The sequence below is a fragment of the Heterodontus francisci genome, chromosome 9 (genome assembly GCF_036365525.1).
Source record: "Heterodontus francisci isolate sHetFra1 chromosome 9, sHetFra1.hap1, whole genome shotgun sequence".
NCBI lineage: Eukaryota > Metazoa > Chordata > Chondrichthyes > Heterodontiformes > Heterodontidae > Heterodontus > Heterodontus francisci.
In genome coordinates this window covers 43,356,753-43,427,839 of record NC_090379.1, presented here as the reverse complement: position 1 = coordinate 43,427,839, position 71,087 = coordinate 43,356,753, and the positions used below count along the sequence as shown (strand labels likewise).

The window sequence follows — 71,087 nt, the reverse complement described above, 5'->3', positions numbered from 1 at the left end:
GGATGGTGTGTAGCTTTCTAGGGGAACTTGTAGGTGGTGGTGTTCCTATGCATCTGCTGCCCTTATCCTTCTAAGTGGTAGAGATCATGGGTTTGGAAGGTACTGTTGAAGGAGTCTTGGTGAGTTTCTGTAGTGCATCTTGTGGACAGTACACACTGCTGCCACTGTACGTTGGCTGTGGAGGGAGTGATGTTTAAGGTGGTGGATGGGGTGCTGATTGTTGTTGGGCATCAATTAAAATCAAATAACAACACTCCACACCGTCTGATAGAGGTTAACAGTGTAGCGTTTTTTTTTACTTGCACGGGAGAAGTCTCTGCACACTCCTCATTCCAGAGTGCTGCAGAGCTTCTCAGCGAGTCTCACAGACATCAGCGCTGATAAAGGTCGAAACCACAAGGTGCCGACAGTCACGTACATAGCAGCCACAATGCTGCTGTGTCTGCCATACACAGTACCCACAATGCTGCTGTGTCTGCGGTCACATGCATGGAACCCATATTGCTGCTGAATATACTGAGTGCATTTCCACTCTTTCAGTCCCCCCTTTTGGCCCTTGGGGACTACCCACCCAAGATGGCCACATTAACTATCTGCCACTGCTCTGGACTGCCTGCCCCTTACCACTGGCCAGGCGGCTGGATAGGGCGGTCCAGGGCTTTGCTTTTTGCTACTCGAAATTACGATAAGATTTTGCATTTCCTGATCCCTTAACAGTTCTTTATACTCATGTACAGTGTCTTTAAGTTTCTGCCTCCTTCGCTCCCTTCTGTATGACGTACAAGCTAGGCTTGCCCATACTAGAGACAAGACAAGTTGTACAACCACCAGGGCATGGGACACTATCCTGATCCGGGGTGGATGTTTACATTTAACCCCCCATTCCAAATTTGTTGGTACCAGGGGTCCGTGCTAAGGGCACGATCTACATCCTTCCGGGTGTCCTGTAATTTCTCCTCCAATTGGTAATACCGCTTGACCATCCCCTCTAGCTCTGCCGGAGGGTGTTCAGCCTCTCTGGCAGTCTGGGTAACGGTGGTGCTGTTGGGGGCAGGTATTAGTCTAGGTCTCCTCCGAGGTCGGCCGTGGCATGTAGATGAGCCTCGTCTCTCTTGTGTATGTAGACCAGATGGGCCTCCCCTATGGTAGTTTGAGCCTGCGGGGATAGGCAGAAATTGGGGCTTGGTACTGGGCATCTTAAGGGTCCATATAGGTACTCAGTTTCTGCAGTAGTCACACAGTACTCTTCCTTTTCCCCTGTATGCCGCTTGTGTGGGCTCATGCCTCGAGCTGCTGACTTGTACGGTGCAGTTCGCCATCCCACTGAATCCACACAATGCCCTCTCTCCCCTTCTGATGGGATGGGGCATATGGTGTAGTCCCCTGCCTTCCTACAACCCGTCAATATCACCCCGGTCATGGTCCGATTCCTGTCAATGGCATAGGTGGGCACCTGGTGGTACTATATGTACTTGTCCCCTCTTATTACTCCAATGTTTTCAACCGCATATTGTGGGTAGGCTTCCTGGTCATTCGGAACCACTGGTACCATCAGTGTTAGCCCTACCATCGTCAGATTTATTGCAACACATCCCTGAATTACAGGATATACTCTGGTTAGACCCTTGAGCCTGCAACCATTCATATTGTCTGGACGCTGTGCCACTTCCCTTAGATGGGTAATATTAATCCATTCTGGGCTTTGTTGTTCTTGTATCTGCCTGAGGTTGTGCCTGACCTGCTCCACTATCCTTGCTCCGTACGCATGGCATGTGGCGGTCCTTTGTTCCTCCGTAAGGTCTATCAGGGAGTTAATGGTATGGGCATGGCACTCGATAATGGTTACCCCCTCCAATATTTCCTCTATGGTCTGCCTTCCCAGTGTGGTCCCTTTCTGGCCCGCATCATTGGCCTCAAGACTCAACCACCTCAAGTTTTCCTTGAGGATCTGGGTCTTGGTGTTTAATCCTGCATTGTCTAGGGAGTTGATGGTGGAGGTGCCTGTTGCTCACCCAGTGGCGACATCATTCACCAGGCCTCGTTTGTGCCGGCTGAATGGGTCTCGCCCCCTCTTGATGTGGTTATATTCTATCTACCATTCTCTGGGATAGCGCCCATATCTTGGGCCACTTGTACCACTGTGGGAGGGTCAGTTGCAGCAGGTCAATTACAACCGGTATTAGCTCATGATGTACATTATCATATAATCCGCCACTTTCTCGCCACATTACCAGCCCACTAATTGGACCAGGGGCCCATGGTGGGCATGTCCACGGAGTGGGGGCTAGAGTGGCTAGTGTGGCTAGAGTACTCGTCGGTGATTCGGGCATGGAAGTCGGCCCTTCCTGCCTGTTTGTCACCATGGCCTGTAATTGATGCTGTCCTACCTTGTCGTACCGGTCACACATATGTAGATAAGTACTATGATTGTGTGGTGTCATGCATGTGGATCGGTCTCTACAATCCTCATTGTCGCACTGCCACATGGAGAACCCGGGCGCGGGGAACTTCCCGGTGTCAGGATTGCCATTGGTCCTAGCTCCCTTAGGGCATTCGATACATACCCATTGTCCGATGGTGACATTCAACATAATCCACTGGACACCAATTGTGCTTACATCGCCCTCAGTTTCACTTTCCCATAACTCCTGATAGTTGCCATGTACTTCTACAGGTCGGACGATGTCGTCCTGATGTCCTCATCATACCAGTCCCCACTGCAACGCTGAACGTTATGTGGTCTGTCATCCCCTATTGATGAGTTGGCAGCCGCAGCGATTACCAGGAGAAATGTTGGGGCCCACATCCTGTAAAAACAAAAGATTACGGGACGCTCTGAGTGCCCCGGTATTAGCGTGTTTTAATTGAGTCCGATGTTTCCATCAGCCTTTGCCTTTCATTTCCACGCACACACAGGTGTCACTGGTCATAATTATTGGGTAGGGCCCCGTCCAATGTGGGGCGAACCCTGGCTTCTGGGGTAGTTCTTTAACCATTACCATTTCCCCTACCCCAGGCATGTCCCATACCTCTGGCTCTAGCACCTGATCCTTTGCCTGCTGCTGATCTCCAGCCTCCTGCCTAAAATCTTTCAATTATTTACAGAGTTCCCTCACATATCTTTACACCCTATCCCTCAATGATCCCAAGTCCTGTCCCCCCGCGATGATAGTTTCGGGAGCCGCATGGCTCACCCGGTCATTAACTCATAGGGTGCAAGTCCTGTCGTCCGATTGGGGGTCGCCCTCAACTTCATCAGGACCGTTGGCAGCAGGTCTGCCCATGCCTGCCCGGTCTCCTTGATGGCTTTTGCTCAGGCTGTCTTTAGGGTCCTGTTCACACGCTCCACAATGCCTGAGCTCTGCAGGTGGTAGTGCATGTGGAATCTCTGCTTGATACCGAACAGTTTACAGGTTTCCTTAATGATCCTTCCCGTGAAGTGGCTTCCCTGGTCAGAGTCCAGTTGAACCGGGACTCCCCACCTGGGGATGACCTCCTCAGCCATTATTCATGCCATGGCAGTGGCAGTGCAGTCCTGGATTGGGATAGTCTTCATCCACAGTGTGAATGGTCTATGAGCACCAGACAATATGTTTTCTCCCTACTTTGTGGTAGGGGTCCTGTAAAGTCTATCTGTACATTCTCTCAAGGATACTTGGCCTAGGCTGGTGTGACATCCTGACCTTGAGCAGCTTCCCGGGGTTGTACTGAGCGCGCATCACACACTGCTGGCAGTATTTTACCATGTCTCGCCCCATTCCCGGCTATTACCAATCGCAGGCAAGGGAGTGCATCATAGATTCCCTTCCCATGTGACTGGGTCCGTGGTGCAGGTTAAGTAGCAATCTGTGGACGCATTCCGGTGCCACCGCCCTCATCATACCACCAGATATTGTCTGGCCTGGGCGCCGCCCCCTTGCTCTCCCACATCGCCTTCTCCGCCTCCGGCGTGGTATGCTGATGTCATTGTCTCCCGCATTGTTTAGTGCAGCGCTCACTTTCAGCTTGGAGTCAGCAGCTTTCTTTGCCTCCTGCTCTGCTCTTTGGTTCCCGTCCTGGATTTCGTTAACTACCTTCTGGTGAGCTTTTACCTTAATAACCGACGCCTCCTTTGGTAATCTGGCTACTTCAAAAAAATTCTGTATTATCTGCTCGTGTTTAATAGGCTGTCCCGATGAGGTATTAAAGCCCCAAGGCCCCATATAATTGTGCTCTACCCGAAGGCATACCAACTGTCGGTTTACTGTCTTTCCTCTGCGTATCTCAGGTCCTCCGTGAGAGCGACCAATTCTGTCGCTTGGGCGGATTCAGCCCCGTCTAACCGTCCTGCTAATATCAGTCCTCTGCTCCTTCCCACAACCACCCACCCGGTCCTTGGGCTTCCGTCCACTTACCTCCTTGGTCCGTCTACAAACAGGTCTAGGTCTGCCTCCTTAAATGGGTCCTCCCCTATTGCTCCTGGGGTCTCGTACAAGTCCTCTTTGGCACATTCGTGGGGCTCTCCTTCCAAGATCAAGCCCTCGCCGGTGTTTGCTCCTGTGTCCCATACAACCTTAATGGACTTGTCTCTAGGTAACCATGCTGCACTACGGGCATTGGAGACTGTTCTCAGTCTTCCTGTATTCAGTAGTTCTACCAGGGTGTGTCAGGTAGGTAGGACTGTGTCCCCTAGCATTATCACAGGCTCACTAGTCCTGACTGCCCTCGCTGCACAGTCTAGCACATCGTGGTAAGCCGGCAGCTACTGAGTTCTGTTTTGTAGAGTAGTATGCTACTGGCCGCTGTTTATCTCTGTGCTCCTGGGCAACCACGCACAGTAAAACTGTCTCATGACTGCAGTACATGTGGAAGGGGCGCTTTGAGTCGGACAATCCCAATGCCGGGCCTTTTTCAAGGCTCCGTCAGCCCTATCATGTTCCCTTGTCCACTCTAGGCTTTCCTGTGCATCTTTTCCCCCCCTTTAGGAGGTCCTGTAGGGGTTGGGCTGTCTGCGCATAGTCAGGGATAAAGGTCCTACTGTAGTTAAATGGTCCCAGAACCTTCCTTAAAGCCTTTATTGTTGTGGGTTGAGGCATTGCATCCTCTCGTTCAGGGGGCATCTCCATCTTACCCTGTGAAACGTTGTAGCCCAAGTACTGTACTCTTTCCTTCCCTACCTGTGCTTTCTTCAGATTTACATTAAATCCCACCTCCTGCAATGTTTCCAATACTTCCACTAGAGCCTTTTTCTAATTGTCGATGCTATCAGGAGGTCGTCCACATACTGGAGTATGGTGCGGCCGTACTTATCCAGGTCAAGGGGTTCTAACTTCCTGCTCATAACCCAATGAAATATTGCCGGGCTGCTGTGGCATCCCTGGGGTACCCTTGTCCACATACACTGCCTGTCCTTCACGGTAAAGGCAAATTTGTTCTGTGATCCCTGTGCCAGTGGTATCGCCCAGAACCCATTCGTTATGTCCAATACAGTGAATACCTTGTGGTCAGGGTCCAGGCCATTAAATATGGTTGCTGGACTCATGACTATAGGGTGCTCTCGGGGCGTTCCTCGATTCAGGGCTGTATAGCCAATGGTCAGCTGGTATGTCCCTTCCGGTTCTGCACTGGCCAGATCGGGGAATTAGTTATAGAGGCGGTGGGCCTAATTATAGCCTGCTCCTCAAGATCTTTGACTATGCCATCTACTACTTGTAAAGCTTCTGGCCTTATTGGGTACTGTCGGTGGGGTTTATGGCTTGGGCTGTGTACCTGTATTGGCTCGACGTTGACCTGGCCCTCATCCTGTTTGGAGGTGGCCCAGACTCCCGGTAAACTTATACAAATAATTCCTCATATTCCCTCGCTACTCCAGTCCCAGCTTATGGCACTCCCTGTCGCTACCCATGTCCAGTGCTTCCACCTGGTTTTGGGTCCTGTGTTGCAAACCCTCCACCCGGTAGAATTCCTCCAGGAAACTTTGTGCTGTACCGGGTCTATAACTGCTCCCAATTCTTTCAGCAGGTCCATCCCCATGATGGTACCTTCTGGATTCTCAGATACCCAGAACTATACGGGCATCACTATTTCCCCCATATCTAATATACAGGGTTTGCTCTGGCAGGCTGTAAATTTACCCACACCCACTCCCCGGATAATTAAAGTTGTGTCAAGTGGTAAGTCAGTTATCGAGACTGTGGCCCCTGTGTCCACTAGAATTTTGCAATGCCAGCCCCCTAACACTGCTTCTAAGTTGAACCTTGGGTCTTTCTCCCGATTTGTCCCGGGGGCCGAGGCTGCCTATTCGTCTGTTAGCTCCTTCAACTGGAGGAACTGTTGTTGTTTATTCTGGTTGTCATGCTAGGCCCCCACCTGCCAAGAATGAGGCACATTAATTTTGTCATGAACATTGATTTTAAACTGTTACTGGAGAAAAGAAAGGACTTGTTAAACAGATCAGCCGTGGCTGGAAAAGATATTTGCATATTAACTGACAGTGATTGGAAGGATAAAGGACCATTCCCTGACCCATTCAACCCACAATGGACCTTGATCACCAGGTATTGTGTGTAAAAGGAGCATTCCAGAGACTGCTAAGGTGATACAATCCAAGGCGTGGTCAGACCAGATACTTACATTACTAAACTGCTGGGCAATAAAGGCCTGCTATTGGACCCGAACCTGAAGGGACCCGACGACGTGTCGGGTTTGGATTGGGTCGCTGTTCAGGGTCCGGCTTTCGGGCTCGGGTCGGGTTGGGCCGGGTCTGGGTCGGACACACACAGTATTATCTTTTGCTCTGCTGGGAGGAAAAGGGAAGTTGAGTAAGTAAGCGTCAAAATTTGAAAAGCCTCGCTGAGCTGGGAGTCCGGGACGTCAAGGAGAGAAACGTACATCCGGACTCCACAGACTCTGAGTCTGCGCAGTGAGCGAAGTGAGCGTCTCTATGATGTCATCGCGCTCATGCTGCAGCTTCCTTCCATTCCACCCAAGAGTGGTATGTACAGTGAGTGCACTATGGTCAGGAAGGGCATGGGTTGGGTCGGGCGTGGGAAAAAATGGAAGGACACTGGCCGGGTCAGGCTTGTGTCCGATGTGGTTCTGTCGGGTTCGGGTCAGGTTTTTTTTTCCAGACCTGAGCAGGCCTTTACTGGGCAACTTGCATTTTTCTGAATTGTACAAACAGTTTGAACTCAGAGTGAATGTTTGCTCCTGGACTGAGAAGATCTCTCCTGTCTGCTCCCATCTCTTTCTCACAAGCCTCTGAATCCACTGAAGACACGTGAACCGCAAGAGAGAGAAGTCTCCTACAGCAAACAAGGTTTAAGAAGAATACTGGGCCCCAACAAAAAGCAAGATCTACCTACAATCAAGGACTCTACAGTGAGCTCGAAGAACCGTAACAAAAACTCTTCAGATATTGCCTCAAACTTTTCCACTTTATTTTTCTTCTGCTCTTTTCTGTCTCTATTTGCATGTGTGTATTGCATATGCATGCTAGTGTGGGCGTGTCCTCTCTCCGTAGGTGTTAACCGAATTAGAGTTTAAGTTTAATAAATTTCAACTTTTCTTCTTGAAACCTAAGAAAGCCTTTTTGTGCCGGTTTTTTTGCCTTATAATTGGAAAGTGGTGAGCAAGGATTCACCAAGAGGGAGCTAAAAACATGGTGTGTTTAAAATTAAACCCTGTTACGGTAAGACCAGGTGAAGGCTGAAAGGGAACCCTAGACCTCTTTCTCACAGGATTGTAACAGAAATTTGGGTGCTAGTGTCCGGAATTGATCCACAAACGAGAGAAATTGGAAGTGGGAAACCAAATTGTTCCCAATCAAAACAGAGCAAGATTTCAATACAGGCTTTCTTGTGGTTGTGTGTGCTTGAATAGTAACATGTCTGCAACTGAAGCGAGTAACTCCCCAAGCCAGGGTGAAGTAACTTGCGATAAGTTAAAAGCACTGTCTATGGAGGAGTTGAGGAAAATGGCTGAGCAGTGTGGGATCACTGTACGTGCCAAGGCTGGAAAGCCTGAACTCCTAAAACTAGTGGCTAACCATTTTTCCTTTGAATCTGAAGAAACAGAAACAGGGTTAGAAGTAGACCCCGACAGGGTATTACTAGCAAAGCTACAATTGGAACAGAGGAAACTTGAATTAGAAAGAGAGAGGAAAAAGAGAGAGGTAGGAGAGTGAGAAAGAACGAGCCTTCCAGAAGGAACGTGAAGAAAATGAAAGGCAGGAGAGGGAGAGAGAAAGAATATTCCAGAAGGAATGTGAAGAAAGAGAGCTGAAGCGGCTTGAGTTAACTAGGGGGTGACAGAGTAACCCCAGTAAAAGCACGGCCAATATGGAGGAGCACTATTCAGGGCTGGGTACAGAATTGTTAAAACTAGCTCAACTAATTCCAAGATTCGATGAGGAGGATAAGAGTTTTTGTGTCCTTTGAGAAACTGACAAGGCAGCTAAAATGGCCAGCTGAGACCTGGCCTCTTTTACTGCAAAGCAAGCTAACTGTGAAAGCCCATGAGGTTTATCCCCTGTTGCCAGATAAGAGTTCATCAAATTATGAACTGACAATAAGTGCTATCCTCGGGGCATATGAATTAGTATCCGAAGCCGATCGCCAAATGTTTACAACCCTCAAGAAGTAAGCTAATCAAATTTATCTGGAGTTTGAAAGAAGTAAGCAGCTGGCTTTTGACCAGTGGCTGAGGGCTGTTAAAGCACAGCTCAGCTGAGAATCTCAGAGAAGTAATTCCGTTAGAGGAATTTAAACACTCTCTCCCACTCTCCATAAAGACACATGTAGAGGAACAGCGGGTTCAGAGAGCCTGGCAAGCGGCCGTTCTGGCTCTCATTTATAAGTTGGTTTCCCAGGGGAGAACCTTTCCTTGTCATTCCTACAAATCCAAAAAGGACAAAAGGTGATAGAAAAGATGATAGAAGCCCAAGTAGTCCTGGGAGAGAAAGAAAAGGAGGACACACAGGGGGCCCTCCTCCAGACAATAAGGAAGGTGCTGTGAGCAGTAAGAATGAGACCCGGAGACCTGTGTGCTTCCATTGTAGGAAGGCAGGTTAACTAAAAGCTGACTGCTGGAAACTAAAAGGAAAACCTGTAGGGTTCATCAGGGCACACCTGCTCAGTGAAGACAGGAACCTGATGGAAAGCACAGCAGAGCAAGCTGTGGCTTTAACTGCAGTAAGAGTGAGACCCAGGAAGCTTACAGCTACAAGTGCAGGAAAATATAATAAGATTCCTGAGGGTTATCAATGTTTTGTGTCTGAAGGGAAAGTAAACCAATACCCCTCGAGTGGGGCAAGCAAGCCCACAGCAATTCTCAGGGACACGGGCCACTAGTTCCCTTTTACTGGGAAAAGGCCTGACCTTTCCCCCAGAGAGTGCAGTGAAGACCAAAATGGGGGTGAATAGTATTGGAAGGCAGTGTATGTCTGTACCCGTACACTGGGTACACCTGGAGTGTGACCTAGTTTCAGGACCGGTCACTGTGGGGATTGTCCCTAGTTTGCCTGTGGACAGGGTTGACCTGCTCCTAGGTAATGATCTGGCAGGGGTGAAGGTGGTAGCCAACCCCCCCAGTGGTGAAAGAAAGACCGCAGGGGTCAGAGAGACAGGGTGGTGGCAGGAGACAGTCTCCTGCAGATTCCCTGAGTGTGTAGTGGGTCAGGCCATGATCAAACCAGCTCCCCAGGGGTAACTGCATTGACACTGCAGGCAGATGACCATGAGGTCTGCCTGGCTGAGACTTTCTTTGGAAAGTTAGGAGACCCAGGGAATGAATTAAATGGACTTTCCCTAGGTGATGCTCAATGAGCCGACCCAGTATTGCGAGGGTTAGCACAGACTGCCCAATCTGAAAGTGAAGCAGAGGGAGTCCCTGACAGATACTTTTTAAAGAACAAAGTGATTGATGACAATGCTACGTCATCAGAATGCGCCGCGGTGCGCACATGCGCACATGGTCTCGGGCCCTCTGCGCATGCGCTGCGGTCCGGATTGCCAGGACCAGTTTGCGCATGCGCAGACGACGTCATCGCGTAACGTCATCTTCCTCGGGGAACACACCAGGTTGGCCTTTGCGCATGCGCACACTGGTCCTGGCAATCCGGACCGCAGCGCATGCGCAGATGACCGGAGCCCGTGTGCGCATGTGCGTCAATCTTCCGAAAGCTTCGGCGCGAGTTTTTGAAAATGGAAGGAGGCGAGGTTTCGTCGGGCATTTTATCTCAATTATTTAGTCATTTTGGACATTTGCTTCATTTTTATTAGACAGAGGAGATTGTTCCAAGGTAAGTTGCTCTGAAAATACATTTCAAGGGAGGGGAGGGCAGGGAAGGGAAGGGAAGGGGGGGGGGAAGGGAAGGAAGGGAAGGGGGGGGGGAAGGGAAGGGAAGGGGGGGGAAGGGAAGGGGGGGGAAGGGAAGGGAAGGGGGGGGGAAGGGAAGGGAAGGGGGGGAAGGGAAGGGAAGGGGGGGGAAGGGAAGGGAAGGAAGGGAAGGGAAGGGGGGGAAGGGAAGGGAAGGGGGGGAAGGGAAGGGAAGGGGGGGGAAGGGAAGGGGGGGGGAAGGGAAGGGAAGGGGGGGGAAGGGAAGGGAAGGGGGGGGAAGGGAGGAGAGAAGGGGAGGGAAGGGAGGAGAGAAGGGGGGGGAAGGGAGGAGAGAAGGGGGGGAAGGGAGGAGAGAAGGGGGGGAAGGGAGGAGAGAAGGGGGGGAAGGGAGGAGAGAAGGGGGGGAAGGGAGGAGAGAAGGGGGGGAAGGGAGGAGAGAAGGGGGGGAAGGGAGGAGAGAAGGGGGGGAAGGGAGGAGAGAAGGGGGGGAAGGGAGGAGAGAAGGGGGGGAAGGGAGGAGAGAAGGGGGGGAAGGGAGGAGAGAAGGGGGGAAGGGAGGAGAGAAGGGGGGGAAGGGAGGAGAGAAGGGGGGGAAGGGAGGAGAGAAGGGGGGGAAGGGAGGAGAGAAGGGGGGGAAGGGAGGAGAGAAGGGGGGGAAGGGAGGAGAGAAGGGGGGGAAGGGAGGAGAGAAGGGGGGGAAGGGAGGAGAGAAGGGGGGGAAGGGAGGAGAGAAGGGGGGGAAGGCAGGAGAGAAGGGGGGGAAGGCAGGAGAGGGGGGGGGAAGGCAGGAGAAGGGGGGGGAAGGCAGGAGAGAAGGGGGGGGAAGGCAGGAGAGAAGGGGGGGAAGGCAGGAGAGAAGGGGGGGGAAGGCAGGAGAGAAGGGGGGGAAGGCAGGGAGGAGAGAAGGGGGGGAAGGCAGGGAGGAGAGAAGGGGGGGGAAGGCAGGGAGGAGAGAAGGGGGGGAAGGCAGGGAGGAGAGAAGGGGGGGGAAGGCAGGGAGGAGAGAAGGGGGGGGGAAGGCAGGGAGGAGAGAAGGGGGGGGAAGGCAGGGAGGAGAGAAGGGGGGGGAAGGCAGGGAGGAGAGAAGGGGGGGGAAGGCAGGGAGGAGAGAAGGGGGGGAAGGCAGGGAGGAGAGAAGGGGGGGGGAAGGCAGGGAGGAGAGAAGGGGGGGGAAGGCAGGGAGGAGAGAAGGGGGGGGGGAAGGCAGGGAGGAGAGAAGGGGGGGGAAGGCAGGGAGGAGAGAAGGGGGGGAAGGCAGGGAGGAGAGAAGGGGGGGAAGGCAGGGAGGAGAGAAGGGGGGGAAGGCAGGGAGGAGAGAAGGGGGGGGAAGGCAGGGAGGAGAGAAGGGGGGGAAGGCAAGGAGGAGAGAAGGGGGGGGAAGGCAAGGAGGAGAGAAGGGGGGGAAGGCAAGGAGGAGAGAAGGGGGGGGAAGGCAAGGAGGAGAGAAGGGGGGGAAGGCAAGGAGGAGAGAAGGGGGGGGAAGGCAAGGAGGAGAGAAGGGGGGGGAAGGCAAGGAGGAGAGAAGGGGGGGGAAGGCAAGGAGGAGAGAAGGGGGGGGGAAGGCAAGGAGGAGAGAAGGGGGGGGGAAGGCAAGGAGGAGAGAAGGGGGGGGAAGGCAAGGAGGAGAGAAGGGGGGGGAAGGCAAGGAGGAGAGAAGGGGGGGGGAAGGCAAGGAGGAGAGAAGGGGGGGGAAGGCAAGGAGGAGAGAAGGGGGGGGAAGGCAAGGAGGAGAGAAGGGGGGGGAAGGCAAGGAGGAGAGAAGGGGGGGGAAGGCAAGGAGGAGAGGGGGGGGAAGGCAAGGAGGAGAGAAGGGGGGGGAAGGCAAGGAGGAGAGAAGGGGGGGGAAGGCAAGGAGGAGAGAAGGGGGGGGGGAAGGCAAGGAGGAGAGAAGGGGGGGGAAGGCAAGGAGGAGAGAAGGGGGGGGAAGGCAAGGAGGAGAGAAGGGGGGGGAAGGCAAGGAGGAGAGAAGGGGGGGAAGGCAGGGAGGAGAAAAGGGGGGGGAAGGCAGGGAGGAGAGAAGGGGGGGGACGGCAGGGAGGAGAGAAGGGGGGGGACGGCAGGGAGGAGAGAAGGGGGGGGACGGCAGGGAGGAGAGAAGGGGGGGGGAAGGCAGGGAGGAGAGAAGGGGGGGGGAAGGCAGAGAGGAGAGAAGGGGGGGGGGGAAGGCAGGGAGGAGAGAAGGAGAGAAGGGGGGGAAGGCAGGGAGAGAAGGGGGGGAAGGCAGGGAGGAGAGAAGGGGGGGGAAGGCAGGGAGGAGAGAAGGGGGGGGAAGGCAGGGAGGAGAGAAGGGGGGGGAAGGCAGGGAGGAGAGAAGGGGGGGGGGAAGGCAGGGAGGAGAGAAGGGGGGGGAAGGCAGGGAGGAGAGAAGGGGGGGGAAGGCAGGGAGGAGGGAAGGGGGGGGATGGCAGGGAGGAGAGAAGGGGGGGGGAAGGCAGGGAGGAGAGAAGGGGGGGGAAGGCAGGGAGGAGAGAAGGGGGGGGGGAAGGCAGGGAGGAGAGAAGGGGGGGGAAGGCAGGGAGGAGAGAAGGGGGGGGGAAGGCAGGGAGGAGAGAAGGGGGGGGAAGGCAGGGAGGAGAGAAAGGGGGGGGGAAGGCAGGGAGGAGAGAAGGGGGGGGGAAGGCAGGGAGGAGAGAAGGGGGGGGGGGAAGGCAGGGAGGAGAGAAGGGGGGGGGAAGGCAGGGAGGAGAGAAGGGGGGGGGAAGGCAGGGAGGAGAGAAGGGGGGGGGAAGGCAGGGAGGAGAGAAGGGGGGGGGAAGGCAGGGAGGAGAGAAGGGGGGGGGAAGGCAGGGAGGAGAGAAGGGGGGGAAGGCAGGGAGGAGAGAAGGGGGGGAAGGCAGGGAGGAGAGAAGGGGGGGGAAGGCAGGGAGGAGAGAAGGGGGGGAAGGCAGGGAGGAGAGAAGGGGGGGGAAGGCAGGGAGGAGAGAAGGGGGGGGGAAGGCAGGGAGGAGAGAAGGGGGGGGGAAGGCAGGGAGGAGAGAAGGGGGGGGGGAAGGCAGGGAGGAGAGAAGGGGGGGAAGGCAGGGAGGAGAGAAGGGGGGGAAGGCAGGGAGGAGAGAAGGGGGGGAAGGCAGGGAGGGGGGAAGGGGGGGAAGGCAGGGAGGAGAGAAGGGGGGGAAGGCAGGGAGGAGAGAAGGGGGGGGAAGGCAGGGAGGAGAGAAGGGGGGGGAAGGCAGGGAGGAGAGAAGGGGGGGGAAGGCAGGGAGGAGAGAAGGGGGGGGAAGGCAGGGAGGAGAGAAGGGGGGGGAAGGCAGGGAGGAGAGAAGGGGGGGGAAGGCAGGGAGGAGAGAAGGGGGGGGAAGGCAAGGAGGAGAGAAGGGGGGGGGGAAGGCAAGGAGGAGAGAAGGGGGGGGAAGGCAAGGAGGAGAGAAGGGGGGGGAAGGCAAGGAGGAGAGAAGGGGGGGAAGGCAAGGAGGAGAGAAGGGGGGGGGGAAGGCAAGGAGGAGAGAAGGGGGGGGGAAGGCAAGGAGGAGAGAAGGGGGGGGAAGGCAAGGAGGAGAGAAGGGGGGGGGGAAGGCAAGGAGGAGAGAAGGGGGGGGAAGGCAGGGAGGAGAGAAGGGGGGGGAAGGCAGGGAGGAGAGAAGGGGGGGGAAGGCAGGGAGGAGAGAAGGGGGGGAAGGCAGGGAGTAGAGAAGGGGGGGAAGGCAGGGAGTAGAGAAGGGGGGGAAGGCAGGGAGGAGAGAAGGGGGGAAGGGAGGAGAGAAGGGGGGAAGGGAGGAGAGAAGGGGGGGAAGGGAGAAGGGGGAAGGGAGGAGAGAAGGGGGGGAAGGGAGGAGAGAAGGGGGGGAAGGGAGGAGAGAAGGGGGGGAAGGGAGGAGAGAAGGGGGGGAAGGGAGGAGAGAAGGGGGGGAAGGGAGGAGAGAAGGGGGGGAAGGGAGGAGAGAAGGGGGGAAGGGAGGAGAGAAGGGGGCGAAGGGAGGAGAGAAGGGGCGAAGGGAGGAGAGAAGGGGGGAAGGGAGGAGGGAGGGAAGGAAGGGAGGAGGAAGGGGGGAAGAAGGAAGGAGGGAAGGGGGGAAGAAGGAAGGAGGGAAGGGGGGAAGAAGGAAGGAGGGAAGGGGGGAAGAAGGAAGGAGGGAAGGGGGAAGAAGGAAGGAGGGAAGGGGGGAAGAAGGAAGGAGGGAAGGGGGGGAAGAAGGAAGGAGGGAAGGGGGGAAGAAGGAAGGAGGGAAGGGGGGAAGAAGGAAGGAGGGAAGGTAGAGGGGAAGGGAGTAGGGAAGGGAGAGAGGGACGTGGGGGGAGGGAGGGATGGGGGTGGGGGGAGGGAGGGATGGGGGCGGGGGAGGGAGGTCGGGGGGGGAAAGGAGCGAAGGGAAGCCAGGGAGGGAAGGAAGGGAAGGGAAGGGAGGGACGGGGGGGGGGGGGGAAGGGAGGTCAGGAGGGGGGGAGCAGCGGAGCGGAAGGGGAGTGCAGTGCATGTGCCATAAACACAAGGACTGGCTGATGAGATGGAGCCAATTAATTTGCCCAACAATTGCCCGGAAGCACCTTCGGATGGAGGTGGCCACGCGCTGGACATCAGTCGCGTGCCACAATCCATGGATCCTGAGCGTTTCACCCCCTGGCCTAATGATCTGATGGACCATACATACGCCTGCCTGTTCAAAGCTCCACTTCCCCCACCTGCGGTACCCTCTCCTTGCTGTTCAGTTACACAGTCACCTGTTCCTGCACCCATCCAAGCAGTGCACGTGGACACACAGCCACATGTTTCCCCATCCGCCCTTGAAACAACCATGCAGAGCCTTGTGAGACTCCGCAATTGCCAGCTGCTGCCTGTCAAGCAGAGAAGGCGTCCAAAGGGGTCAAGCACTTGGGGAACATTCAGCAAGAAGAGACTGAGCACTAAAAGAAACAAGCATGCCGTGTCCAGTGGTAGCACAAATGTGAATGCTCTTGCTGCGTACACAACTGGTGAGGTGGGAGTGCAGCCACACCATTCTCCATCCTCAGTGTTGCTTTAAGGCAAAGGTAGATAAGAGTGAAAGAAATGGAAGATGATGCTGATAGTAGTAGGCAGGATTAAATGGGAATGGATGGGAAGACGCACGAGTAGCATAACCACTAGCAGGGAACAGCTGGGCTAAATGGCCTGCTTTATGTTCATAGTCCAAAAGAAATGTGCTTCTTTTTCCAGCACCCTCACATCATTCATGTTTTCCCTGAGAGCAGCATTGAACCATCACGAGATAGGGGCAGTTACATCATCCTGACTCCTACAGCTGAGGTGGGTACTAAGTGATTCATTGGCCTATACTGCAGAGCATAAAGCATGCGCAACAGTAATTTCATTGGAGGGAGGGAAGCTCTGACACTGATTTGCTTTTCTTCTTTTCATGTAAAACATGCCGTCGAGAAAACAATCCTCGAGACTTACGGTCAGCATTCAAGCAACAAAGGCAACTGGATCATGCTGCGGAGCTCATCACGATGTGGAAAGGAACATTGCATTTATGGATGAATTGGGATTGCACATTGGGATGCGCTTGGGGAACATTCACCAAGAATAGACTGAGCTCAGACTCTTGTGACTTTGCCTTCTTCACATGGACAATAAAGTAGTGGAATAGAGAGCCAAGCAATCATTCACCACAAGGCTCTCCAGGAACAATCTCTTTAGCTGTGCATAGCAGAGACTCGGCCTGTCTGTCTAACGGGAATGCTGGACACAACACTCTTGTATCCATGCACAGCAGTTCCTCGGATACTTAATGAACTTAATAAAACTTTTCAATAATTAAACCCAGAATTGTTGAGGTTTTGATTTGCATGCTATTTCCCCGACTTTGCAACTGCACTTCAGATATTCAACTATGGTGGAGGGGTGGAGGTAGGGGGGTAGAGGGAGGGGTGGAGGTAGGGGGGTAGAGGGAGGGGTGGAGGTAGGGGGGTAGAGGGAGGGGTGAGGTAGGGGGGTAGAGGGAGGGGTGGAGGTAGGGGGGTGAAGGAGGGGTGGAGGTAGGGGGGTGAAGGGGGGGGTGGGAAGAAGGGGTGGGTGAAGAGGGGGAGGGGTGGGTGAAGAGGGGGAGGGGGGGGTGGGTGAAGAGGGGGAGGGGTGGGGAGAGGGAGCATGCAAAATGCAGGGACCAGACAGTTGCAATGCCTGAAGTACTGTGGAGAAGGGGAGAAAGCAACTGGGTAGGGGAGAAAGCAACTGGATTGGGCATCCGCAGCTGGAGGGAAGGGCTGAATGGAGAGGGCGGAAGCGAGAGGCTGTAGAGAGCCACGGGGAGCGAGCGTGCGAAGACCTTGGTGTCACCGGGTCCAGGGACTGGCCAGTAAGTCTTTTGCTGTTGTGTTTATGGCGCATGCACAGACAAAGGCACTCCTCTTCCGTTCCGCTGCTCCCCCCCTCTCCCTCTTTCTCCCCCCCTCTTTCTCCCCCATCCCCGTCTTTCTCCCTCCCCCTCCCCCCCTCCCTCTTTCTCCCCCCTCCCCTCTCCCTCCCCCCCTCCCTCTCTCTCTCCCCCCCTCCCTCTCCTTCCCCCTCCCTCTCCCTCTCCCCCCCCACCCTCCCTCTCCCCCCCACACTCTCCCCCCCTCCCCCTCTCTCTCCCCCCCTCCCCCTCTCTCTCCCCCCCTCCCCCCTCTCTCTCCCCCCCTCCCCCTCTCTCTCCCCCCCCCTCCCCCTCTCTCTCCCCCCCCCTCCCCCTCTCTCTCCCCCCCTCCCCCTCTCTCTCCCCCCTCCCCCTCTCTCTCCCCCCCTCCCCCTCTCTCTCCCCCCCCTCCCCCTCTCTCTCCCCCCCTCCCCCCTCTCTCTCCCCCCTCCCCCTCTCTCTCCCCCCTCCCCCTCTCTCGCCCCCCTCCCCCCCCCTCCCCCTCTCTCTCCCCCCCTCCCCCTCTCTCTCCCCCCCTCCCCCTCTCTCTCCCCCTCTCCCTCCCCCCTCCCCCTCTCTCTCCCCCCTCCCCCTCTCTCTCCCCCTCTCCCTCCCCCCTCCCCCTCTCCCCCTCTCTCTCCCCCTCCCTCTCCCTCTCCCCCCCTCTCCCTCCCCTCTCTCTCCCCCTCTCCCTCCCCCTCTCTCTCCCCCTCTCTCTCCCCCTCCCCTCTCCCCCCTCTCTCTCCCCCTCTCTCTCCCCCTCTCTCTCCCCCCTCTCTCTCCCCTCCCTCTCCCCTCCCTCTCCCCCCTCCCCCCTCTCCCCCTCCCCCCTCCCTCTCCCCTCCCTCTCCCCCTCCCTCTCCCTCCCACCCTCTCCCTCTTTCTCCCCCCTTCCCTCTTTCTCCCTCCTACCCTCTCCCTCTTTCTCCCCCCTTCCTCCCCCCCTCCCTCTTTCTCCCTCCCCTCCCTCTTTCTTCCCCCCCCCCGGCACCGCTACCGCTGGTCTCCCCCTTTCTCCCCCCCCACCCCCCCCCCCCCCGGCACCGCTACTGCTGGTCTCCCCGCGCTGCTCTCCCCGGCCCGCTCCACTCTCTCACTCCGGCCATTGTATTCTGCCACGTGTTTGTTAGGTTTTATCTCTGTGATTTTTTGACCAGCGCCATCTTTAATCCTGGCAGTTGCTACAGTCGCAGGCTGTGACATTTTCGTGGCACATGCTGTATCTGCGCATGTGCCAAAACAGCGCTACCTACCGATCGCGTTGTCAACAATTGTGGTCTTTAAAGAATGAGGTACTGATGAGGAAATAGAGTTCTCCTCACAGACCTGAGGGCCAGAAGTGGACAGTAGTTCACCAGTTGGTGGTACCACAGAGGTACTGGGGAGAGATATTAAGAAGGACCCACGAGACTACAGTGGCTGTACAGGCCAGTATACGAAAGACCAAAACCCGCATAAGACAGCAGTTTGACTGGCCAGAATTCCACAAAGATGTGGTGGAGTACTGCAGGAGTAGCCACATGTGCTAGGTTGAGGGGAAACCCCAACCGACAGTGAAACCTGCACCCCTAAGTCCTGTGTTAGGAGGACCCTCCAGCAGAGGGCTGGTGAACTGTAAGGCCCCGCCGAGAACAAAAGGGGATAGGCAGGCACATGGCAGGCAAAAGTTTCAAAAGAGAAGGGGAAAACGTGACCCAGAGGGCAGGAAGAATCCCGGATGAAAACCCCTACTGTATGGTCAGCCAACCCCAAAAAATATGAAAAGTTCGACCCCACATCCTCCTATGTAAATGCAGACTCTGGCAGCACCCCACCAGAGTTACTAACAGCATTTACAGGAACCTGCAGAGACAAGGAGAGACATCTAGGGGGCAGGGAAACCGTGAGGGAGGTGCCTTACCTAGTTGAAGTGCCACAGGGGAGCGCAGTTGAGTCTGCACAAATACCTGCAGGCGGGAGTATCCTCTGGGAGAATGGGGAGATTAGCAAAGAATCCTCCCCCGCAGTCAGAAAAAAGTAAAGTCAAAAGCCTTTGCATGGCTCAGCAAAGCACTGAAAGAGAGTTCAGGATAGACCTGCTCACTACTGACTATTGTCAGGAAAACTCCACCTGCCAAGACTGAGGCACACATTATTTCACCACATGAACATTAAAACTTTAAAAATTGCAATATCTGACTGGAAGGACATTTGCACAGTACCAGACAATGTGGAAACAAAGGGAGCCAATCCCTGTTCCTCCAATACACAGAAGTGGTCAGAGCAGTTTTGGCCACATTACTGACTGGCTGTTGCAGAGTTTTTGAACTCTGCAAAGGATTTGCTAGGGAGACAAAGATGTATGCTCATGGAGTAAACACCTCTCCTGCCTCCCTGCCTCCCTGCCTGCCTTCATTTCTTCCCATGAAACTGAATCTTGTGAAAACATGTGAAACTCAAGGAGAGAAGGGTTTGCCACGTGAACAAAGTTTTAAGAAGATTACTGGGTCCCAATAAATCGCAAAATATTCAATGAAGGACTACAGCAAGCTCGAGAAACAGAAATAAGATATTGCCTCAAATTGTTCTACTTATCTTTTCTTCCCTTCTTTTCTATTCCTATCTGCATGTTTATATCGCGTGTGCATGCTAGTGTGAGCGCGTTGTGTATCCGTAGGCATGAACTGTATTAGAGTTTAAGGTTTTAATAAATTTCCTCTTTTTGCTTTAAACCAAAGAAAGACTGTTTGTGCTCAGTTCTTTGCCTTATAATTGGAAACTGTGAACAAGGATTCACAAAAAGGGGAGCTCAAAACACAGTGTGTTTAAAAATAAAACCCTGTTACAGTAAGACCAGGTAAAGACAGCAAAAGACCCCTAGACATTGCTCTCCTGGTCGTAACACACTCCTGAAAAAGACCCTAGGCAGCCATGGAAATGGGCAAACAGAAGAGAAACTTCCCCGAAAAACAACGACATGCTCATTGGGATGCCAAAAAAGGAGCGATTTTAACAAGTTTTAGGATTTGTGAATGAATGAGAGAAATGAATGGGTTTTTTATGTATCTTATATTTTCTGTCAACCCTTTTAATGAAATGCGCCTTTTCTCAAATCGTATTTCATTCCGCTGGGTGTGAAGGTGTCATCCTAGGAGCCCACCTCCGAAGAATGAGGCACATTAATTTTGTCATTAACATTGATTTTAAACTGTTACTGGAGTGAAGAAAGTACTTGTTAAACAGATCAGCCATGGCTGGAAAAGGCATTTGCATATTAACAGACGGTGATTGGAAGGACAAAGGATCATTTTCTGACACATTCAACCTACAATGGATATTGATCACTAGGTATTGTGTATAAGAGGAGTATTCCAGAGACTGCTAAAGTGATATAATCCTAGACATGGTCAGACCAGTTAGTCACATGACTAACCTGCTGGGTAACTTGGGTTTTTCTGAATTGTACAAACAGTTTGAACTCAATGTCTGTTTGCTGCTGGACTGAAGATCTCTCCTGTCTGCTCCCATCCCCTTCTCACAAGCCTCTGAATCCACATGAACCCCAAGAGAGAAAAGTCTCCGACAGCGAATAAGGTTTAAGAAGAATACTTAAAACGAAAGGCAAGATCTAGCTACAATCAAGGACTCTACAGTGAGCTCGAAGAACTGTAACAAACGTTTCCACTTTATTTTTCTTCTGCTCTTTTCTGTCTCTATTTGCATGTGTATATCACATGGGTGTATCGTGTATCCGTAGGCTTTAACCGAATTAGAGTTTAAGTTTAATAAATTTCAACTTTTCTTCTGGGAATTACAGGCCAGTTAGTCTTACTTCGGTGGTAGGCAAGTTGATGGAAAAGGTGCTGAGGGATAGGATTTCTGAGCATCTGGAAAGACACTGCTTGATTCGGGACAGTCAGCACGGTTTTGTGAGGGGTAGGTCTTGCCTCACAAGCCTGATTGAATTCTTTGAGCAGGTGACCAAGCAAGTGGATGAGGGTAAACCAGTGGATGTGGTGTACATGGATTTTAGTAAGGCATTTGATAAGGTCCCCCATGGTAGACTTATGGAGAAAGTCAGGAGGCATGGGATAGTGGGGAATGTGGCCAGTTGGATTAAGAATTGGCTAACTGATAGAAGGCAGAGAGTGGTCTTAGATGGTAAATACTCAGCCTGGAGCCCAGTTACCAGTGGCGTGCCACAGGGATCAGTTCTGGGTCCTCTCCTGTTTGTGATTTTTATTAACGACTTGGATGAGGAAGTCGAAGGGTGGGTCAGTAAATTTGCAGATGATACAAAGGTTGGTGGAGTTGTGGATACCGAGGAGGGCTATTGTCGTCTGCAAAGGGACTTGGATAGGTTGCAGTGCTGGGCTGAAAAGTGGCAGATGGAGTTTAACCCTGAAAAGTGTGAGGTCGTCCATTTTGGAAGGACAAACACGAATGCAAAATACTGGGTTAACGGTAGGGTTCTTGGGCATGTGGAGGAGCAGAGAGACCTTGGGGTCTATGTGCATAGATCGTTGAAAGTTGCAACTCAAGTGGATAGGGCTGTGAAGAAGGCATATGGGGTGTTAGCGTTCATTAGCAGAGGGATTGAATTTAAGAGCCGTGAGGTGATGATGCAGCTGTACAGGACCTTGGTAAGGCCTCATTTGGAGTACTGTGTGCAGTTCTGGTCGCCTCATTTTAGGAAGGATGTGGAAGCCTTGGAGAGGGTGCAGAGGAGATTTACCAGGATGTTGCCTGGAATGGAGAATAAGTCTTACGAGGAAAGGCTGAACATTCTAGGCCTCTTCTCATTAGAACGGAGAAGGATGAGGGGTGACATGATAGAGGTTTATAAGATGATCAGGGGAATAGATAGGGTAGACAGTCAGAAACTTTTTCCCCGGGTGGAGCAAAGCGTTACAAGGGGTCATAAATTTAAGGTGAAGGGTGGGAGATATAAGGGGGATGTCAGGGGAAGGTTCTTTACCCAGAGAGTGGTCGGGGCATGGAATGCCTTGCCTGGGGAAGTTGTTGAGTCAGAAACTTTAGGGACTTTCAAACGGCTTTTAGATAGGTATATGGATAAAGGAGAATGATGGGGTATAGATTAAATTGTCCTTGACAGAGGACAAAGGATCGGCACAACATCGTGGGCCGAAGGGCCTGTTCTGTGCTGTATTTTCTATGTTCTATGTTCTATGTTCTTTAAACCTAAGAAAGCCTGTTTGTGCTGGTTTCTTTGCCTTATAATTGGAAAGCGGTGAACAAGGATTCACCAAGGGGGAGCTAAAAACACGGTATGTTTAAAATTAAACCCTGTTACGGTAAGACCAGGTGAAGGCTGAAAGGGAACCGTAGACTTCTTCCTCACTGGGTCTTAACATGGTCCATTGGCTTAGCTTTTCCCTGTTGCTTTGTTCCCTTACCTCTTTCCCTCCGCCGTTAGACCAGCAATCTACCTTAATATGTCCAGCGTTATGACAATTACTGTACCTCACCCTTTTGTCCCGTTCCCTCGGGGCTTGGCAGTTGCGACGTACGTGTCCCGGCTTCCCGCACTTATAACACCCACCTTTTGGGGCCGCATTTTCAGACTGCCTGTTTCCTTTCTGCAAAGCATCCACTACTGCTAACACTGCTCCCACCCCACCCCCGGTTTGTGCGCGTCTATCTGACTCGCCCAGTTAATAAAGTCCTCGTAAGTCTGCAAAATCACCAGGACTGCCTGGTGATCCGGAGCCCTTTCTTAAACAGTTTAAGGAATGCGGGGTCAGTCTTGGCTAGATAAAACTGGCCCGAATACTCCTGGCCGGCGGTCCACAACTGCTCCCCATATTCGATAGATGACTCTCCCTTCTTTTGCATATTAACCAGGGGTCATAGTCTACGGATACTGTCAAAGAATAACACCTCTATTAAAAGCTCAAAACAAAAGCAGACTGTGAAATGAGAGAACAAAGAGAGAAAATGGGAGTAAAGTGAAGGAAAGAATAATGCTTTTTCTATGTTACACAGAAGGATGCAGCATTGGTTTTATTTTTCAGGAGGAGGCAAGTTTTCATTGCTTGCTTACCTAGTTATCAACAACAATAACTTGCATTTATGTAGCATCTTTAACATAGTAAAACCTCCCAAGGTACTTCAAAGGAGCATTAGCAAACAAAATTTGACACCAAGCCACTTAAGGCGGTATTAGGACAGGTTAGCCAAGCAGCACCTTAAAGGAGGAGAAAGGGAGGGTGCAAGGAGAGAATTCTAAAGCTTGGGGCCTAGGCAGCTGAAGTCAAGGCTGCCAATGGTAGAGCAATGAAAATCACAAGAGGCCAGAATTTGGAGCAGTGCAGTGGTCTGAGTACGGTTGGGCCAAAGGAAGAAGACAGGGAGGGGTGAGGCCGAGGGATTTGAAAACAAGGATGAGAAATTTAAAAAAACATGGTCAGACCTGGAGCCAATATCGGCCAGCAAGCTTGGTGTGACCTCGGATACAGGCAGCACAATTTTGGATGAGTTCAGTTTTACGGTGGAGATGGCAAAGCTTCACAACTTTAAAAAAAATGTATGGAATGCTGATTATGGGCCTATCCCCAGTATAGTTCTCAAAATTAATGAAATTGCTGAAAATAGCTGACAGGATGGCCAGCTGGTTTCAGTTATAACAGCATAATGGGCCACCAGAAATTATTCTCAACTTTAAAAGCTTAACTTTTCACAGGGCTATGAACCAGCTTTTTTTTTATTATTCATTTCATGAGATGCGGGTGCCACTGGCAAAGTCAGCATTTGTTGTCCATCCACAATTGCACTCGAGAAGCTGCATTCTTGAACTGTTGCAGTCCAGCTGGTGTAGGTACACCCACAGTGCTGTTAGGGAGGGAGTTCCAGGATTTTGACCCAACGACAACGAAGGAACAGTGATATATTTCTAAGTTAGGATGGTATGCAGCTTGGAGGGAAACTTGCAGATGGTGATGTTTCCATGCATCTGCTGTCCTTGTCCTTCTAGGTGGAAGAGGTCACAGGTTTGGAAGGTGCTATCGAAGGAGCCTTGGTGAGTCGCTGCAGTGCATCTTGTATATGGTACACACTGCTGCCACTGGACGTTGGTGGTGGATGGGGTGCTGATCAAGCGGACAGCTTTGTCCTGGGTGGATTTGAGCTTCCTGAGTGTTCTTGGAGGCACTCATCCAGGCAAGTGGAGGGAGTATTCCATCACACTCCTGAATTGCGCCTAGTAGGCACTGGACAGGCTTTGGGGAGACAGGAGGTAGATCACTCACTACAGAATTCCCAGCCTCTGACCTGCACTTGTAGCCAAAGCATTTATGTGGCTGCTCCAGTTCAGTTTCTGGTCAATGGGAACTCCCAGGATGTTGTTAGTTGGGGATTCAGTGATGATAATGCCATTGAATGTCAAAGGGAGATGGTTAGATTCTCGCTTGTTGGAGATGGACAGTGCCTGGCACTCGTATAGCACACATATTACTTGCCACTTATCAGCTCAAGCCTAAAAGTTGTCCAAGCCTTGCTGCATGTGGACACAGACAGCTTCAGTATGTGAGGAGTTGTGAATGATACTGAACATTGCACAATCAGCAGCAAACATCCCCACTTCTAACTTTATGATGGAGCAGCTGAAGATAGTTCAGCCTAGTTGTTTTTATACATTGGTTACTGATTATCTTTACCAGTTTAAGATCACTCATCAAAATGATTTCAGACAGACAGGGCAATAACACTTCTTCCTATAGTTAGCAGATGTGATTCAACTACAAGTATTAAATTCAGTTTCCATTATGTCTCCTATTAAAAGACCCTTTATAAACACATCCTATGTAGGTATGCATGTTAAATGTGTCCACATGAACCTGTTATTTTTATAGATCATCCTTTTGCCTGAAACACCTTAATATAAAACTTAATAGGATTTCATTGGGTGGCACAACAGAGCAATCTCCCTGCAATTTCAAGCTAGGCAGTGCCACTTTTTCTGCTGCGCCAGGTAACAAATTGAGGTGAGAAAAGAATTTTACTTATTAGATGGTCAAATATTAAATATGCTGTCCCAGTACTTTAATAAAATAACTTCCCCACTGTTGGGCCCACTCCCATTGAACTGTACTTCCACCCTTGCACAGGTGCTTGGTAATGCAGCAGCATCACAGAAGAATTTTAAATTACCTTTCAATGTGAAATTTCCTCTGCTTTATCCATCATTGCTGGCAAATATTTTTTTATATTACAGCCAATGAGTGGGTGATCACTAATGTATGTGTGCCCACTCCACTTGGGCCACCTATGAAATATCTTAGTTTAGTTTAGAGATACAGCACTGAAACAGGCCCTTCGGCCCACCGAGTCTGTGCCGACCATCAACCACCCATTTATACTAATCCTACTCTAATCCCATATTCCTATCACATCCCACCTGTCCCTATATATTTCCCTACCACCTACCTATACTAGGGGCAATTTATAATGGCCAATTAACCTATCAACCTGCAAGTCTTTGGCATGTGGGAGGAAACCGGAGTACCCGGAGGAAACCCACGCAGACACAGGGAGAACTTGCAAACTCCGCACAGGCAGTACCCTGAATCGAACCCGGGTCCCTGGCGCTGTGAGGCTGCGGTGCTAACCACTGCGCCGCCCTCTTGCATTTTTAATGAATTCAAGGAATCATTGAGAAAATGGGTCAAAAATTGAACATGTGCACTAGAAAATTGAGCTAATTCTATATCAGTATCATTCATTGTTGAACTCATAGAAGATTATCTGATACAAAATTCATTATTGGGCTCAGAGTGAGGTAATTCTGTACTATCAATGCTCATTAAAAATCTTCCTTCTGCAGGCTCTGATCCAGTTATTCCACCCATTCCCTCACCTACCCACCACCAATTCCATTTCACCTGAATATTACACTTGGATTTGACTTGGTGTGCAGCACTGTAGGAGATAACTAGTAAATGAATAAAATTGGTGAAACAAAGCATCAGTGGTCTCAGAACAATGAACATTGACCGAAGCCTGGCTACTCTGTCCTGTGTGGCAGGTGTAATTTGTTACAAATATGATGTTTTTGACAGGATGTGGTGCCTCAGGTATGTAACTTGTAGTTAAACACTCACATCTAAGAGTTGTGCAGTGTTGATGGCAAAACAAGTCATTCTTTTGGTCAAATGCAGAGATGCACTGATTCACAGAGAGTCATAGAGATAAAGGCTGCCATTTGGCCCATCAAGTCCATGCCTGCTCTCCACAGAGTAAAGCAGTCAGTCCCATTCCCCACTCAATTCCCATAGCCCAGCAAGTTTATTTTCCCCAAGTGTCCATCCAATTTCCTTTTGAAATTGTTCATCATCTCCGCTTCCACCACCCTTGTAGGCAGAGGGGTCCAGGTCATTACCACTTGCTGTATTAAAAAGTTTCTCCTCACATTCTGCCTTGCATCTCTTGCCCACAACCTTAAATCTGTGTCCCCTAGTCCTTGCACCATCACATGATACAATCATAGTTCAACCACAAGTGCTGCTCAAACTGGAAAGTATAGATGTTTGGTGTCTTGAAACTAGATCTAACACTGAGTAAATTCTCAACACATCTAAACCAACACAATTCCTTTAATAGAAAATAATTTTTGGTGCTAAAACTGATGTGAAATACAAAATCGCAAAAAGAATTAAAATTTCCAAGAATGCCTCATATATATGACTGGTCTTAATCTTAATATTGGTCTGATATAATTTTAGTGGACACAACACAGAATTAAGTTAATTTTTATTAAATATAAATGAAAATGTCAAATACACTGGAACAAATTCCTTATACATTACAGTCTCGTCAATGAAAAAAACTGCAATTTTCAGACTTAAACAGTGCTGTGAGAAAATGTGACAGCCAGAGATCTATATACACTGCTGTGCTCCTTACTATAAACATTAGTTATGCATGATTTAATCTATACACAGTCTCAAGGTCCACTTAAATTTAATTCTTAAAAAAAGTATTGCAAACAACTTCAAATACTAAAGATTTTCTGTCAAAACAGTATCAAAAAAGTATCAAGATTACAAAATATAGTACCCAAATGGATCATTTCAATTTGAGACTTAAAGGGTAAACCTTTTCAGGTTAAAATTTTGTCCCAGTCATGGATTTGGAGTTCAAGTAGCGGTGTACTTAAAATGTACGTTTTGTTCAACTTCACACACCACAGGAGTATGCACCAATGCTGGTTATGTTGGCTAAGTAGCCATCACGTATATTGAAGCTTTTGCTCATCTCTCATCAATACAAGTTCCTAAAATTAATACATCTTAAAAATATTCTACAACCTACCTTTTAGTCATAATATTTCACAACAATCATCTATTGCGTTGATATTTGTCAAGGAACTCTGAGTAACAGGTTAATGAACAGAAGTAACAGAGAATTGGGGCCTCAGTGCCACCCATGTTGTCCACAAGGACGACAGTATGAGAGACCTGGTGTAAGTTCAGATTTACAACCACTTGAATGAAAGAGTTCAGGCAAGGTCTTCTGCAAAGGCAGGTTTTAGTCAAATCCAGATCCTGGCACAGGTGAGCTGGAAGGATATGTGGCCCATAAGCAATTCTTTACAAGAAAAAAAAAATGCAATTAGTTAAAAAGGCAAGACATTAAAAAAAGCTTATGTGCCAACGTCATACTAGATGCAAATTGAGAGAGTCGCAAAGAACACAATGTACCCAAAGCCACGATGATTCCATTCCAAGTAATTTTGCTGATGGATATAATTGACAATGCAGTGAATAAGTCAAAGTTGAATACAACACTTATTCTGAAGTTCCACATATTGTTATACCTTTACATAATAGGATGTTGAGTGTTGCTGATTTAGCAAACACTTGAAGAAACAGATCATGCTATTTTTGCTTTCTGTAGTTTAAAAAAAAAATTAAGACAGCTCAGAATCTGTACTATTTGAATGTCAGATTCCCATCCAAGTTATGGGTTTGAATCTAAGCTTTCCTGAACATTCAAACTCCCTATCCTCATATCAGCCTCATTAGTTTGTTGCCACACAGCATTCAACCTGGACAAGGGAGATACCAACAACTTTCAATGTAAAAATACACTCCCAGTTTGGCAGAGCTTACTAAACTCCCGACTCTGGGAGCTCAAACAGGTTTTGCTTGGTCAATGGCATCACAGTTACAAGTTTTGCAATCTAATACCAGTTTTTGTATTAACTGATTTCAGCTAGGGTGGTGTTGCAGACAATTTGTTTTGAAGCCTTCAGGCTTTGGCTGATGGAAAGGACGGGTTGGAAGGGGATATGAAAATCAACTAAACTTCTCAAATCCTAATTGCTGCCTGGTGACCTCTGCTGGAGATTATAGATGTGTAAACATCAGAGAGTATAGAAAGATGGTCAGCTCTGGTCCCTCCCATAAATCAAAGGTCAAATAACCTGCTGATAATTGCTGACTAGCCAGTTGCGCAGCAATTGGAAAACTGCTGACAATGAAACTAGACCTAAAATACGAGTCAGCCTTTCGGATGGAGGGTACTGTGGGAAATATTTTGGAGCAGAAAAGCGGTGGAGGTTATTCTTCCAAGTTGGAAGGCTTTAAGAAATTGTAAAATAGAATAATCAATTTTGCTCTGGATTTTAAGTAAATTTTGTGTTAATTTTTATTAATGGAGTACCTTCCACAGACAAGAGTTTTTTGGTGATTATATGATTAAAATTGCCAGTTAAAAATAACTTCTCTCAAAGTAAATTTGTGTTTAGAAACAACATTGTAGATTGCAGTGAAGTAACCGAATTCTGTGAATCACTCAGCTGCAATTCAATAGGAGAGCGCAGCTCAAAAACAAATCACATTTATATCTGTAGTTTGATGTTCTTCCTCTGTGTTGCAATACTGATAAGCTTTGTGTATCCATCCAGTACTTGGCTAAGTTTAACGGAAACAAATTTGTAGCGTGATCAGCTCTTAATTAAATCTACAGACTTGAAATGAAGTGATGCCGCTGCTAAGCGAATGGGCCAAGTCATTATGAAATGCTGCATCTATTTTTGTTTTGTTGAAATCCCTTACCTGTAATTTACTGTTGCTCTTGCTGCTGTCTCTAACAGGGTCATTGGAATCTGCAGCTGAATTGTTGGAGTCAGAGGATTAGGCTGTTCAAAAAGGTTTCCAAAGAGATCCACATTCTCAAGGCACAACCTCTGGAAATCACATGGAAGGTAAGGCAATTTGTTGCGCGCTGCTGAGAGGAAGCGTAGTTTAGTTAGCTGTCCAATACTGTAAGGAAGCCGGAGTAATTCGTTGTCATCAAGTTTTAGATGAATGAGTTCTTGTAATTGACAGAATTGAACAGGCAGAGCACGCAATCTATTGTGGCTCAAATCCAAAAACTGCAGCGATTTCTGCAATGTGGAACTACACAATGCAACATTGAATGTCTCCAAGTGGTTATTGTGCAAAACAAGCTCAGACAGACAAGCAAGATCTCCAATAGTAGCTGGAAGTTTGCGTATGTGGTTATTGCTAAGATCCAGCTTCCGCAGTTTTCGAAGGCAAAGCATACGCATATCCACACGTGCTAGTTTGCAGTAGGACACCTGCAGAAATTCTAGAGAGTAAGGGAAGCTTGTGGTGAGAGGATACTCCTTTCTAGACGTGATTACCATTTTGGCTTTGGGCTTTTCAACCTCAGTGGTCTTAACTGGAGCCAGGTTGGACAATGGTATAGTATCTATTTCACTATCTCGGTGAGCCAGCCTTAAAGTGGAAAGGAAGTTCTTCAAATTATTGACATCTGCCTGTTAATAACAGAAAACACCTACTTCAGCACATGATAAAATACCTGTTAATGGTTTACATTGCATATCATACATTAAAAAATGTTATTAGATTTGTTAGACATTTCAATTTTACCATTGAGCTGTGCTGTACCACATTCTCCTATCAGATACAACAAGCCCTCACTGTAAATTGCTGACTAGAGTATATCATTTGGTTTCCCTTAATATTAGAAAGCAAAACTGCAGCCAACCTTTAATATATCCTTTGCTAGAATGTACTTTCTGTAAAAATAAGCTACTGTAAGAGTATCAGCTACAGCAGAATATTTCAACCTTTTTTCATTAGAAGCATATGACACCAAACACAGCCAAGTCACAAAAGCCAACCACAGTTATTAACACAAGACCAGATTTTACACGAAAACAATTAAAGTACAACTGACCTTTACATTCATACTATTTAAGAGCAGAATTACTGGTCATTTGTTTAGTATTCATCCTGCTTTAAAATCTACTTTAAGCACTACTGTAACGTGGTAGGTATTTATTCAGTTGAACATGTGTTGAAACAAAAGCTGAGCTTAGCTCATGGCACAGTAGTATTTGAACAGTAATAAGATTACATGTAAGCAGTTTGTGACCAGTGTTTTGAAATATTCAGACATTTCAAGACAAATAATGCACTGCAATAATGGAAATTAACAGCACACACTTGGCATGTATTTTATGAGTTGTGTCTCTGTGCAACAATAGCTAATATTTAGATTTTACAACCCAAGTATATTCCCCTAAATTTTCTTCGTTTTTCTCCTAAAGGTGGTAATTCATGCTGTGATTATAGTTGATTGGTTGCAGATAGCCTTCCAGAAACTCACCTAAGTGGCCATTCTTCATTGACCACCAGTTTAAAAAGGTCATTTGACTGCAGGGTGCATCACAGCCTATGCCCAATCATGATCATACATATGTGTCCTCCATCCCTTCCCACCCCCCCCCCCCCACCGTGTCCCCCCTCCCCATCTGCCCCCCGCCCACATTCTCCGCCATTTGGGGGCATCTCATCCCTGCTCTCTCCTTTAAACCGGTCATCACCCCTCTCCTCAAAAGCCAACTCTTGACCCCACCATCCTTGCAAACTACCATCCCATCTCCAATGTCCTTACTGTGTTGTGGCCTCCCAAATCTATTCCATCTTTCCCAGAACTCCATGTTTGAATTCCTCCAATCAGCTTTCCACTTTGCCACAATGCCAAAACAGCTCTGATCAAAGTCATTAATGACATTCTACGTGACTGTGAGAAAAGTAAACGTTCCTTTCTCGTGCTTCTTGAACTATGTGCAGCCATTGACACAGCTGATGACACCATCGTCCAATACCTCTCAACTGTCGTCCAGCTGGGTGGGCCTGCTCTCACCCGGTTCCATCCTTATCTATCTAATTGCATCCAGAGCATCACTTGCTTCTCTTCCAGTTCCTGCACTGCTACCTCTTGTGTCCCTCAAGGATCTATCCTTGGCCCCCTCCTATTTCTCATCTACATGCCCCTTGCAGCATTATCTGAAAGGACGCTAATTTTCATGCGTACACTGATGACACCCAGCTCTACCTCACCACTACCTGTTGGACCATTTTTTTCCGCCAAGAGGATCATCAAGAGGACACAAAGCACTTGTTTGACATCATCATTTACTGGTTGTCACATGACTGAAGTTAAAAATAGAATAGAAACCCTGGTAACTGGGGAAGGTGTGTGCAGAGAAGTGACAGGTCAGAAAGTGGACTCTCCATTTCCAGTTTCACTTTTAAATTGTTTGGAGTTGGGAATTAACTCCAACCCCTTTTGAAAGGTTTAAAAAAAAACTGAAGGACAGAACCCCAGCTCAGCCCAGCCTGTTCCATCTCTTTAAAAAGCCTGCAGAAGGAGAGAATAGATCTAAGGAGAGAAGATAATTCCCAAGGAAGGAGAAAAGACCACAATCCAGGTCAGCTTTCCAGCACCTCTCAGAAAGTCCACTGTGTAAACTCATCTCTTGTCTTTGAAGAAAAGCCTGCTAAATTAATTCTCAACGCTGCCCGAAAAGAACTGTTCTAAAAGATCCCAGTGACCCATCTACGTGTAGTCGGAGGCCAGACTGTATGCCAGTTTTGAAACACAGCATATCTCATCTGCTGTTTCTTCAAGAATGAGCATGTACTCAGCCCGTGTATTTTTTGCCTGTAATACAGCTCTAAAAACAAAAATCCCTTTATTTTTCCAGTTAACCGGCGTATATGTGTGTATGTGTGTGTGTGTGTGTGTGTCAGAGAGTGTGAGGGGCTAGAGTAAAGAGAGAATACTAATATTTCAATCTGTGTGTTTATGCTTTACTTCATTACTGGTTAAGACTTGTTTATAATGAAGTGATAATTTTGTTGTTTATTAAAGGAACTGGTAGGTGTGTTTTGTTCTGGGATAAAAATACAGTATATGGGTGACCATATTGGTAAGTGGGAAAAAATTTAAAATATATGTTGTGACCCATGGAGAAGTGGAACTAGAATAAACAGTGCACTCCTCCTGCCTCGGTCGTAACATATAATTGGGGGCTATTTGCCAGATGACCCCCAACACCAATGACATACAATTGTTAATGGGGTAATAATAATTGAGAAAGGAAAAATAAGAACCACCAGGTTTCTTGTGTAAGAGTAAAGTCTACACCACCGGAATGTCTTCAAAAGTTGCTGAGACTTTTCTGGCGACGGAGGATGTGTCTGAGTAATTTGAGGAACTTATCCATTGGCAGCAAAATTGGGGTTAGAATTAAGACCAGGAGCTAAGGAAGCAGACATAATTGAATAGCACAACATTTGCAATTGGAAGAAAGCAAACCAGAGGGTAGTGCAGTTGAATTAGCTAAAATTCAGTTACAGATGAAGTAGCTTGAGCTTGAACCGATAAAAGGAGAAAAAAAATAGAAAAAACTTGAACTTGAAGAGAATTGACAATGAAGAAACTTCAACTTGAGGAAAGGGAAAGAGAAGGAAAGGAATACAAATTGAAGATAGAAATAAGACGAACAGTGGCCTTGGCTCCAAGGAAAGTTCTGGTGAGGAAAGATCTGACTCCAGCCCAGGACCCAGTGCAGAGCTATTTACATTTGTACAAGCCCTCCCCATGTTTGAGGAAAGGCATTTTTCATTTCTTTTGAAAAGATAGCCAAACAGATGAAATGGCCCAAGGAAAGTTGGACACTGCTTATGCAAAGCAGGTTGATGGGCAGTGCTCAAGAAGTTTATGCTATGCTTTCTGAGGAGGCTTCTGCAGATGGCAAAAAGGCTATTCTCGCTGCGTATGAGTTAGTCCCTGAATTGCACAAGCAGAAAGTTCAGAACCTTTGGAGATTGACTGGGCAGACTTATATAGAATTTGAGAGAGTAAAGCAAATTAATTTTGATCGTTGGTTACAGGCACTAAAGATGGAGGCCACCTATAAAAACCTTAGGGAACTAATTCTTTTGGAAGAATTTAAAAATTTATTCCCTGTTAGTAAGAACCATGTAGAGAACCAGAAGGTTTCAACAGCCAGACAGGCAGCGGAAGTTGATTATAAGCTTGTTTACAAGCCCAAACCCTATGTTTGTCACCCCCACAAATCAGAGAAGGATAGAAGATGGGAGAGTGAAAGGAAGGCAAGTAGCTGGGGACAGGAAGGGACAGCTGGGAATGCCCCAGGATCTCCTCTTCAGGCCAAGAAGGAAGATGTTGAGATAAAAACAAGAAATGCTGGAAATACTCAGCAGGTCTGGCAGCATCTATGGAGAGAGAAGCAGAGTTAACGTTTCAGGTCAGTGATCCTTCATCAGAACTCAGGAAGATGTTGAGGGTGGGAGTGAAGTCTGCAAGCTTAAGCGTCATCATTGTCACAAGGTGGGACACCTTCGTGCAGAATACTAAACGTTATGGGGTAAATCAATGGGAGTTATTGGGGTACACAGAGCCAATGCAGAGAAAGGGGTCCTGACCAAGAGTACGACAAATCGGGCTGTAGCTCTGACTGCAGCTGGAAGGCCAAATACAAAACCAATGAGTGTGCAGGGGGTTGTGAATAAGATACTTGAGAGTTATAGGGAATTCCTGTCAAAAGGAAAAGTAGCTCCTTATCCCTCAAGTGAGGCAGGCAAACCGAAAGTTATACTTAGGGATACAGGATACTTATGGATGCTGGGGAAAGGTATAGCATTTCCAGACAGCGCGCTGAATGCTAAAGTTTTAGTGAATGGTATTGGCGGAGAGTATATACCCGTACCTTTGTATCGGGTGCACCTAGTGTGACCGAATGCCTGGAACGGTAATTGTAGGAGTTGACCTACTCCTGAGGAATGAAATGGTCGGAGCGAAGATACTAGCTTCTCCAGTAGTCACAGAAAAACTAAGTGAGGTAAAGAGACAGAACAGTTGCAGGAAAAGGTTCCAGGAATTTTTCCCTTCATGTGTCGTAACCCGAGCAATGGCTAAACAAGTTCCATTGTTGGAGGCACAATTGGCACCACAGACAGATAGCCAAATATCTGAAACTTTTTTGGGAGATTTGGATAATCCAAAGGAAATGTTGATTAAGACTTCTCTGATCACGGTTCAGCTAGCTGATCCAGAGTTAAGTAAAGTGGCATAAATCAGCTCTAACAGAAGCTGAGGCAAAAGGAGTTCCAGAAGGCTATTATATTAAAAATGGGATTCTGATGAGGAAGTGGAGACCTCCTCACAGACCTGCAGATGAAGAATGGATGGTAGTTCATCAGTTAGTGGTAATGCCAAAGTATCGCTGGGAACTATTAACGCTAGTGCATGAAATTTCTATAGTGGGATATGTGGGGATTCGGAAGACCAATCACATATAAGTTGACATTTTTACTGGCCAGTTCTTTCCAAGGACATGGTGCAGTTTTGTAAAGTGTGCCAGGTTGTGCGAAAACTGCAAGCTGCCATAAAATCAGCACCTCGAATTCCCATACTAGTTATTGGGGAACCATTTAGTAGGGTGTTGGTAGACTACGTAGGAACTTTACCAAAAAACAAAAAGTGGGACACCAATATATACTCACTGTCATGGATATGGCTACTGGTTCCCAGAGGCCATTCCCTTGAGAACAATTTCTGCTAAGGTAGTGGTAGAGAAGTTAACCCAGTTCTTCACTAGATATGGATTACCAATTGAGGTTCAGTCGGATCAAGGTTGCAATTTTATGCCCAAAATTTTTCAGAAAGTTATGGGTAATTTGTGTATAACAGTTAAAGTCTTCAGCTTACCACCCACACATAAAAGGAGCTTTAGAAAGGTACGATCAGACCCTCAAAACGATGATCAGGGCATACAGTCATGAAAATCCCCATGATTGGGATAAAGGGCTAGAATTTCTTTTGTTTACCACTAGGGATTCTTCTAATGAGTCCACAGGTTTTAGTCCTTTTGAATTAGTTTACAGACATGAGATAAAAGGTCCTCCAAAACTAATTAAAGGAAGGTTTTTTACAACAGAGGAATGAAACATCTGTACTAGATTATGTATCCGTGTTCTCGGAACGGCTCACAAGAGCTTGCAAAGTGGCTCAAGAACACCTTAAAGCTTCCCAAACAACTACGAAGAAATGGGCAGACAAGCATACCAAGACCCAAACATTTCAACCAGGGGATGAGGTGTTAGTATTACTGACTTTACAGGGTGAACCATTGAAAGCACGGTTCAGTGGTCCATATAAAGTGGTCAAGAGAATTGGTAAGGTAAATGATTTGACTGTCACCCCAGATCACCTGATTGGGTCATATCAATATGTTAAAACAATATTACTGCCAGGAGGAGGATAAGCAAGCACATGTATGTCAGGTAATAGGGACAGTGAAGGATGAAAGGGATAGTGAGGATGAGACAGGAGGCAGAAACAATTCTCAAATTGAACTTCCTACTATCCGGTTAACTAATACTGAATTACTAGTGAGATTGGATACTACGCTTTCATATTTAGATGCGAAACAATGAGAAGACCCAACAAGGCTACTCACAGCATTTAAAAGAGTCTGTAGGGAAAAGCCAGGATGTACAAACTTAGCCACACATGATGTGGATATAGGGGAATTCTTTCCTATAAAACTGCACCCTTAAATCGCTCAAATCCAGAGAAACAGGCCCAGGTAAAAGCAGAAATCCAATACATGTTAGAAAACCACCTAATAGAACCCAGTCAAAGCAGCTGGAGTTCGCCAGTAGTATTAGTGCTTAAACCTGATGGTTCAACTAGACTTTGCACAGATTACAGAAAAGTTAATGCAGTAACAAGGCAGACTCCTACCCAAATTCCTCACTTGGAAGACGGTATTGACAGAGTGGGCAGTGCCATGTTTCTTACAAAAATTGGATTTGTTAAAGGGATACCAGCAAGTTTCTTTAATATCCTGAACTAAAGAAATATAGGCCTTTGTCACACCAGATGGTCTTTTCCAATGCCAAGTGATGCCATTCGGGCTAAAAAAAAATTCCCCAGCAACCTATCAGAGACTAATGAACCAAGTGGTAGCCAATGTTCCTAACTGTGTAGTTTACCTTGATGTGCTGGTATACACGGACACCCGGAAGGACCACTTGGAACAACTAGAAGCTCTGTTTGGAAGGTTGCAGTTGGCTGATTTGGTGATAAATTTTGTGGAAAATTTTAAAAAGCAGAATGCCAGACTATTCCGATGGAGTTTACTATTATAACCTTATCACTTAAAGGTTATCCACGCTGCGGGCAAAAATAATGTTATTGCAGATGCTTTAAAGAGCTTTTAACATTGTTTTGAGTTATCTGAATGAAAAGAGGGTACAGAGCAGAATTGTATTAACTACAGGTAAAAATTGATTGGGGATGAGCGTGAAAATCTGTTTTAAAATGTTTTCATCTATTTGTTTTACACTTTGTAGTGAAATGCCATTTTTAAATGCATTTCATTCCTCCGAGATTGGAGGGGTTACGAAAGTGCTTCTGTTTTAAAAATATTTTTTTGAGGATTCATAGTCAAATTGAAGAAATATTGGGCCAGTTTTTTTCCCCAAGAGGGTCATCAAGACGACATTGAAAGGACTTGTTTGACATCATTTACTGGTTGTCACATGACAAGTTAAAAATGGAACAGAAACCCTCGTAATTGGGGAAGATGTTTGCAGAGAAGTGACAGGTCAGAAGGTGGACTCTCTATTTCCAGTTTCACTTTTGAATTGTTTGGAGTTGGGAATGAACATTTCAAAAGGGGTTGGAGTTTAAAAAAAAACTGAAGGTCAGAACCCCAACTCAGCCCAGCCTGTTCCATCTCTTTAAAAAAAATCTGCAGAAGGAGAGAACTTCCAAGGAGCGAATAGATCTTCCAAGGAGAGAAGAGAATTCCCAAGGAAGGAGAAAAGACCACAACCCAGCTCACCTTTCCAGCACATTTCTAAAAGACCCCGACAAGCCCACTTTGTCAACTCATCTCGTCTCCTGTCTTTGAAGAAAAGCCTGCTAAATTAATTCTCAACACCGTTCTAAAAGATCCCAGTGACCTGTCGACATGTAGTCAGAGGCCAGACTGTATGCCAGGTTTGAAACACAACATATCTCATCTGCTGTTTCTACAAGAATGAGCAAGTCTTCTTTTGCCTGTAAGAGAGCTTGAAAAACAAAAATCCCTTTATTTTTCCAGTTAACTGGTGTATATGTGCGTTTGTTGTTAAATTCCAGAGAGCTTGTTATGGAAGGAAAATGCTGGAGCCTATATTTACTCAGTTTCACATTTATTGTACAGAATTAAAGGATTACCAATATATAGCTCCTCACTCAAACCCTCCACCAGTCTCAGTGAGTGTCTGCTTATAAGTACTCAACTAAAACCCCAATTAACACCTTTCACCTGCATATAATCAAACCACTAACACACAATTAACAGATTCCCTATTTTCTTTTACAATACAACTTGGATTAACATGCTCAAAGATCATTTCAAAATAAATTCCATATTGGGTACAAAGTATTACATTGTGAGACACCCCTCCTCTCGTACTTCTAACAATTTCTTTGTACTAGCATTTCTTTTTGTGAAACAATCAGATAGCTGATGGCTTGCATCTGCCCATTTAAGTTTGGAGATTTCCTTTCTTTCCAGCCTTTTTTCAATCCAGCAAGGTCAATACATAGTCTTTTCTCACTCATTTTTTGTAGATTGTACATTGTCGCACAAAGAACGATTATCTACATAACATTCAATGGGTATCCTAGCTTCAGTTTGTCCCTTGTTCAGAATTTCACCTCAAATATTTGATAAGTAAAAGCCCATATCCACTGCCTGCACATGACCCAGTGTTTCCGCAGCTAATGTGCTTTTAACACGTTTTATTTTCTTAGCCTTCCAAACTAAAGGACAACATTTCCCATTTTCTTGAATACCCATCAGCAAGATTAGCATGTGAAGCTTCGTTTAGTTTAGAGATACAGCACTGAAACGGGCCCTTCGGCCCACCGAGTCTGTGCCGACCATCAACCACCCATTTATACTAATCCTACACTAATTCCATATTCCTACCACATCCCCACCTGTCCCTATATTTCCCTACCACCTACCTATACTAGGGGCAATTGCTAATGGCCAATTTACCTATCAACTAAAGCATCACTAAAAATTTGGCTTCATGTTCTTTGGGTCACCCAAGGATGGGAACTTCAGTACACATTTCTCCAGATTTATTGGACATTTTATTTGCCATTAAAACACTCTCAACTTTTGGATGTTTCATCATCGTGCATAACTCCAGAAACATCAAAACTAGCATCAGGCCTTGTCTGAGAGTACAACCAGTTTAAATGACCCACCAGACTTCACAATTGTTCAGTCTCTGCTTTAGATAGATCATCATCTTTCTGTGATGACCTAACATTATTAACTGGGATGGGAGTAACACTCTCTAAATAGGACTATTGATTCAAATTTATTCCAGACTTGGTCTGCTTAATATCTAAACCATGGGGGCGGCACAGTGGCGCAGTGGTTAGCACCGCAGCCTCACAGCTCCAGCGACCTGGGTTCAATTCTGGGTACTGCCTGTGTGGAGTTTGCAAGTTCTCCCTGTGTCTGCGTGGGTTTCCTCCGGGTGCTCCGGTTTCCTCCCACATGCCAAAGACTTGCAGGTTGATAGGTTAATTGGCCATTATAAATTGCCCCTAGTATAGGTAGGTGGTAGGGAAGGACAGGTGACCTGATTGCTTTATAATTTTCTACATATCCTGTTACTACTTCCTTAATGGATTCAAGCATTTTCCCAAAAGATGTTAGGCTAACTGGCCTATGGTTTCCTGCTTTCTGTTGCACCCCACCACCCCCCCACCCCCGCCGACCCCCCGCTCCCTTCTTGAATTAAGGCGTTACATTTGTGGCTTTCCAATCCGCTGGGACCTTTCCAGAATCTAGGGAATTTTGGAAGAATAGATTTTTTTAAAAAAAGAGATACAGCACTGAAACAGGCCCTTCAGCCCACCGAGTCTGTGCCGACCATTAACTACCCATTTATACTAATCCTACACTAATCCCATATTCCTACCACATCCTCACCTGTTCCTATATTCCCCTACCACCTACCTATACTCGGAACAATTTATAATGGCCAATTTACCTATCAACCTGTAAGTCTTTGGCTGTGGGAGGAAACCGGAGCACCCGGAGGAAACCCACGCAGACACAGGGAGAACTTGCAAACTCCGCACAGGCAGTACCCAGAATTGAACCCGGGCCCCTGGAGCTTTGAGGCTGCGGTGTTAACCACTGCACTCTATGCCCCTATTAATAAAGCCCAAGACACTGTATGCTTTATTGACCGCTCTCTCAACCTGTCCTGCCACCTTCAATGACTTATGCACATATACACCCATGTCCCTCTGCTCCTGCACCCCCTTTAGAATTGTACCCTTACCAAAATGAATCACTTCACATTTCTCTGCATTGAATTTCATCTGCCAACTGTCTGCCCATTCCACCAACTGGTCTATGTCCTTTTGAAGCTCTGCACTATCCTCCTCAGTTCACAATGCTTCCAAGTTTCGTATCATCTGCAAACTTTGAAATTGTGCCCCGTACACGAAGGTCCAGGTCATTAATATTTGAGGAAAAGCAAGGGTCCCAACACTGATCCCTGGGGAGATCCACTACAAACCTTCCTCCAGCCGAAAAACATCCATTAACCACTACTCTTTATTTCCTGCCACTCAGCCAATTTCGTATCCATGATGCCACTGTCCTTTTTATTCCATGAGCTACAAGTTTGCTCACAAGTCTGTTGTGTAGCACTGTATCAAATGCCTTTTGAAAGTCCATCTACACCACATCAACAGCATTGCCCTCATCAACTCTCTCAGTTACCTCCTCAAAAAACTCTAGCAAGTTAGTTAAACATGATTTTCCCTTAAGAAATCCATACTGGCTTTCCTTAATTAACTTGCATTTGGCCACATGACTATAGATTTTGTCCCAAATTATTTTTTCTACAAGTTTTCCCACTATTGAAGTTAAACTGACTGGCCTATAATTGCTGGGCTTATCTTTACGCCCTTTTTTGAACAAAGGTGCAACATTTGCAATTCTCCAGTCCTCTGGCACCACCCCAGAGTCTAAGGAAAACTGAAAAATTGCATCCAGCGCCTCTACGATTTCCACCCTCAGAATCTGTGGATGCACTTCATCTGGTCCTGGTGCTTTATCCACTTTAAGTCCAGACAGCCTATCAAATATCTCCTCTTTATCAATTTTAAACCCCTCTAGTGTCTGACTTACCTCCTGTTTCAACGTTACCAAGGATGAAGATGCAACCCAGGCAAAGACAGATGCAAAGTATTCATTTAATACCTCAGCTATGCCCTCTGCCTCCATGTGTAAATCCCCCTTCTGGTCCATAATGGGCTCCACTCCTCCTTTTACCACCCTTTTACTATTTATATGCCTATAGATAACATTAGGATTTCCTTTAATGCTTCTTGCTAGTCTCTTTTCATGCTCTCTTTGCTTCTTTTATTTCCTTTTTCACTTCCCCTCTGGACCTTCTATATTTAGCCTGGTTCTCAATAGTATTTTCTTCCTGGCATCTGTCATAAGCACACTTTTTCTTCTTTATCTTAATCCTTACCTCTTTTTTCATACGGGGAGCTCTGGATTTGTTTGCCCTATTTTTCTCTTTCGAGGGAACATACCTCGACTGTACCCGAACTATCTCTTCTTTGAAGGTAACCCATTGTTCACCTACTGGTTTTCCTGCCAACTTTTGACTCCAATTTATTCACCCCAGCTCCATTCTTACCCCACTGAAGCTGGCTTTCCCAATTATTCTTGCCCTGGATTTCTCTTTGTCCTTTTCCATAGTTAGCCTAAACCTTATGATACAATGATTACTATCCCCTAAATGCTGTCCTACTGATACTTGATCCACTTGGCCCACCTCATTCCCAAGAACCAGGTCTAGCAGTGCCTCCTTTCTCATTGGATGAGCAACATACTGTTGTAGAAAATTTTTCCTGAACACACTCTAGGAACTCTTGCCCCTCACTGCCTTTTACATTACCATTACCCAAGTCTATGTTTGGATAATTAAAGTCCATTATAATTACCCTATAATTTTTGCACCTCTCTAATTTCCTTGCAAATTTGTTCCTCCAAGTCCTTCCCACTAGCTGGTGGCCTATAGACAATACCGAGCAATGTAACTGCACCTTTTTTGTTTCTTAGCTCTAGCCAAATTGATTCTGTCCTCGACCCCTCTGGGACATCCTTTTTCTCCAGCACTGCAATGCTCTCCTTAATCAATACCATCACTCCCCCTTTTTTCCCTTTCCTATCTTTCCTGAACACCTTGTATCCAGGAATATTTAACACCCAGTCCTGCCCTTCTTTGAGGCAGGTCTTGGTTATTGCCATGTGGAAATATGATGTGGTGGCTATCTGCGCTTGTACCTCACCAGTCTTATTAACCACACTCCATGCATTCACTACAATAAATGCAAGAAATCAAAGTTGAAAGAGTGAAGTGCACAAGCTAGGGCATAAAATTGATGATTACAGAAGTTTGTTGGAGCATGTTACTGGAGCATATAGAGCGTGGGACTTTGTGTAGGATTGGATACAAAATTTTAGATCAGTTGAAATATATGTGTACAGTGGAAATGAGGCTGCTGCTAAGAAGATAATGGTATGCATAAGCTACAGCAGCCGTGTAGTCGGGGCATACAGAAGAGGGCATTAGAATTTGGAAGCGATTGTCCTTGGTGACACATCAGTGCTAGACTTTGAACCTCAGGTCAGGTTGCTCAGGATGGAATATTCATAACTGTGGGTTCAGTCTGAGAAAACAGCCGGGAAGGGAGATGGAATCAGTGCTTACGGGTGCCAAGTTTCTGCTGCAAATCAAACAGGATGACTTCAGTCTTGCTGATTTGAGCTGGAGAAGCCGATACCACGTATACTACTTTAATCACAGCTTACAAGAACATAAGAAATAAGAGCAAGAGTAGGAGCAGTTGATGTTGTCTACATGGACTTCAGTAAGGCTTTTGATAAGGTCCCGCATGGGAGATTGGTCAAGAAGCAAATAGCCCTTGGGATCCAGGGCAATTTGACAAATCGAATCCAAAATTGGCTTAGTGGCAGGCAGCCACTAAGTGATGGTCGAGGGTTGTTTTTGCAATTGGAAGCCTGTGACCAGTGGTGTACCACAGAGCTCGGTGCTGGGACCCTTGCTGTTTGTAGTGTACATTAGTGATTTAGACGTGAATATAGGAGGTATGATAAGTTCGCAGATGACAGGAAAATTAGTGGTGTCGTAAATAGCGAGGAGGAAAGCCTTGGATTACAGGACGATATACATGGGCTGGTAAGATGGGCAGAGCAGTGGCAAATGGAATTTAATCCCGAGAAGTGTGAGGTGTTGCATTTTGGGAGGACTAACAAGGCAAGGGAATATACAATGGATGGTAGGACCCTAGGAAGTACAGAGGGTCAGAGGGACCTTGGTGGACTTGTCCATAGATTACTAAAGGTAGCAGCACAGGTAGATAAGGTAGTTAGGAAGGCATATGGGATATTTGCCTTTATTAGCTGAGGCTTAGAATATAAGAGCAGGGAGGTTATGATGGAGCTGTATAAAACGCTAGTTAGGCCACAGCTGGAGTACTGTGTACAGTTCTGGTTGCCACACTATAGGAAGGATGTGACTGCACTGGAAAGGGTGCAGAGGAGAGTCACCAGGATGTTGCCTGGGCTGCAGCATTTCAGTTATGAAGAGAGACTGGATAGGCTCGGATTGTTTTCCTTAGAGCAGAGAAGGCTGAGGGGGGACCTGATGAAGGTATACTAAATTACGAGGGGCATAGATAGGGTAGATAGGAAGAAACTTTTTCCCTTATTGGAGGGGCCAATAACCAGGGGGCATAGATTTCAGGCAAAGGGCAGGAGGTTTAGAGGGGATTTGAGAAAACATGTTTTCACCCAGAGGGTGGTTGGAATCTGGAACACACTGCCTGAAGGGGTGGTTGAGGCAGGAACCCTCAACATTTAAGCAGTATTTAGATGAGCACTTGAAATGCCATAGCATACAAGGCTGCGGGCCAAGTGCTGGAAAATGGGATTAGAATAGATTGGTGCTTGATGGCCGGCGCGGACACGATCGGCTGAAGGGTTTGTTTCTGTGCTGTATAACTCTGTCACTCTGACTCTAGACCATACGGTCCCTCGAGCTTCTTCAGCCTTCAAAATTTACTATTGTTGCTAATTAGTCATCAAAGAATCATCTCCATTTTTAAGCAAGTATATATTGACAATGTAGTAACAGGTTTGAATTAAAACTTTAAAATTTTTAAAAAGATCCAGCTTGTACCTTACTCAGACAAACATCCACTGCTGGTTCTTTCAGCCTGATGGTAGCTTTTCCTTCTTCCACAAATTTGGTGAAAAACTGTTCTATATTTTCTTTCAACTACAAAGAGATTTTTGTGAAATTATATTGTTAGTCGGATACTTTCCAAAGTACACTTGATTGACTGATTTTGTACTGTATAACTCACCTTGTATTTACAGCCTGCCTTGTCTTTTAAGGTACAGATCAAGAGATGAATGGTTGCAGAGTTGTTTTTGATGCTCCGTTCGTGGTGTTTCCCTATTGACAAAACAGCTCGGTTTCCTCTCCCTCTATTCTTCATACCGAAGGTCGGGAGCATCCGATTGATGACTTCCACCTCGCACTGGAGTTTCATAGTATCTGTAATGAAATGATCACCACCTGAAGACATAATTCTGGACAATCGGATCACACGGCATTCCCATGGATTTCAACCACATAAACAAGTTACTTGTATGGATGCACGGTGTGCTTTCCTTCCTGATTGGCTGCTTCCTCGGCTAATACAGTCACTGATAGGAGCCGCAGACCATATCACACCCCCACCTCCCAGCAGCCGCATTAATCTCGGTCAGTTACACGGACAACACCCGGGAGAGAGAGAGGTGGTAATATGCTGGGAAGGGTGGGGGATTGGATCTTAAATTATTAACTCCGAAAAACACTATTGCTTTAAAAAAAACTTGTGAACGAGTCTGATGTAAACCCGTTTTGGCGCAGTGCCAACTAGGGGAGAGTTCAGTTGCTTCACTCTACAACGTGCTCTTCCAGTATAATCTATTCTCCAGTAGATTCATGTCATCCGGCTCTTCTGCCGACATGAGAAACAGGTTGTTTCCAGCATTAACGTTTCGATTTGTCACGTCCTGAGACAGACAATTCGATTACAATTGAATACGCAACATCCTGTATTTGTCTCAATTGCTCAAAGTTTAAAACGGGTTTGTAGTGAAGCGGTGCTGTGACTGCACTGGAATAATATGACCTTCCCTGTCCAGAGCCCTTTCAGATTCTATTTACATCCTGGAACCGCCATGAGGATTAGTCGTCGGCGCACGTAGTGTACATTCAGAAGGGCGGGAACAGCTCAGCTTTGTACCAGAGAACATTGTAGTGAATGGACAAATAACCACATCACCACGTTCTGCACGGGTTCAGGATCATGTAAATTTGTATTCAGCATCAGGGGAAAACAAAAGCCGAGAGAGGACTGTGCACAACAAAAACACACAACTCAAACGTCTGACGGAAGGACTTCACCAATACTCTTCTTGCCCGGCCTAACCCCTTCATTAATTCTGACTACGTCTTATTTATTTACTGTACTATTTCTGACGTACGATGGTGCACACAGCAAAACATATAAAATGCAATCAAGAGTTGAGGACATCGCATTGCAACGGCCAGCACACGGGCCATGTGTTTTTAAAACTTCGCAAAGCTCTAAAAGTGGAGAAATTACCCATCCTTTATTCTTTAAATGCAATACATCTTCTCCAAATTGTAGAAATAATGAGTGGGTATTTTGATGTTTTAAGCAAATGTGTGGACACAAAAATAGAATTTCAGTATCCAGTGCCTTCAGTCGTTTCTTGATATCACTCGGAGTGAATTGAATTGGCTGAAGTCTGGCATTTGTGATGCTGGGGACTTCAGGAGGAGGCCGAGATGGATCACCAACTCGGCACTTCTGGCTGAAGATTGTTGCAAATGCTTCAGCCTTAACTTTCGCACTGATGTGCTGGGCTCCCCCATCATTGAGGATGGGGATATTTGTAGAGCCACCTCCTCCAGTTAGTTGTTTAATTGTCCACCACCATTCACAGCTGGATGTGGCAGGACTGCAGAGCTTAGATCTGATCCGTTGGTTATGGGATTGCTTAGCTCTGTCTATCGCATGCTGCTTACACAGTTTGGCACGCAGACAGTCCTGTTTTGTAGCTTCACCAGGTTGACATGCCTGGTGCTGCTCCTGGCATGCCCTCCCGCACTCTTCATTGAACCAGGGTTGGTCTCCTGGCTTGATGGTAATGGTAGAGTGGGGGATATGCTGGGCCATGAGGTTACAGATTGTGGTCGAGTACAATTCTGCTGCTCCTGATGGCCCACAGCACCTCATGGATGCCCAGTTTTGCATTGCTAGATCTGTTCGAAATCTATCCCATGTAGCACGGTGGTAGGGCCACACAACACGATGGAGGGTATCCTCAATGTGAAGGCGGGACTTCGTCTCCACAAGGACTGTGCAGTGGTCACTCCTACCACTACTGTCATGGACAGATGCATCTGCGGCAGGCAGATTGGTGAGGACGAGATCAAGTATGTTTACCCCTCACCACCTGCTGCATACCCAGTCTAGCAGATATGTCCTTTAGGACTCTGTCAGCTCGGTCAGTAGTGGTGCTACAGAGCCACTCTTGGTGATGGATATTGAAGTCCCCCACCCAGAGTACATTCTGTGCCCTTGCCACCCTCAGTGCTTCCCCCAAGTGCTGTTTTGTTACGTGTAGATATGCACTTGTGGAAGCAAAAATACTGCAAGCATTTTCCAACCTGCATCTATTTTTCATCCCAAATCTTAACAATTTTCATTTTTCATTACAAAAAAAGAAACATTTCAGTAACAAAGATGGAATTATACTCTTGGTCCATGAACCATCCGCAGAATGAGTTTCTTGGAAAATTAAAATTTCAGCGAGTGTAGATGCTGCAAAGATATGCAAAGAAAACAAGCATGCAGGTTACAAGGAGCCTGTATGTAGTACATCCAGTCTTGCACACAGAGCTTTAAATAAAAGCTCATGAATTACCTTGTTCAATCAATCAGTTAGGCATGTCTAGGCACAACTTGACTAAACAGTCATTTCATATCACTGCCAGAAATTTGGGGAATTGGGCCCAGATTACCACTCTCCTGAATCTATCAAATTTTGGCACAAGTCATCGGGAACTTGCGCATTCCAAAGGATGCTGAAACTCAACACAGATCAAGCTGCTGCAGGATTTTTACTGGCCAAAGTTAGACTAACACCAAGGAAAAATAGAGGTTCCTTTCTGCTGGTCTATTGACCTGAACTGTTATCTCGGTTTCTCTGTCCACAGTTCCTGCCTGACCTGAGTATTTCCAGTATTTTCTGTTTTTATTTCCGATTTCTTGCATCTTCAGTATTTTGCTTTTGAAACCCCCATCCCAAACCTTTCAATGGTATCAACCGCTGATTCAGTCCAGTTAACCATCCAAACGCACTCTTAAAAATACTTTCTCCATTAATGTTATCAATTGTTGCAAGATGCATTCTTCGAATAGGTTGGCCTCCCATCTTCCAGCCTCCATAAACTTAAGGTCTTAAACTCTGCTGCTCGTATTTTAACTTGCACAAAGACCTTTGTTTTCACTGACCTATATTGGCTCCCGTTTAAGCAAATGACAATTTTAAAATTCTCATCCCAGTTTTTAAATCCCTCCACGGCCTCGCCCCTCCCTATCTCTGTCATTTCTTCCAGCCCTATAACCCTTGCAGATCTCTGCACTCCTTCAACTCTGGCCTCTTGCACATCCCCAATTTTAATCGTTCCACCATTGGTGGCCATGCCTTTAACTGCCGAAGCCATAAACACTCGATTTCCCTCTCTCAACTTCTCTTCCATCCTTTAAAACACTTCTTGAAACTACATCTTCGACCATGTTCCTGTGAAGCACCTTTGGACGTTGTACTTTGTTAAAGGTGCTATATAAATGCAAGTTGTTGTTGTACCTCATTTTTTTTTTATAGCCTAAAGGAAGTTATCTTAAGAATGGTAGGCAGTATTATCTCACTAGGATTTCAGTAAGTTCTATGGTGAGCATCTAAATTTTTTTTTACTATTTCCACTGTGACAAGCACCATGCTATACAAGTATAGATTATGTCCTTCCACACATGGGTTATGCCAGCAGACAGCATTTTGAACTGTGCCTCAATCCTGCTCCCCCCACCACTCAAATTTTTACACATGCATACCATTGATAGTAGTGGTTAAATTAGAAATCAGTGACAATTAAAAATGGAAGTTGCAAAACAAAGCTCTTGCAACTTCTTAACTCCAAATTGCTAGTTGCTTGTCAATATTAGGCAAAATGTTTGGCAATTGCTTTTTTGGTAACTGAAATTACATTGGTGTTTTATATTTAAACATTTAATATGTTTGAATGAGACACATTGACTCTGTATTTTCCTTCAACATTTAGTAAACTGGATTGTTTTGCTCATTGAGTTGTGTTGTTTGCTGCATGACTCAACATTCCAGGATGTTGGGTCAGCAACTAGTATTCATTTTGTCATCCCTGCCAGAATTGCACAAATCAGCTTGAGCAGTACAAAACATTAGCTGCTGATTCACCAGTGTTTCCCCACAAAATAATGAAACATGCCTCTATATTCTGTTTCTTTATAGGTTCTATTGATATGCAATAGAGCCTCAAACATTAAGGTACTACAAGACTCATGAGACACTTAGACATCCATATCCATGGCAACAAGAAGCCCAATAATATTTTAAAACAAAATATCAATATCCATAAGACATGCTTTGTCTGCAGAGATTGTAGTTACAGCCACCAGAAAATAGCAGCAGTTAACTTTTAGTTTTAGAAAAGATACTAGGATTCGTACAAGCCAAGATTAGAAAATTAACCATTTCTCACTCAAATCATAGTTTTGACCATTTGCCTTTTTTGGCATCATCCAGAGAAAGGTGACAAGCTCCTACTTCTTTGCCAATGCTACAGGGTGATATGAACACTTCCGGGATGACTTGTCTGTGCATTTTGCCTCACTGGAGGGGGTTTATCATCAACAAATTGCATTTATACACCTTTAACAAAGTAAAATGTCCCAAAACTTCATAGGAAACAAAACACATAAGGAAATATTAGGACAGAAGACCAAAAGCTTTATTGAAAAGGGTTTTAAGGAGCGTCATAAAAGAGGGGAAATAGGTAGGAAGGCAGAGAGGCTGAAAGAGGCAATTCCACAGCCTCAGGCCCAGGGAGCTAAGGTACGGTCTTCAATAGAAAAACAATTAAAATTGAGGATGTGTAAGAGGCCAGAATTGGAAGACTGCAGAGATCTCAGAGGGTCTTGGGGTGCAGGAGGTTACAGAGATAGGGAGGGGGAGAGATCACAGAGATTTGAAAACTATTAGAATTTTAAAATCAAGGTGGTGCTGCACTGGGAGCCAATGTAGATCTGCAAGCGCAATATTGATGGATGAATGGGACTTGATGTGAATTAGGATCCACTTTATGCCTCATTTGGACAGCCAGACCAAATGAATGGGGAATTATCACCATAACGCCACATCTCATACAATGCAATAGTTTATGATGCTAATGTATGGTGCCACTATGCTGCCCAGCACCCAGATCAGTTTAATTTCAGTGAGTTTATTTTATTTACCAATAAAGCTAAAACTAGTAACACAAAAACAAATCAATAAAGTACTTTCTCTCCCAAAACAATTCCTGCAAAATTTCAGCAAAGATATACTGTCTCAAGCACAGAATTTGATGACTCCAAATTAAGACATGAAGTTTTTGAACTTCAAGCCTCTCAATTTCACAGCTAAAATTCACAAGAAGGTTTAAAATTGATTTTATTTTCCTAAGTTGTATAACTTGAGTGTTTTGCTGGGTACCAGAAGCAAAATAAATCTTTCTATAGATTTTACCTGTTTATTAATGAGCAAATTCACATCAAAATTATTCAGAAAAGATTCAACTAAACACATCCAAGGCTCAAATGAAACAATACTTTAAAAAAAATCTAAAAAAAGTTTTGCCATGCTTCTGTTGAAAACTCCTCCCTGAGGCACAGTTCCACAGGTGCCAGGCAATGCCCAGGACATCACCATAGTACCCATTATTAAAGTGTGAGCTCAGAAAGTGAGCATCAGCAAATAATTTCATAGGCAAGTGTATCATAGTCAAACCCAATCTGGTCATCACCAAATATCCACACAAAAAAACTCAGAGCAGAGGTTACAGGACAGCTATCAGAAAAGGGAACCCTGGCTGATATTCCCCTCCCCGACCCAAAGGCACTGAGGTAATTTGCAGGCTCCTATCACTGCCCTACCAATGCCACCTTCCTCAAAGACAGAGGACCTTCTTGAGCTACTGAGCAATAAATTCAGTGAAGCAGGAACCATTGAAGTAATCCTTTTTTTAAATAAGGTTATTCATACTGGAGTATCTCTTATCTAAAATGAAAATTGGAATTCATTGGAATTTTCTTCATTTGCAAACATAAACACTAGCAAATGGCTGAAGCATCTCACCCAACTGGCAGTGGTGTAGGCTCAACGGTGGGGTGGTGGAAGGCAGAAGCGGTGATGTTCAAACATCCCCCCAAAATTGCTACAATTCATTCACGAAAACTAATTAGTTGGGCTTGCAATTCTAATACGAACATATGAACTAGGAGCAGGAGTAGGCCACTTGGCCCTTGGAGCCTGCCCCGCCATTCAATAAATTCACAGCTGAACTGATTACTCCATATTTCCACCTACCCCGGATAACCTTACACTCCCTTGCTTATCAAGAATCTATCTACCTCTGCCTTAAAAATATTCAAAGACTCTGCCTCCACTGCTTTTTAAGGAAGAGAATTCCAAAGACTCACGACCCTCAGGGAAAAAATTTCTCCTCATCTCTGAATTAAATGGGCGACCCCTTATTTTTAAACAGTGACCCCTAGTTCTAGATTCTCCCACAAGGGGAAACATCTTTTCCACATCCACCCTGTCAAGACCCCTCAGGATCTTATATGTTTCAATCAAGTCACCTCTTACTCTTCTAAATTCCAGTGGATACAAGCCTAGCCTGTCCAATCTTTCCTCATAAGACAGCCCACCCATTCCAGGCATTAGTCTAGTAAACCTTCTCTGTACTGCCTCCAACACATTTACTTCCTTCCTTAAATAAGGAGACCAGTACTGTACACAGTACTCCAGATGTGGTCTCACCTATGCCCTGTATAGCTGAAGCATAACTTCCCTACTTTTGTATTCAATTCCCCTCGCGATAAACAATAAAATTCTATTAGCTTTCCTAATTAAGTGCTGTACCTGCATGCTAACCTTTTGCGATTCATGCACTAGGACACCCAGATCCTTCTGCATCTCAGCTCTGCAATCTCTCACCATTTAGATAATATGCTTTTTTATTCTTCCTGCCAAAGTGGACAGTTTCCAACTTTCCCACATTATACTCCATTTGCCAGGTCTTTGCCCACTCACTTAACCTATCTGTATCCCTTTGTAGCCTCATGTCCTCTCCACAAGTTACTTTCCTACCTATCTTTGTCTCATCAGCAAATTTAGCAACCATACCTTCGGTCCCTTCATCCAAGTCATTTATATGAATTGTAAAAAGTTGAGGCTCTAGCACAGATCCCTGTGCACACCACTAGTTACATCATGCCAACCAGAAAATTACCCATTTATGCCTACTCTCTTTTCTGTTAGCTAACCAATCTTCCATCCATGCCAATATGTTACCCCCTACACCATGAGCTTTTATTTTCTGCAATAAACTTTGGTGTGGCACCTCATCAAATGCCTTCTGGAAATCTAAGTACAATACATCCACCAGTTCCCCTTTATCCACAGCACATGTAACTCCCTCAAAGAGCTCCAATAAATTGGTTAAACATGATTTCCCCTTCACAAAACCATGTTGATTCTGCCTGATTACCTTGAATTTTTCTAAATACCCTACTATAACGTCTTTAATAATAGCTAATATTTTCCCTAAGACAGGCGTTAAGCTGACTAGCCTGCAGTTTCCTGTTTTCTCTCTCTCTCCCTTTTTGAATAAAGGAGTTACATTCGCTATTTTCCAATCTAACGAAACCTTCTCCGAATCTAGTGAATTTTGGAAAATTAAAACTAATGCATTAACTATCTCACTAGCCACTTCTGTTAACACCTCAAGTTGAAGCCCATCAGGACCAAGGCACTTGTCAGCCCGCAGCTCCAACAATTTGTTCAGTACCACTTCCCTGGTGATTGTGATTTTTTTTTTGAGTTCCTCCCTCCCTTCCATTTCCTGACTTACAGCTAATACTGGGATGTTACTTGTATCAATAGTGAAGACCGATACAAAGTATCTGTTCAATTCATCTGCCATCTCCTTATTATCCATTATTAATTCCCCAGATTCACTTTTTATAGGACCAACACTCACTTTAACTCTTTTTAAAAAATATCTACAGAAACTCTTACTAACTGACTTTATATTTCTAGCTAGCTTTCTCTCATACTCTGTTTCCTTCATCAATCTTTTAGTCATTCTTTGCTGTTTTTTATATTCTGTCCAATCTTCTGACCTGCCTCCCATCTTCACACAATTATATGCTTTAAGTTTGATACTATCTTAAACTGTTTTAGTTAACCACAGATGGCAGGTCCCACCCTTGGAATTTTTCCTTCTCGTTGAAATGTATCTATTCTGTGTATTCTGAAACATCCCCTTAAATGTCTGCCACTGCATCGCTATTGACCTATCCCTTAACCGGATTTGCCAGTTCACTTTAGCTAGCTCTGCTTTCATGCCCTCATAATTGCCCTTATTTAAGTTTAAAATACTAGTCTTGGACCCATTCTTCTCTCCCTCAAACTGAATGTAAAATTCAATCATATTATAATCGCTACTACCCAGGGGCACCTTAACTATGCAGTCATTAATGAATCCTAACTCATTGCACAATACCAAATCTAGTATAGCCTGCTCTCTGGTTGGCTCCAGAACGTATTGTTCCAAGAAATTATCCCAATAACATTCAATGTACACCTCATCTAGGCTACGTCTGCCCATCTGATTTTTTCCAGTCTATATGTAGGTTAAAATCCCCCATAATTATCGCTGTACCTTTCTGACATGCTGCCATTATTTCTTCCTTTATACCCCATCCTACAGTGTGGTTAATGTTAGGTGGCCTGTATACCACTCCCACAAGTGACTTTTTGTCTTTATGATTTCTCATCTCTACCCAAACTGCCTCTACATCCTGGTTTCCTAAACTTAGGTCATCCCTCTCTTTTGTGCTAATGTTCACCAGAATATAGCAATGAATAGGAAAAAAATTATCATGCTTGGACTCCATGCTTTAAAGCTTTTGTCTAACGAGCCTTTTTAAATTTGCCTTATTTGAATAGTTAGATTAATAGAAGTAATCCGTTCGAACTTTATGATGAAATTTCTATTTGAAAATTAGATGTTTTTAGTAGTTTTATTTGGTCTGGCAAGCTATCTGCTGGCACTGCCTCCCACTACAAAAAAAAAACGTCTATGCCACTCCAAACATATGGTGTGACAAAGGTCTACCCCATCATATATTCCTACGATATTTCCACTGAGCAATATAAATGCACAAGTTATTTGCTCGCGCGCAGCAAAAGCGTATGGGATGGATTTGTTTTACTTGTAGCAAATCTTTTGTTGAAATTAGCAATTCGTCAGTATTCAACAGAACGCAAATTCTACTGACTCTTACTTCCTGACTTCTGTTTCCTAAAGTCTGATATAAAACAAAAAAACGTCATCCAGAGACACAAATATGAGGGCGGGGCAAATCAACTCAAACAGTTTAACAGAAAATGCTGGAAATAAACTACAGGGAAGCAAACTTTGTTTACTGTAGGAAACTTATATTTTCTGCAAAGGCGGCAATCCGGAATTTAAAAGCATTGGGATTTAAAACAGGACAAGTATTTCTCACCAATTACAGGTTAGTGAACAGATGAGCGGAGATGGAGCAGCGACCCCAGTTGACAAATGGCGGTTAGAGAGCGGCTTACAGCCGGGCCACAACCTCCACGCTGCAGCAGCAGCAGCAGCTGCCACGCGGCCACTCCCCCAGTTACTTGAGCTGCGTTTACCATGGAAGGTGGTCCAGGAGTGAGGTACAAGCTCCAAGAAAGCTCAGCTCGATAGTTCGGTGAACCAGCGGAAATTTTTCAGGCCGCCCGCGCCTCATGACGAGAACCAACACGGCGCCTTTCCATTGGCCCAACTTGGAACCAATAGCAGCCGCTGGAGTAAAAATCGGAGGTGCTGGAAACCCTCAGCAGGTCAGGCAGCATCTGTGGAGAAACAGTGTTAATGATTCATGTCAGTGACCTTTCATCAGAACACAAGTCACTGACCTGAAACATTAACTCTGCTTCTCTCTCCACAGATGCTGCCAGACTTGCTGAGTATTTCCAGCACTTTCTGTTTTTATTTCAGATTTCCAGCATCTGCAGTATTTTGCTATAGCAACTGCTGGAGACCAGGAGTCAATGCCCACAGGGGCTGCGGGCAGTGCTGCGGAGTCACTGAAAGAGAAATACTGCTCATGCTGCAAACCCGAAATAAAGTTCTGAAAACACTCAGCAGGAGAGTCAGCAGCTACAGAGAGAGGAAAGTGGAATTCAGGGCAGCAATTTTGCTCCCCCCGCAAACAAGCTGGCTGGTTGGGGGGAGCATTCCCAACCCCCTCCCACCCCCGCTGTAATTTTACACAGGCCGGAAGCAGTGAGCAACAGCCTACCCACCCCAGGCCAATCAAGGCCCTTAAGTGGCCAATTAACTGGCACATAAGGGCCTCTGCCTGCCGCCACAGGTACTTTACCTTTGATGGCCGGATGGCAGAAGTCTCAAAAAACCTGCCTGGTAAAACCAGGTGGCCTTCTTGTGGGCTGGTGTGGGGCCCACCTGATCGCGCACCTGTGCCCCACGGAGGGCTGCCCCAACGCAAAACACTCCCCCTCCCCCCCAGCCTCACTGGGGCCTGACCGATTCTCCTTGGCGAGGCCCTAAAAACTTACCTTAGAAGCGGGGCCGTCCTTCATCTTGCTTGCGATGACTGGGTATAGTCCGAGCAGTGGCCACTACTCCTGGTGGTGCTGCTGGGACTAAGAGCTGCCGACCCACTGATTGGCTGGCAGCACCATTAGGTGGGATTTCCTGCCTCAAGGAGGTAGAAGTCCCGCCCTAGACCAATTAAAGGCCTGGGGAGCGAAAAATCCAGGTCTGGCACCCCAGGCCCAGCAGAGGTGGGCTTGCCACCGACTTTTCAGCTGGTGGATGGGGCTTCCCGCCCAATGAAAAATTCCGGCCCATGAGGCGGCGCAGTGGTTTGCACCGCAGCCTCACAGCTCCAGCGACCCGGGTTCAATTCTGGGTACTGCCTGTGCAGAGTTTGGAAGTTCTCCCTGTGTCTGTGTGGGTTTTCGCCGGGTGCTCTGGTTTCCTCCCACAGCCAAAGACTTGCAGGTTGATAGGTAAATTGGCTATTATAAATTGCCCCTAGTATAGGTAGGTGGTAGGGGAATATCGGGACAGGTGGGGATGTGGTAGGAATATGGGATTAGTGTAGGATTAGTATAAATGGGTGGTTGATGGTCGGCACAGACTCGGTGGGCCGAAGGGCCTGTTTCGGTGCTGTATCTCTAAATATAAAAAAATATAATATAAATGATCCTTTGTCAACCGGTTGTGACGGAGGGTCATAGACCTGAAACTCCAGCGACATCTTACTTTCTTCACAAATGCCTTTTCTTAATTAACTATAAAGAGACACTGGGTTCCTGTCATCAAACAAGAAACCTAAAAGTGCCCTCTTTTTAGAGAGGCATAACTAATAGATCTAAATCATAAAAGATAAAGGAGATTTGGAACTTAATAACATTGTCACCCATGTCCAAAATACTCTCCAATCCCTTCTCCATAGATGCCCCTTTTAATTAAAACCCAAAATCTAACAAAAAATCCCCCCTTTTTAGTGGGGCAAATCTAATAGAAACCCAAATCATAAAAACCAACGGAAATTAAACAAATTAAATAATAATGCTACATGTGTGTCAATCTACACTCCAGTCCCTGCAGTACCCACTGGTTGCAAAAAACCTCAAGTGTACTGGTGGACACTGCATGCTCCCTCTCCAGGTCCACACAGGTGTGGACAAAGCTGGAGAAGAGAGGCAGGCAGTCAGAGTGACCACCCCTATGGGACCTGTGGATGGCCAGATTTCTCCACAAATGTCTGACCTGCTCAATGTTTCCAGCATTTTCTGTTTTTATTCCACCCCTTACCTAGGAGATGCTGTGCTTGCCCATGAAACCTACCTTCTGATCTCAATCCCATCCATCTAACTTTTCCTGACCCCTCTATTGAGGTTTGGACACAAATTCACGTTAAACGTCTCTCAGTTTGCTTGGATCTCATTTAGATTAATTTTAGCTGCTGCTGGTGGTGCTCCCTCCCTCTTAAATGGGGCACTCGTAGTGTTGATTTCTGTTCAGTCAGACTGAGCTTCCCAATGCCACCTCCCATTCAATTGCATGTTGGACAGGCGCTGCGTCTTACGTCCTGAACCTGTGATTTACGTGATATTCAAATGAGCGCGCTGGGGCCGCCGGGAAGAGGTTGAAGAGCGCGTGCGCGGCCCGGCCTCTTTCTTTTGGGTCTTCTGCCGTTTTTAGTGATGGGTCATCAGCAGCTCTACTGGTCCCATCCCAGGAAATTTGGCCAGGGCTCCCGTTCATGGTGCGTCCCCGGAGATTCCGAGTCGGTTCGCGGGGGTTGGTGACAAGTGGTTTTGTGTGGTGTGGTCGAGTGGGAGGCCTAGGCCCGGGGTTTCCTTTATTGTCTCCTCAACTAATCTCACTGCTTTTCTTTCCTTCCTTCACCTTCTAGTCGAGTCTGTGCGAATCGACACGGCCTGATCCGGAAGTACGGCCTAAATATGTGCCGCCAATGTTTTAGACAATACGCCAAAGACATCGGCTTCGTCAAGGTAAAGGAACGGCTCCCAGCCCGAGGATGAGGGCCTAGCGCAGCTAGCGGAGCACGTGTTGGCGCGCTCTGTCCCCGGGCGGCGGTAAGGGGAGTGTGGGAGTTGGGGGGGGGGCAATATCAGTGAGCGTCGCTAGGTATCTGCCGTCACTCGGACGGAGGAACCGTGATGTTTCTGGCACCGATTGAGCACCGCACCCTTCCTTTCCACATATGTAAGGAAATGGGATTATCCCTAAAACATAGTAATATAGTGAAGGCAAGTTATTTTCGTATAGTTCAAACAAACTTAATTCTTGAGGTATTCATTACGCCACAGTCAGGTCTACAGAAAAAATACGTTGTGTATTCCAGCCGGAGGGCCGTGTCTTGGGCCACTGTTTAAGTTTAATTAATGTTTTGGATAAATTGTCGGTACTGTGGAAACGTAGTTGAATTTCTCAATCGCAACTGAGACTAAAGTGCTGCAGTAGTATGCATTTTAGTGGCCTGCAATGTTAAGGGCGGTTGATTTAAAAAGATCTTAATCAAAAAATTAATCTGACTTGAGCAACGCAATGCAAGAAAACGGTCTCTGACGTCTTTAATATCAGTACATTTTGGAGTTGAGCAGTGAATAATTTGTGCATAATTTTCTATAAATCATTACAGCCCTTTTATTCTCTATGAAGCAAGTGCATAGTGTTGCTGAGGATTGTGATCTGGTGCTAAATTGCAGATTTTTTCTACATGACTTGAGTGAGAGTCTTGATAATTCCACTTTTACTTCTGACAAGTTAGGTGGGTGGCTGGCCGTTTTCTCCCTGTTGTGATTCAGTGTGGATATCAATTGGCATTGAGCTTGGAATCTATCTATAAACTGGTGTGTTAATGGTGTAGTAATGGGCTGTTATGGAACTGAGTTAGCCATTTCTAGTTTTGCTTGTCTTTGTAAATTGCTTTTGCTGTAAATGTGCTTTATGTATAATGCATTTAACTTTCTTTTATAGTTGGACTAAATTACAAAAGGAGCAGGAGTGCAATCTAATGCAGTGAAATGGACGTACTCAACTGTTGAACAACTTTCTACTGTCTTCACATGGGAGAAGCAAATTTTTGTGATGCTCCATTTTTGTAAATAAAACGAGCTTGCCAATGGTGGTCAGTCCTGTTTTGTTAGTATTGCACTAAATACATTACAATTAAAAGCACAATTCATGTTTTCTGCATGGTGATGTTATGGATTCTCATGAAACACTGAAATGTGGAAAATAAGGACAGTAACAGACCTCAAGAGGCCATAGATTTAGGAGAGAAATGTGAAGTGATGCATTTCTGTGGGAAGAATGAAGCAAGGCAGCATAAACTAAGTGGTACAATTTTAATGGGGAAGCATGACCAAAAATCTGGTGTAAATGGTAGTTTAAAAAAAAAATCCTTGGTTTTATTTAAGTACAAAAGAAAGGAAGTTGTGTAAACATTTATAAAAACTGGTTAGGCCTTAATTGAAATATTGAATTCTGGGCCCCACACTTTAGGAAGGATGTTGAGGTCTTAAAGGCTGTGGAAGAGATTTACTAAATGGTACTGGAAATGAACTTGTGTGGAGAAATTGGGATTGCTCTCCTCGTATCATGGAAGGTTAAGAGATTTGATACAGCTGTTTGCAATCATGAATGTTGTGCTTATGTAAATGACACTTACAGTGGCAGAAAAGTCTCCAAAGGAGACACCTGGGCAAAAAGACCCAGAATAATGTTTTTTTTGCACAAGGTGTGATTTGGAATGCACTTTCTGAAAATAAGAAAAGCGAATTAAGTAGTTTAATTCTAAAGGGAAGTGCTTAATTTTTTTTTGGGGGGGGACATTTAATGAGCTATTGGGAAAGAATAGGGGTGTGCATCTAATCGAATATCTTCAAAAAGGACAGGCTGAATGGCAGCCTCCTGTATCAGTCTAAATGACGCACTCTGGAATACTGTGATGTGGAAAATTATTAATCTGAATTATGTTGGCTGGAGGCAAGCAATGTAGGAAATACAAGCCAGTCAGCAGCTGCCAAATAAAAGGTTATATTTTCAGTAATCTTTAGTCTGAGCCTTTTGACCAAGGATTATCTGATTTGAACCTGTTACTTTCTCTTTACAGATGTGGAATGATCTGTTAAATATTTTCAGCATTTTTATTGATATTCTTTGTCTGCCCTGAGCAGAGTTGACAACAGTTTAGATGCAAAGACTTAACTATTCCATTAGGGAAATTTTCTACGGATCCATCTCTAACTTCAATTCACCTTGATCTTATTTTCTCTCCTGTCCTCCCTTAACCTCTACCTCCACGCAAACACTCCTTGCTAAATTCAAGAAGTCACTATGACCTTCCCATCTTGTGGGTTTTCTAATACCATTGTCTTGATCACAGTCAAGGCCCTCTCTTGACTACTTCCTTGTGTCCCTTAGCACCTATGTCACCCTACCTAATTCCAGTCCCATTTCCTCCCATGTCAGACTCTCCAATCAACTCCACCGTAGTTACAACTGCCCCAACAAGTATGCTGTTGGCCTTTGACCATGCCTTCATAATGTCATGTCTGCAGTTGTCAGTTTGATCTTCTGTCTTTCATGTCTTTGTCCCTGACAAAAGTCTTCTCTAGTAGTTCATGTATCTTTGCTCCCTCAAATCCAAGAATGGGAGGCATTAGTGTAGCTGGTGCACAGCTGGTATAGCCATCTATCATATCTAGAGACAGTGAACCACACCATTCTCCCTGGTGGGTACTAAATAATTGAGCATGGAACTGAATCAGTTAGCATCTTTAGTAATGACTTCCTGATCTACCCCTTGGCCTCCTATTTCTCACTTGTTTTGCTTTGGTAACATAATTTGAAGACATGGGGTCATGTTCCACTTGTACGTTGATTACAGCTCTACCTTGCTCAACCTTTCCACTGTCAGCCTGCTTATTGTGCAGTCCTTTACTGCAGTTAGTTTGAAAGATTGAAGCTGTAATGTTTGATCTCTGCCACTGATTCTATCCCTCTCCCTTGCCTGTGTTTTGGGTTGAACCACACTCTGCAATCTCAGTGTCTTATTTGATGCTGACAACCTCCAACTCCAACAACTGATTGAAAAGTAGGGCCTCAAAAGTAGTAATCTCTGGATTACTCCTGGTATCATGTGAGTTCTGAAGTAGGAAGATAGAGCTGATGAATACGTGGCTGGAGAGATGGTGCTGGAGGGGAAGGCTTTACATTCCTAAGACATCGGGCCCACCTTTGGGGGAGATGGGACCTCAACAGGAGTGGGACCAATATCTTTGCAGGGGGTTTTGCTAGTGCTGTTGGGGAGTGAGGTGGGAACCTGAGAGTAGATTCAGAAGGGAGATAAAAGTTGGCAATGGAAGGCAGGAAATCAGTAAGTGTGTTTGGAAGGCAGAGGAAACAAGGCTAGAAAATAAACAAGGAGGTTTGGCAGTGCTAAATGGTAATACTTGAAGTCTGAGGAATAAGGTAGATGAGCTGAGAGCACAGATTGACATTGGAGTATAATATAGCTGTTACTGAGACATGGCTGAAAGGAGGGCAGCTGAACATTTCTTGGGGTTTTCAGATGAGATATAGGGGATAAAAAAGAAGGGGGGGGAGAAATCAAAGAAACAATACTCTGTGAGAAGGGTTGATATGGTAGAATGATCATAAATGAGGCCATATGGGTTGAACTGAAGAACAGTATTGTAGACCTCTCAACGGTAGGAGGGAGATAGAAGAGCACATTTTTGTGGACTCACATCCCCTTTCCTGCCGACACAAAGAACAGTACAGCACAGGAACGGGCTATTTGGCCCTCCAAGCCTGTGCCGATCTTGATGCCTGCCTAAACTAAAACCTTCTGCACTTCCGGGACCGTATCCCTCTATTCCCATCCTATTTATGTATTTGTCAAGATGCCTCTTAAACGTCGCTATCATACCTGCTTCCACCACCTCCACTGGCAGCAAGTTCCAGGCACTCACCACCCTCTGTAAAGAACTTGCACCTTAAACCTATGTCCCCTAGTAATTGACTCCTCCACCCTGGGGAAAAAGCCTCTGACTATCCACTGTCCATGCCGCTCATAGCTTTGTAAACATCTATCATGTCGCCCCTCCACCTCCGTCGTTCCAGTGAAAACAATCCGAGTTTATCCAACCTCCTCGTAGCTAATGCCCTCCAGACCAGGCAACATCCTGGTAAACCTCTTCTGTACCCTCTCCAAAGCCTCCACGTCCTTCTGGTAGTGTGGCGACCAGAATTGCACGCAATATTCTAAGTGTGGCCTAACTAAGGTTCTGTGAGCTGCAGCATGACTTTCCAATTTTTATACTCTATACCCCAATCAATGAAGGCAAGCATGCCGTATGCCTTCTTGACTACCTTATCCACCTGCGTTGCCACTTTCAGTGACCTGTGGACCTGTACGCCCAGATCTCTGCCTGTCAATACTCCTAAGGGTTCTGCCATTTACTGTATACTTCCCACCTGCATTAGACCTTCCAAAATGCCTTATCTCGCATTTGTCCGGATTAAACTCCATCTGCCATTTCTCCGCCCAAGTCTCCAACCGATCTATATCCTGCTGTATCCTCTGACAATCCTCATCACTATCCACAACTCCACCAACCTTTGTGTCGTCTGCAAACTTACTAATCAGACCAGCTACATTTTCCTCCAAATCATTTATATATACTACAAACAGCAAAGGTCCTAGCACTGATCCCTGCGGAACACCTACTATTCTTGACAAATCAGGGAGTCAGTCTACCTCTGCCTTAAAAACATCCAATAACCCTGCATCCACCATATTCTGGGAAAGAGAATTCCACAGACTCTCAACCTTCAGAGGAAAAAATTGCCCATCAGTCTTCAATGGGAGACCCCTTTATTTTTAAACTGTGCCCCCGAGTTTTAGTCTGTCCCACAAGTGGAGACATCCTTTCAACATCCACCCTGTCAAGTCCCCTCAGGATCTTGTGTTTCAATAAGATCACCTCATTCTTCTGAATTCCAATGAATACATACCTGACCTGTCCAACCTTTCCTCATACGATAACCCTCTTATCCCAGGAATCAGTCAAGTGAACCTTCTCTGAATTGCTTCCAATGCAATTGTATCTTTTCTTAAGAAAGGAGATCAAAACTGTACACAATACTCTAGATGTTGTCTCACCAATGCCCTGTACAGCTATAGCAAAGCATCTCTACCTTTATATTCCATTCCCCATGCTATAAACAACAATACATTTGCTGCCTTAATCATTTGCTGTACCTGCATACTAACTTATTGTGTTTAGTGTACTAGGGCACCCAGATCCCTCTGCATCTCAGTTCTGCAATCTCCATTTAAATAATGTTGCTTTTCTATTCTTTGGCCAAAGTGGGCAAGTTCACACTTTCCCACATTATACTCCATCTGTTAAATCTTTGCCCATTCACTTTATAACCCTTTGTAGCCTCCTTCTGTCCTCTTTACAACTTACTCTCCTACCTATCTGTCATCAGCAAATTTAGCAACAGTACCTTTAGTCCCTTCATCCAAGTCATTGATACAGATTGTAAATAGTTGAGGCCTCAGCACTGATCCCTGTGGCATTTCACTAGTTACAGCTTGCCAACCTGAAAACCTACTCTCTTTCCTGTTAGCATAGATAGAGGATTGGTTAGCTAATATGTTACCCCCTATACCATGGGCTCTTATTTTGTTTAGTAACCTTTGAAGAGGCAACTTCAGGTTCCCCTTTATCCATATAATAAAAGCAAAATACTGCGGATGCTGGAAATCTGAAATAAAAATCAGAAATGCTGGAAATACTCAGCAGGTCTGGCAGCATCTGTGGAGAGAGAAGCAGAGTTAACGTTTCAGGTCAGTGAGGCTTCATCAGAACAGTTCTGATGAAAGGTCACTGACCCAAAATGACCTCAAAAAACTAGTCAAACACTATTTCCGTTTCACAAAAGTTTGTTGACTCTGCCTGATTGCATTGAGATTTACTAAATGACCTGCTGTAACCTCCTTAATAGATTCCAGCATTTTCCTTATGATGAATGTTAAGCTAACTGGCCTATAGTTTCCTGCTTTGTCTTCCTCCTTTCTTTGAAGAGTGGAGTTACATTTGTTATTTTCCAATCTGAAGGGACCTTTCCAGAACCTAGGGAATTTTGGACAATTAAAATCAATGCATCCATTATTTCAGCAGCCACTTTTTAAGACCCTAGGATGAAGTCCATCAGGACCTGGGGACTTGTGAGCTCTTACTTCTAATTTTTTCAGTACCCTTTCCCCGGTGATAATTGTTTCAAGTTTCTCCCTCCCTTTCAACTCTTCACAATTATTTCTGGGATGTTATTTGTATTCTGTACAGTGAAGAGATGCAAAAATTTTGTTCAATTCCTCCACCATTTCCTTAGTTTCCATTATTCCCAGACACACTCTAGAGGACCAACACCTCACTTTACTTATTTCCTTTTTAAATGTCTTGTAGAAACTCTTACGATCCATTTTTATATTTGTAGCTGACTTTCTCTCATACTCTAATTTCTCTCTCATTATTCTTATTTGTTCTTTGCTGTCTTTATATTCTTGGTCCAATCTTCTGTCCTGCCACGACCCCTCGCTGAATTGTACACTTTTTCTTTCAATTTGATACTATTTTTAACTTCCTTAGTTAGCCATGGATGGTGCGTCCTTCCCCTAGTGTCTTTTTTCCTCACTGGAATGTATCTTTGCTGAGTGTTATGAAATATCTCCTTAAATGTCTGCCACTGCATCTCTACTGACCTATCCCTTAACCTAATTTCCCAGTTTACTTTAGCCAACTCTGTCTTCAAACCCTCATAATTACCCTTATTTAAATTTAAAACACTAGGCTTAGGTCCACTCCTCTTCCCCTCAAACCGAATGTGAAATTCAATCATATGATCACTGCTATCTAGGGGTTTTTGCCTTTACTATGAGGTCATTAATTAATCTTGTCTCATTACACACTACCAGATCTAGAGTAGCCTGTTTTCTGGCTCTAGAACGTGCTGCTCTAAGAAATTGTCTCAAACACTCCATGAACCCATCTTCTTGGCTACCTTTGCCAATTTGATTTGTTCAATCTATCTGTAGGTTAAAATAACCCATGATTATCACTGTACTTTTCTCGCAAGCCCTCATTATTTCTTCCTGTGTACCTTGTCCTACAGTGTGGTTGCTGTTAGGGGACCTATAAACTACTTCCACAAGTGACTTTCTACCTTTATTATTTCTTGTCTCTACCCAAACTGATTGTACATCTTGATTTTTAGAACTAAGGTCACCCCTCTCTATGTGTTAATGTCATTCTTAACTAACAGAACTACCCCTCCACCTCTTCCTAGTTTCCGGTCATTTCAAAATGTCATGTACTCTTGAATATTCAGATCCCAGTCTTTGTCATCATGCAGCCATGTCTCTGTATCAGATCATACATTTTTATTTCTATTTGAGTTGTCAATTCATTTGTTATGAATGCTATGCACATTCAAATACAGAGCCTTTAGTTCTGTCTTTTTACTATTTCTCAACCTCTAGGCTTGGCTGCTTGCACGCAATTTTGTGCATTCTGTCCCTTCCTGCCACACTCTTGATTATTTCCCTTATTGCTGCCTTGCTCTCTTGCCTTGTCCCCTCTCTTTAATTTATCGTATCTTCTCTCACTTGATCCCTCGCCGCTCTCTTTCTCCTCACCCACCACTATTTACTTTAAAGCCCTCTACTGTCCTAGTTATACGACTCACCAGAACACTGGTCTCAGCACGGTTCTGGTGAAGACCATCCCAACGGTACAGTTCCCACTTTCCAGTGACCCATGAATCGAAACCCTGCTCCAGATTTAGGGTAGTGACAGAAAAGGACAAAGATTGACCAGGAATAAAAGTTTTCAATTGGGAGAAAAGCTAATTTTGCTAAGCTGAGATGTGATTTGCTAAAAGTGGATTGGACACAGCTACTTGAAAATAAATCGGTGCCAGGTCAGAGGGGCAATCAAGGAAGAGGTAGAGTTCAGAACAAGTATGTTCCCTTAAAGGGAAAAGGTGGAACCATCAAATCCAGCAGCCCCCTGAATGTCAAGGGGCTTAAAAGAGGATAAAGAAAAAAATGAAAGCTTATACAGATAGAGGGCTCTACTGGAGAAAACTGGAGTATAAAAAGTGTAGGGGTGAACTTAAAAGGAAATTGGGAAAGCAAAGAGGGCATGAAAAAATATTGGCATGTAAAATCAAGGAAAACATTTTTTTCTTGTAAATTTATAAACAGCAAAAGGCTAAGTAAAGAAGGGGTAAGACTGATTAGGGGTCATAAAGGTAACCAGTGTATGGAGGTGGAGGATGTGGGTATGGTTCTTAATGAATACTTTGTCTCCTTTTACAAAAGAGAGGGATGATGCAGACATTGCAATCAGGGAGGAGGACTGTGGAAATATTAGATGAAATGAACAGGTGAGAGAAGAAGTATTAAAGGGTTTAACATCTTTTGAAAATGGATAAATCCCCAGGCCCAGACAAAATGCATCCTAGGCTGATAAGGGGGAAGCAAGAGAAGAAATAGTGGAGGCTCTGATCATCATTTTCCAATCCTCTCTGGCTACTGATGTGGTGCCAGAGAACTAGAAGACAGCTAAAACTGTACCACTGTTTAAAAAGGGAGAAAGGAATAGACTGAGTAAATACAGGCCAGTCAGCCTAACCTCAGTGGTGGGAAAATTATTAGAAAGAATTCTGAGGCACAGGATAAATCTTCATTTAGATTAATTAAAGACAGTCAGCCTGGATTTAAGAGAAGGTCGTGTCTGGCTAACATGATTGACCCTACTTGTTACCACCTCAAAAAATTCAGTGAGGTTAGTGCATTTGATGTAGTCTATACAGATTTTAGCAGGGCTTTTGATAAGGTCCCACATGGCAGACTGGTCACCAAAGTAAAAGCCCTTGGGATCCAAGGCAAATTGACAAGTTGGATCCAAAATTGGCTCAGGAGTAGGTCGTAAAGGATAATTATTGTTTGGGTGTTTTTGTGTACTGGAAGGCTGTTTCCAGTGGGATGTCACAGAGCTCGGTACTCAGTCCCTTGCTTTTTGTGGTATATATCAAACATATGGACTTGAATGTAAGGGGTATGATTAAGAAGTTTGCAGACAATACAAAAATTGTCCATCTGGTTGATAATGAAGAAAGCGGTAGATTGCAGGAAAATAGCAATAGACTAGTCAAATGGGTTTAATTTGGAGAATTGTGAAGTAATGCATTTGGGAAAGGCTAACAAAGCAAGGGAAACACAATGAATGGTAGGATACTGAGAGGTGTAGAGGAACAAAGGGATATTTCGAGTGCATGTCCACGGATCCCTGGGCAAGTAGGCAAGGTGGTCAAGAAGGCATATGGGATACTTTCCTTTATTAGCCAACGCACAGAATATAAGAGTTGGGAGGTTATGCTGGAACTGTATAAAACACTGGTTAGGCCTCAGCTGCAGTATTGCATGCAGTTCTGCTCACTGCACTACAGGAAAGATGTGATTGCACTAGTGAGGGTTCAGGGTAGATTTAAGAGGGTGTTGCCTGGACTGTAGAATTTTAGTTATGAGGAAAGTTGGATAGACTAGGGCTGTTTTCTTTGGAACATAGGAGGCTGAGGGGAGACCTAGTTGAAGTGTATAAAATTGAGGGGTCTAGATAGAGTGAATAGAAAGGTGCTATTGGTTGAGGGTCCATAACAGTGGGGTATAGATTTAGGCTAAGTAGTAGAGAGTTTAGAGGGAATTCGAGGGGACATATTTTCACCTGGTGGGCAGTGGGGATCTGGAACTCACTGCCTGAAACGGTGGTAGAGGTGGAAACTCTCATACTTTTTAAAAAGTACTTGGATATGCACTTGAAGAGCTGTAATCTACAAGGCCAATGGCCAGAAAGTGGGATCAGGCTGTATGGCTACTTGTTGGCCATGTGAACACGATGGGCCGAATGGCTGCCTTCCATGATGTAAATTTCTCTGATTCTAGATGAAACTGGTTTTCACTGAATTTCATTGTACTGTTACAGTGCTGACTCTGACCACTGGGTGGGGGTGTGCAGTAACAGCACAGAGTATTATTCTGTTTCTGCAGGCAGACATCCAGTGGCCAGAATTGTGTACTGCAGAGGCAGCAAGAATTGACTGCTTTCAGAGAGAATGTTCTAGTGTTCGTTTTACAGAGGGCATTGACAGCATTGTGTCAGCCACTGCATTGGCAGTGCAGGATTTACAGCAAGCAGTGTATCTTGTAGCAAACAGTATTTACAGAGTGAATTTAAAGAGTGCAAAATGCAGCAAACAGAATTCAACAACTTCTCCCAATAAAAGCAGGGTGATTTCTACAGCAGTGAGGATGATACCAATCAACTTAAGGCTAGGTAGGCTAGCAGAATGGGCAGACAATTGGCAGATGGAATTTAATAGAGAAGGGTGAAGTACTGCAGTTTGGCAGAAGGGATAAGGAGACATTTCTAAAGAGTGTGCAGGAACCGAGGGACCTGGGGGTGTAGATGCATTGATCTTTGAAGGTGGCAGGACCTATTGAGAGAATGGTTTGTAAAGCAAATGGGATCTTGGGATTCATAAATAGAGGGAAGTTTTGCTGTATAAAGCTTTGGTTAGGCCACAACTAGAGTATTATGACCAGTTCTAGTCACACTTTAGGAAGGATGCGAGGGTCCTTGAGACTGTGCAGAGGAGAATTACCAGAATGGTCCCAGGGATGAGGGATTTTAACTACAAGGTTAGGTTGGAGAATTTGGAGTTGTTCTCCTTGGAGCAAAGGGGATTGAAGAGAGATTTGATCGAGGTGTATGAGATTGCCAGGTTTAGATGAGGTACACAAAGAAAAGCTGTTCCCATTAGCTGATGGTACAAGGACTGAGGGACACAGGTTTTGGGCAAGAGATAGAGAACAGATGTGAAGAAGAACTTTTTTATGCAGCGAGTGGTAATGACCTGCAACCCGCTGCCTATTAGGGTGTTGGAAGCAGAGATTGATTTCAAAAGGAAATTGGATGAGCACTTGATGGAATAGAGCCGGGGAATGAGACTGATTGGATTGCTTTACAGAGCTGGCATGGACTTGATGGGCAGAATTCCTTCCTTCTGTTATGACTCTCTGTCTGTAATGACCCTGACTCTAAAATACAATGAGTGGAGGATAGTTACATAATACATATGTGCATAAAATCAATCCCAGTCACATGTAGCAGTGCTGTTGCCAGGTGTGATTGAAGGGGAAATTCACCAGTTCTCTCTGGGAATAGGCAGCTGCAGTTGTGACCTCTGATGTGTAATATTCTGCACACCCATTCTAAATGGAACATGCCCTCAATTGAACATAAGTGAGACATTGAACATAGGGAAATCATTGCATGTCCCCCTTACAATGGGTATTGGACATTTTCATCTGTGATTTTACGTAACAAGTTGGGGCTGCATAGCAGCTGCAAAAATGCATACCTGATAGCTTCTATTTCAAAAAGTGCATAAGTTCATACTGAGCAAATTCTTCCTAATCAAGCTGCACAGAATTATTCATATGATTTGAGTTGATCTGCCACCCTTTGGTTCAGATTGAAAGAATGGAAAAAACGATTGGATGCACAATGATTTCTAATGTTGCCTTTCTGGGTGTACCGCTGTGTCCTAAACATGCATTTGTAGATTAGACATTTTGAACTAGATAACTAAATGACCCTGCAGCACCTCTGTTTTGAGTTTAGAGAACAGTACTAGTAATGAAAGCTAAAATAACTGCCTACTGTCTGTTTTAAGATGTTTCTAGGTGAAGCTGGTAACAGCTTATTAGTCCACCCTATGGCTGAGATCTTTTGAACTGTTTGATAAATACAAATCAAGGATCACTTTCATGTTTCGTAGAACTTTGACTTGAACAGTAAAGTGAAATGCATTCATTGTTTTTCTGTTAACTTTGATATCCCAAGTGCAATAGTCATAACTGCTTCAATCTAGGATAATGGTTAAATTGTGATACCAGATTTAAACAGAGAAGGTACAAGAGTCTGATTATTTAAGTGTAATATTAAAAGGACCTTTTACAGAATGGTGAACTAATGTTAGTTAGAATTTGAAGAGGTTTACTATAAATGTTGGAAAATAAAACAAATGGAGCCACATTATGTTTGTCCAGCATCGCTGTGAATTTTTGTGCCATGATTTGGTTGGTACACTGAGCAGGGACTGTGTCCTTGTGGTTTGTTGATGTTTCAAGACTCTAGTTTTTATTGAGTGGTTTTGTATAGTTGTCTTCATGAACTTTGTTTCTGTATTGGGTTGGAGCTTTGCAATGTAATATTTTCTCTCTCTGCTCTTGAAATTTGACTGCAGGGGAGTTTGTAGCAGTGGGAAGGCTGGTGATCTGTTGCAGCTTGTGACAGTCAATAGTTTTAAGAAATGTTATTATTGCTGCACTGGGTGCAACCATTATATAAAGTTGGTAACAGTATTGATCTTTCATCTTCAGGTCCTGCTCTTGAGTAAACATCAGGCACTGGATGATGGCTTCCTCTGTGATGGGTCCTAACACAAGTGACAGTCAATTTTTATTTTCCCTTTATCACATTTTTCTCCCCTCTGAAGGCGACGACTCGGGATGTGTGGTTTCCCAGGTGTTGGTGATCCACTGGTGCCTTATCCAAGAGGTCATGTGACTAATTGCTTGTAGCGGCCCTCAAAACTATTAAGAATCAATCGGCCAGTTCGTCAGTAGATGCTGTAGTAAGGGCAACGAATGTGACTTCTCAGAAACTGAGTTGTCAGACCAAATAATTGATCTAGTGATTGTATCGACACTCATTGAAGCATTTCAGAAAGACCTCTTTGGGCGTCGTGGGGGGTGGTGGGGGGGGTGGGGGAGGAAGGAAAAGTCACAGCATTAATGTGCTGCTGGAAGATGGCAGGAAATACGAAACCATTGTAGTTGGACAACAGCACCTGCAAGCACTCTGTGCAGCCAACAGTGTTGGCACCATAACCTGGTCAAAAACAGCAAGCAAGTTATGTGATAAGTGCCACGTGTCGCACTCATGGCGAAATTTCCCCGCATTTCGTGAGCTGTGCAAGACGTGCAGTGTGAAAGGACATTGGGTTTGCCTATGCAAGAAATCTGACTCTAAAGATATGGCCAGAAGCTGCAGCAGGACACAGACGAACAGAAGACAGGCGCAGCAACAGGGCAACAGTAGCAAGGCGAGCCCCAGAGACCTGTGTAAACACAAGCCAATACATGAAGTCCACAGTGAAACGGACCTGAGACAAGACATTAGTAATTCTCAGTCAGAAGGTGACTGGGCATTTCACATTGTGAACCTGACACATCACATTGAAGTCAAACAACTGGAAGCTTTCGCCACTATTAACATCACGTGCCCAAAAAGCTAGCGAACGTACACTCAGGTCAAGATTGACACTGGTGCTAGTGCAAAAATCCTACCAATCCAAATCCTAAAAGATATCTACCAGAGTCTTTGGAAATCAATGATACAACAGACAACTGCCAAGTTATCTGCATACAACATGTCACCCATTCCTTGCAGTGTCTCAGTACCAATGTAATGCAGTTATGCCAAGTCTGCATGGAAACCACAAATATTCTACCTTGTAGACACGAGCAGACCAGTAGTGGCAGGACTACCAGCGTGTAAGGACCTCAACATTGTGACCATTCATGAGGTCACCAAGGTAGGTACCCATGACAGCAGAAGAGACCAGTGGTATCTGCATTGAGACTACTTGCATGCCAAACAGTGGAAGCAGCATGCAAGAGACAGGGCTAAGTGATCCCACAACCAACAGATCAGATCTAAGCTCTACAGTCTTGCCACATCCAGTCATGAATGGTGGTGGACAATTAAAAACTGGCGGGAAGAAGCTCCACAAATATTCCCATCCTCAATGATGGGGGAGCCCAGAACATCAGTACAAAAGACAAGGCTGAAGCATTTGCATCCGTCAGCCAGAAGTGCTGAGTGGATGATCCATCTCTTCCCGAGGTCCCCAGCATCATGGATGCCAGTCTTCAGCCAGTCCAATTCACTCCACGTGATATCAAATGGCTGAAGGTACTGGATACCGCAAAGGCTATGGGCTGTGATAACTCTCTGGCGATTGTACTGAAGACGTGTTCGAGAACTAGCTACTCCCCTAGCCAAGCTATTCAAGTACAGCTACAACACTCTCATCTACCCAGCAATGTGGAAAATTGTCCAGCTATGTCCTGTACACAAATCAGGACAAATCCAGCCCAGCCAATTACCGCCCTATCAGTCTACACTCTATCATCAGCAAAGTGATGGAAGGGGTTGTCGACAGTGCTATCGAATGGCACTTGCTCAACAATAACCTGTTCACTGCTCAGTTTGGGTTCTGCCAGGGCCACTTGGCTCTTGACCTCATTACAGCCTTTGTCTCCAAACATGGACAAAAGAGGTGACATGAGAGTGACTGCCCTTGACATCAAGGCAGTATTTGACTGAGAATGGCATCAAGGAGCGCTAGCAAAAACTGGAGTCACTGGGAATCAGGGGGAAAACTCTCCGTTGGTTGGAGTCATACCTAGCACAAAGGAAGGTGGTTGTAGTTGGAGGCCAATCATCTCAGTCCCAGGAGATCACTGCTGGAGTTCCTCAGGGTAATGTCCTTGGCATAACTATCTTCAGCTGCTTTATCAATGATCTTCAGTCATAAGGTCCGAAGTGGGGATATTCAATGATTGTGCAATGTTCACCATTCGTGACTCCTCATAATGATGCAGCCCATGTCCATATGCAACAAGACCTGGACCACATCTAGGCTTGGGCTGATAAGTGGCAAGTAACATTCATGCCACACAAGTGCCAGGCAATGACCATCTCCAACAAGAGAGAATCTAACCACCTCCCCT

General features: G+C 45.7%; 2 protein-coding genes and 1 long non-coding RNA gene across 7 annotated transcripts; 2 read left to right on the top strand and 1 right to left on the bottom strand.

Annotated features, from left to right (window-relative positions):
* Positions 1-26,358: 26,358 nt before the first annotated feature.
* Positions 26,359-53,330, bottom strand: lrr1 (leucine rich repeat protein 1). 4 transcript variants are annotated; one of them, XM_068038891.1, is made up of 5 exons: positions 53,073-53,330; positions 43,479-43,672; positions 43,292-43,390; positions 28,685-29,412; positions 26,359-27,212 (listed from the first exon to the last, which is right to left on the bottom strand). In XM_068038891.1, the coding sequence occupies exons 2-5, from the start codon at positions 43,665-43,667 to the stop codon at positions 26,963-26,965; spliced, it is 1,266 nt and encodes a 421-aa protein (XP_067894992.1). In that variant the 5' UTR covers positions 43,668-43,672; positions 53,073-53,330; the 3' UTR covers positions 26,359-26,962. The 4 variants fall into 4 exon arrangements, with proteins under 4 accessions (XP_067894992.1, XP_067894993.1, XP_067894991.1 ...); XM_068038892.1 differs by having other exon boundaries at positions 53,233-53,330; XM_068038890.1 differs by lacking the exon at positions 53,073-53,330 and having other exon boundaries at positions 43,479-44,319.
* Positions 28,108-37,235, top strand: LOC137373699 (uncharacterized). 2 transcript variants are annotated; one of them, XR_010975672.1, is made up of 3 exons: positions 28,108-28,185; positions 28,723-28,833; positions 36,742-37,235. It is a non-coding gene; the product is annotated as an uncharacterized lncRNA (long non-coding RNA). The 2 variants fall into 2 exon arrangements; XR_010975671.1 differs by having other exon boundaries at positions 28,145-28,219.
* Positions 53,331-55,761: 2,431 nt separating the features above from the next.
* rps29 (ribosomal protein S29) lies at positions 55,762-57,334 on the top strand. The gene is made up of 3 exons (XM_068038285.1): positions 55,762-55,883; positions 56,034-56,133; positions 57,122-57,334. Exons 1-3 carry the CDS (start codon positions 55,822-55,824, stop codon positions 57,128-57,130), a joined length of 171 nt encoding a protein of 56 aa, XP_067894386.1. The 5' UTR covers positions 55,762-55,821; the 3' UTR covers positions 57,131-57,334.
* Positions 57,335-71,087: the final 13,753 nt, after the last annotated feature.

Bases quoted from the DNA above. Each gene is read 5' to 3' on its own strand.
- lrr1 (XM_068038890.1), bottom strand. From the start codon at position 43,703: ATGTCTTCAGGTGGTGATCATTTCATTACAGATACTATGAAACTCCAG. The intron at 29,413-43,291 runs GTACAAGCTGGA...TGTTATTAACAG, and splicing joins TGGATGTTTGTCTGAGTAAG to GCAGATGTCAATAATTTGAA. The intron at 27,213-28,684 runs GTAAGGGATTTC...TTTCTTGTAAAG, and splicing joins AGAGCAACAGTAAATTACAG to AATTGCTTATGGGCCACATA.
- rps29 (XM_068038285.1), top strand. From the start codon at position 55,822: ATGGGTCATCAGCAGCTCTACTGGTCCCATCCCAGGAAATTTGGCCAG. The intron at 55,884-56,033 runs GTGCGTCCCCGG...TTCACCTTCTAG, and splicing joins GGCCAGGGCTCCCGTTCATG to TCGAGTCTGTGCGAATCGAC.